This window comes from Octopus sinensis, unplaced genomic scaffold (assembly GCF_006345805.1).
Source record: "Octopus sinensis unplaced genomic scaffold, ASM634580v1 Contig14555, whole genome shotgun sequence".
Classification (NCBI taxonomy): Eukaryota; Metazoa; Mollusca; class Cephalopoda; order Octopoda; family Octopodidae; genus Octopus; species Octopus sinensis.
Window position 1 is genome coordinate 94,508 of NW_021833274.1, and position 68,544 is coordinate 163,051.

General features: G+C 34.6%; 4 protein-coding genes across 4 annotated transcripts; 3 read left to right on the forward strand and 1 right to left on the reverse strand.

Moving 5' to 3' along the window:
• Nucleotides 1-23,099: 23,099 nt before the first annotated feature.
• LOC115230140 lies at nt 23,100-25,121 on the forward strand. Its single transcript, XM_029800354.1, has one exon. It carries the CDS (start codon nt 23,100-23,102, stop codon nt 25,119-25,121), a length of 2,022 nt encoding a protein of 673 aa, XP_029656214.1.
• A 247-nt stretch (nt 25,122-25,368) lies between these two features.
• On the forward strand, nt 25,369-26,403 carry LOC115230141. The gene has a single exon (XM_029800355.1). It carries the CDS (start codon nt 25,369-25,371, stop codon nt 26,401-26,403), a length of 1,035 nt encoding a protein of 344 aa, XP_029656215.1.
• A 14,716-nt stretch (nt 26,404-41,119) lies between these two features.
• On the forward strand, nt 41,120-42,586 carry LOC115230143. The gene has a single exon (XM_029800356.1). The coding sequence runs from the start codon at nt 41,120-41,122 to the stop codon at nt 42,584-42,586; it is 1,467 nt and encodes a 488-aa protein (XP_029656216.1).
• Nucleotides 42,587-51,165: 8,579 nt separating this feature from the next.
• On the reverse strand, nt 51,166-52,129 carry LOC115230144 (innexin unc-9-like). Its single transcript, XM_036499517.1, has one exon. It carries the CDS (start codon nt 52,090-52,092, stop codon nt 51,166-51,168), a length of 927 nt encoding a protein of 308 aa, XP_036355410.1. The 5' UTR covers nt 52,093-52,129.
• Nucleotides 52,130-68,544: the final 16,415 nt, after the last annotated feature.

Here is a 68,544-nt window from a genome sequence, read left to right on the forward strand (position 1 = left end):
ACAGGCCTTCTTTTATCGGAACCAGAACAATTTGCGCATAATAGTAAAGAAAATCGATCCTTCAATAACTTTATTCCAGGCCTTGATTTAGTGCACACATGTTTAGAAGAAATCGCCTTGTAAAAAACACCACTTTCATCTGAATTATAGACATTGTCCAATCCATATTGTTTAGTTTTTAAACTGATTGTTTCATTAAAATCAGCAATATATTTTTCATCATGATTTACTGATCCAGTGTCTCCATGAAATTTTCTGACTTGATGCCATTTCGTAATTTAAACTTTTCTAGCCACCCACGACTTGCTTTAAATTCTGGAAAATTTTTTTCAAAATTTAAGAGCTTTTGCAATTAACATCGAATCTGATAGAATTGCTCCACTAGATTCCATTAAGTCAATCCATGTTATCATCGCTACATCAATTTCATTAAATTTGAGTTTTGGAATTCTCATTATGTTTAATTTTTTGATATCAGTCCTATTCAAAAAGTCCGATTTTGATTTAAGGTCGTTTATAGTTTTCGGAAAAATTTTCTTTTTTAATCGTGAAAAAAAATCCTGGAAATTTGAGGTGCAGAAACAAATGGGTTGTCAGAAATATAACGTAGTATAGAAATTTTTTCGTTGATAGAAAGTCTAACACAACGACGCATTACAAAAATACAATTTAACGTGTAATGAAAATTTTAAAATGTTAATAAAAAATTATTTTTCATAATACTTGAGGAGCGGATTCGAGAAACAAGCGGATTCAAGAATCATTCATAAGAAATATCAAATTTTTGATTAAAACAAGCGGATTCGAGAAGCGACGGATTCGAGAAGCAGCGGATTCGAGAGGTTTCACTGTATTTTATTTTTTGCGAGTTTGTTCGTCCAAAAGTCATGGAAGCAAAAAAGACGATTTTTTATCTTATCCTTACTTAAAAATTAACGTGTTAGGTAGTGCAGTTAAAAATACTTTGAAATTTAGGCTCTATTTATATTTATCAAATTAATAAAATGTCTCTAAAAAGTGTCTTGGTCAAGTTTAAGCTTGATCTTAAATAGACCATTAGTAACAAATTATAAATAATTTTTTATTTACAACAGTTATGATATCCGATAGTTTTTAATTACGATAAGATGAAATTAATATAATTTACGTAAAAGGAGAAATCGTCAAAAAAAATCTAGCTATTATGTACTGGCTCGCAGGATTGAAAGACAATTCCCGCGTAAAACAGCCAGCGAGATCCTCTGAATAAGGAATATAAATTCCCTCGGATCTCTGGAGCCGTAGGTGCACAGGCGGCCAAGTTTTTTGAGATGAGCAAGCCCCAAAAACACAGGAAGTTTCGACGGCAATTGCCCAAAAGCAAAATCGATCGAGTAAATCCTCATATTTCGTTAGTTTTACGAATTCGGCCTTCTTACGTAAAGAAATTTAATTAAAATCTAAAATTACATTTATAATTTATTAAATTTGCTTTTTACAATTTATTGAATATTTTGTATAAATAGTACAATTTTTAGTAAAAAATAAAATTTTACATTATTATTTTATCTACAAATCACCAGGTTAGAATGACAAAAAACTCCCCAACTGACTAACTTTAGCACTGTTCAATTATTTATTACTTTGGAGAAAACATAGGCTTTAGGTCTAAGCTAAACTCACTGAAATTAAGATAAAACAAAGCGATCGAAAGGTTCATAGACCAAACGATCAGTTTTAAGAGACAGAAATTTAAATGTAAAAATAAGAACTTTACAATTCCCGCATCTTTATTAGAAAATATACAGGAAACAATTCGAATTTTATTTAGCTCTTTTCTCCAATCTTTTTCTCTTTCAACTTTATCTAAAAGCAACTGACCATAGATGATGATCATTAAGTATTCTAGTAACCGTTTGAGCTCGTGCGACAAAATAGGAGGAGACATTTCAAACCATTTAGAAATTGTTTTTACTTGAGAAGACATCATGAATTTTTAGAAATGAGTTTTCATATCTTTCTAACAATTATTGCTCAACTTGTAGTTTCAGGATATAATTTATTTGATCTTGACACTCGGGTAAGGTGAGGAGTTTTGCCATCTTTCAAAAATTCTCTTTTCTAAGAAATAAATACTTTTGAAAAATTTATTAAAAATATGAAATTATACCAATTAACAGCTGCATGCTCCTATACAATTACTTAAACAAACCACAGCAATCGAGATCAACAAAATATTTATTTATGTTATTTATTAAAAAATATTTTACGCTATATTTTTTGCTAATTCGATTGAATAAGAATTTTTTGTTCTACAATTACGTGTTAATTACGAAATATTTTATATATATGTAAAGAAAAAATCAAAATATGTAAATATCGTTATCGCATTATTATTTATTATTTTTATTAATTTATGATATTTTACTACGATTTTGGTATAAATATAATTATTTCACATAATAAACAAAACAAAAACATTTAACAAATTCATAAATTATTAAAAAACACATTTTTCACATAAATCATATTGCAAAACCTTAATTTCAAATAACGAATTTTTATCCTTTTCAAAATTCCACAAAAAACTATATTTATTATCCTTCTCCTTGCAAGAACCATAAACACACGGTGGATCTTCAAAAAAACAGCATGCACACAGAAACTAATGACTAAACCAAGGCTTTCAAAGTCCACCAAATAAGCCGAGATCTCCAGGCTTCTTTCAGTACTGAAACAGTAATTTGCTGTCCTCAACTACCACAGCACCCTCATTCTTCAAATTGAATAAACGCACTCCCAAAAACAATTTAAAATCCGACTCCGCCTACGTGACTATTGGTTGTAGCCTGAAAATTAATAAATATCCCACCATTTCCACTTCTATCCATATTGACTCTCTTCTAAAACTCTTTTGATGAAGTTGCAAACTCAATAGGGGTACTTAAATCTGAAAATATAACTACACATTTCTAAAAAGCATTGTGGGACAGGCTCGGAAGACCCTCTACAGCATATATGTGAGGACTGTGACCTATCAGTATGGATATTGATTTGGAAAATGTTATATCAAGTAAATAATTTTGTGCATCTTCAAAAGTAGCTGTGGCGTATAAAATATGAGCTTCAGTTATTCCGCTAAATCTGTTGTAATTAATTTAAAACACCAAAACGTTGTATTGTTATCAATGACTGTATTTTTTGGTTTTACAAAAGAGTCATAAACAATTTTATTAGTATGATAAACAACACTAAGTCTTGCTAACTCAATTCCAATAGTTGTGTAAACCTTTAGATAAATTAAACTAAAAAAAGCCATTCTGCAATCCAAGGAATAAATTCCATGCAGATTAAAACCATCAGAACAATCACGAGTCTTAAGCTAATTCTTGTTACATCTTAAATTTATTTTGTGAAGATGTTTCTAAACGTAAGTACAAAAAAACATTTGCAGAGCAACTGCATACCACCACAACAAGGAAGATATTGCATAGAATGATATTTACATTGGTCACTATCAAAGTTTGTATTATAATGTGTTGAAATTTCAAATGACTCACCGCATCTATAGCATTTTGTGACATTATCATCTGGAAATATTTTTAATAAAAAACATTCTAAAATCTCCATAGAACTCTTGAAAATCGCAACCCTTGTAGGTGAAACATATGTTGGAAAATCGTTTTCATAGCAATCTTGCGAGGTAAGTTTTTTAATATTCGCGGTGCAGCCAGTGGCGAATCATAATAGTTTTCCCCTTTTATACTTTGAAATAATAAACTTAATAACTAATAATGAAATTATTCCAGATTCCAAAATAAAACTGTAAGTTAGAAAATTAAAGACAGCTTATCAAAAATATGAGCATAAGTTAGAATAATAGAGTAAGCATAAAAGTATGTGTATCATTCAACGGCAGCACTAGTCGCATTCTAATGACATTTCCATCTAATACATCTTTCGTTTTCATGAACGTGCATGCAGACTATCACATATAATAAGGTTAGGTTAAAAACTCGGGAATTAATTGACCATGCCCAAATTATTTACTCCAAACATCCTGGTACTTAAAAAAGTGGCGGTGTGTATTTCAGAAAATCTTTGTGTCTAGATTTGGATGAACATATCAAGCAATATTTTTGCCTATTTTGGGGTATCCATAGTCATTGGTTTGGAAAATTGTTTCTGAAAGGCTCCATACTGAAAACATTATTTTTTGAAAATAATATTCAGATAAAGCAGATCGGCCACGGCAGTAGTACCTTCCATAGTCATAAATGAGTTACTCCACTTTTGGAATAAATTCATTAGTAAAAGCGATGATACGTGTCACACCTCCAACAATGACCCACCGAGATCACTACGATTGATAAAGTGAGTGAAATTTCCGTTGTTTTTTGCGTCGATAATGAATGGACTGGCTTTCGGTCCAACCCTATCTCCGAAACACAATCATTAAACTGTATTTTTCCACCGAAACACAATCATTATAACATTTCTCCACAAAAAAATCTTATGCAATTATTTGTTTTCACGGATGTGGCATCGTATTTTGTGACTCAAACTGGCCAATAACATAATTTCTTTTCTATTCTTCAAAATCCGTGAAACTTGGGACTAATAACAGTTGAATCATGCAGATAGAGCTGCCTGAGTTTGACCTCCTTGAATAAACAAATCGATTTGAGAGAAAAAAAGATCTTGACGTAGAAAGATGACATGTGGGTCCCTTGGCTGAAGCTTAACCTATGGATAATGGATCTGGACAGTCGTGGGTTCGATTCCGAAGAAGGCTAGGTAAGGCCTATTGCTGTAAGTAACGTCTTTGGGAGATTCAGCCAAAATAATGTCATATAGGATGGTTTTGACTTTGAGTTTAGAGTTCTTCCTTTTTCATTATGGCGTCTGTTTTAAAAATGCAGACAAAAATCTTATGGACAGGACTCGCCAGCTTGCCCACTCAAAGCCCGAAAATTCAAGTTTATTGTTATGTTAGACGTTACTAATGCTTTCAACTGTGTTCGACAAGACCATTTGCTCCAAGTAGTCTCTATACGGTGCCCAGACCTCTTACCAATTGTAAAATTGGCGTATTCCTCCAAAAGTCGTTTTTGATTTATGACCAAATTATCATGTCTAAATGCAAAGTGACCCACTGGACCCATTGCTGTTTGCCATTTCTGTTGACCATATTGCACACAACCTTTCGTTTAATGTTAATTTCTGGTATTTTGATGACGTAACGATTGAAAGACCCAGAGAGGCCGTTATGTAAAACGTTAACAGAATCACTTCTGGTTTCTCTAAGATGGGATTATCTTTTAACGACGGCATATTCGAACTCGTAAATATTTCACTTGCCCCTGCCGTTCTCTTACACATTCTCTTCTCTCTGACCTGATCGATGAGTTAAGGCTTACACTTTGCAGCGATCTGGTTATTTTGAACTTGCCAATTTCCGACCATAGCATAGTAAAAAATTTTTTTTTCACTCTTGAGCCAGGCAGTCTTCCCGGAATGACAATTTCATTTTTTTCAATACTTTTAAACTTAAATCTCTTTTTTGAAAACTATATTTTGAAATTAAATGATAGGTAAATTAAGGAAGTTGAAAGTAGATTCACACCAATGAAGTCCTTAGTTGACGATTATTCAGTGGGAACTGAATGTTTCTGAAGATAACTATAACACGAGAAAAAAACAAGAAAGATATGTAGTGTGTTCAAGAATTTTAGTTAGTTTTCTTAATAAAAAGAAAGTATTCAGTAAAAAGTCTCGATTAGTAAAAAATTGTTAGTATATTGTTAATTAAACAGTTTTACGAGAGTTAAATATTTTGAATGACATTTTCATCTAAATTTGTAACAGATTCATCTCGTGTTTTAGGAAAATCTTCATTTGGGTTATTGTAAGATTTTTCGGAAATATTTATATCACGTTCATTTTTATATTTTTGAGAAAACGGCAAATTTTGACCAAATCGGTCCATTTCGGGAAAATTTCCAATGACATTTCCATCTAAATTTGTAACAGGTTCATCTCGTATTTTAGGAAAATCTTCATTAGGGTTTTTGTAAGATTTTCCAAGAATATCTAAATCACGTTCATTTTTATATTTTGGAGAAAACGGCAAATTTTGATCAAATCGGTCCATTTCGGGAAAATTCATATTTCTATATTTCTGTGGTCTATTATGAAATCTTTGTCTTGATCTAGTATTTTCCAAATGACCTCCAAATTTTCTGTCGAAATATTCTTTACGACTTTTGATATAATTTAAATAAGAATAAAAATCTGGGTAATGTTCGGCAAGCTCAGACTCAGATTCAAACAATTCATGTTGAAGTGGATTTTCAAATCCTTCATCAAAATCAATCTCCGGTTTATAGAATCCGTGTATTTTTAAACTTAGTAGTATTACAGAAAATAAAAATTTGTTCATTATTTACAGTTTTATCAAGCTCTTTATATAGTATTTTTGACGTCGTTAATACGCAATGGTATATTTATTTACAAAACTAAATCAAAATTTTGATGATATTATGCTTATTTCCGTCATGCTAAATCACGCAAAATAAAAATAGTCATTAAATTACTCTTTTGAAAAATAGCTAACTTTTTAGATATTTTATTGTTTTTGAGTTTGTTCATTCGAAATTAATGGAACCAAAAAACACGACTGTCTTTTTTCTCTTATTTTTACTTAAATATTAAAGAGTTTGGTGTGTAATTAAAAATACTTTAAAAAGAGTTTGGTGTGTAAATCAATTTAGATTTATTAAATCAATATAATGTCTCTTAAAAGTGATCAGAAATAGTATTCCATTAGTAACAAATGATATTTTTTTCCAATAATTGACAATGATTGAAATAAACACGTATTATCATTTTGAACATTGGATGATAATCTGAAACAACTATCATCCAATGATAAATAATTTTTTATTTACAACAGTAATAAAATCCGGTAGTTTTTAATTACGATAAAATTAAAATAATATACTTTCCTGAGGAGCTCACCTTGTTTTTATGCCACCCAAATGCTGGAGGTCTGCGGAGAAAATTCTCAATGTGCATTTCGACGATATTGCCTGGTGTCAGGCTAAACTTCCTGTGAGTCACGGGGGTCTGGGCCTCCGTTTCTGTTTCCCCTCTATTCTGGAACCACGAGGGCCTTGTTCTTGAAGATGCAAACGTCCAGACGGCTGTACGCTTTTCGATTTTGAATCCGGAAGCAGCTCGTGTGGGACGTCACCTTTTCCGACTCTTTTGCCAAGGGTGCCTTAAATGCTAGGCTTGTCGACCCGGTTCGTCAGCTGAGAAGGCCGAATTCGCAAACTAACGAAATACGACGATTTACGCATCGATTTTGCTTTTGGGCAATTGCCGTCGAAACTTCCTGTGTTTTTTGGGCCAAGACGCTTGCTCATCTTAAGAAACTTGGCCGCCTGTGCACCTACCGCTCCAGAGATCCGAGGGAATTATAAATTCCTTATTCAGAGGATCTCGCTGGCTGTTTTACGCGGGAATTGTCTTTCAATCCTGCGAGCCAGTTCATAATAGCTAGTTTTTTTGACGATTTCTCTTACTTAGAACATTTACTTAATTGATTAAAAAAATATACTTTACGTAAAAGCTTAGCCACATTAAAAAGCCACGACATACATGAGACCCGGTGGCTTCTCCAGTTGATCTCCGTTACTATCGTGAGAGGCAACGCAACGTCAATAATGTTGTCGGGGTCCACTTTGGACGGATAGCTTTGTTAACTTCTAGTAAATTACAATTATGATTCAAAAATTAGCTGTGAAATTTACGTAAAGAAATTTAATTCAAATCTAAAATTACATATCTAATTCATCGAATTTGCCTTGTACAATATTTTGTATAAATAGTACAATTTTAGTAAAAAATAAAATTTGACCTTATTATTTTATCCAAAAATCACCAGGTTAGAATGACAAAAAACTCCCCAACTGACTAACTTATCCCAGGCTTTTAAAAGGTGAACTTTGTCATAAAAATTGGGTAAAATTTACTTTGTATAACATTGAGAATACGGAAATAGAACAGGCTACAATTTGCCATTGTTTCTCACGTGATGTACTTTTTGTGTTGAATATTGGTAGTTTCCATCTTTGGCCTAAGAAATGCACTGAATCACCAATTTTTGTCTTTGCCGCAGCATCACCTAAAAATAATTTGAACAGAGACAGTAAAAACTACATTAGGTAAAAGCCAGGTTGTTTGGTTTTCTATTATTGAGATAGCTAAAACCGAGAAAAAGTAAAAAAATCAAACAAATACAAAAAAAACTTTAAAAGAGTCACAGTTTTTTTATAATGTTAGCTCTGTTTACGTCAAAAACAATTCCACTTCAAAAGCTTGTTATGTCAAAAAATATGCAAGATAAGGTTTGTTGTTTATTTTAGTTTGTTTAACCTAAACTTATTTCCAATTGAATCTCGACAAAAGTAGACAATTAACGAAAGATATATCCAGAAAATTTCCTAATTATTTGTAGTGAATTCTGTATAATGATTTTAAAAATATTCAATTGACAACAAAAAATTTCAATTATTAAACCCACGCAGCCCAACCCTCAAACATCAAGGAAAGATTGTTAATGTCCTGTGATTTGGCCATCTCCATGTCAATCTAATCATAAATTCAGACAAAAACCAGTTCTTCTACAGTCCTTTCATACCCATCATCACTCAGTCCTCTCAATCTCTTCTCAACAAAACCAAATTCACCCCCAAACGAATTACTTGATGCCTCCTTTCCACATCCATTATCCAGTAGCCCATTTTTAAACATTTCCAAGACATTTTGCACACCATTAATAACCCTAAACTCAACATGTGGACATTACTCATTAAATACTCGTTGCATTTCATTTATTGTATCACATGTGGGTTTTCTTTCAGTCAATAAGCCCTCAAGATATTTCAATCCTGATTTGAGTTGGCTGCTAATACGACATGGTCTCTATAATTGCCATTAATGGGGACTTACGTTATGTAAAGGACACTCATCCATGACTAGAACTATGACCTCAACTGCTTTCGTCACTTTAATGACTAATCCCTTAAGTATAGACAGTTCAGAAGTCTTATATAACATGTTATCATATATATAACCAAATACAAATCCTTTCTTTCAAAAGTCACTTTTTTCTTAGATATTTCTTGCATTTCGGCACTCAGGTGAGTTGATAAAAAAGAAAGCCATTTTGGAACTTTTGAATGAAGTGGCTGATATATTGAAAATAAAACAAAATACTTTTATTCGCAAAAGAGAATGCTCTACTGGTAATATTTTAGACTGAATATCTTTATATCTTTTAAGCAGAGCAGTATGACTAGAATGGTATATAATACTTAACCTGTGTATATATTTGGTCAGTCGGTAAAAATCAACACGCTCCAATGAAAATCTACTCTCTTCAATCACCAGTATTGCTGTCAGGTGTTTCTTAAGTGCAGGGTCGATGGTTATTTCCTTTACTAATACCAAAAAAATCTACCTCCTTTACTCTTTTTAGAAACTCAAATCTAATCGACATTGCTTCTTCTGACAAGTTAAACAACCACATATATGTTCTATGTGTAGTATCAACAAACCCAGAATATATATTTATTATATCTTGACTGATATACAGCTGATTATGACCGAGTTTGGGCACATATAGATCAGCGAGTGTGTTTATTATAGAATCTAAAGGCTGAGAGATTACATCCAAAGAAGGAAATGAAAACTCCTTGCAAGATGAATGAACATAAATCAATATATCAACGATACTGAGTCCAATCCGAATAAGACATGTGATTATGTAATATCGAAATATTTTAAATGTGGCACGACTTGCCCCCATTTGAACGTACAAATATTCAAACTCACTCCAAGGCACTTGCAACTCTTCAAACACAGAATATGCTTTTATTACGTCATCAAAAGCTTCAATTTCTCGGGTTTCAACCTTACTACCATCCATATACTCTGACAGACTATTGGGACTACTGCCTTCCACTAATTCTCTCAATTTGAGTATTTCAGGGTCGTTTCTGAGAAATGCAGCAAGTACAGGTATCACAACCTTCGTGATATAAGCAGCATACAAGTTCTGAAATATAACAACGTGATGGAACCTTATGTACTACTACAATTTGTCTAAATGTCCCCACATCAGATATATCCACACATTCCGAACTACTGTCAGTCCTTGAAAAATTTTCAATTACATTCTTGGGTCTGTACTGGCCCATTTCAGTTATGTCATTCGCAACCGACCTAATCATATACACTAATCATTACTCCGAATAATTGTCAATATATTCAGTCAAAAGACTAGTCAGTCTAAAAACTACGTGATAAGTCCTTCCAATAGGTGGAGCCTACATTTAAGATGTATTTCATACTAGTTTTATCATATCAACATATTCCTGTATGATAGAACTTGTAGTACTCACAGATCGTAACAAGTCTACCGCCTCCTCTACTCTGCTCTTCAATTCAATAATTATCCCAAGCATATTCCTCAATGAAGATGTACATTGTTCCAACTCTTGTTCTGCATGTCTTTGTTGTTTAACTCTATTATAATTTAAAAGTTGTCTTCACCTTTTCTCGAAAGAAGAATGCCAACTTTTACCTGAGGACACATATTCCAATTGGTCTCTTATTTTATCATTTTGATTTTTTAAAACAATATTACGCTGATTGAGCTCTTCAGATGCACTCAATTCCATAATGGCGTTGTGGAAATAATCATCAATTCTATGTGTCAAAAAATTCTAAAACTAACGAGGGGGGCAAAGAGTTGACAATATAAGAAATTAGACACGACTCACAGTAATTTGGACATGTTGGTTTATCTGTCTGAATTGACTCATTGGGTGGACTGTATAAAAATACTTTGAGAATAGACATGAGAGTCATTCTATCCGATCGCAACATTTGCATAATATTAATCAAAGTAGAACGAAATAAGCCCTAATCTGTCAGTCCGACAACCACCTTCATTCCAAATGGTCCAAGAGCTCTCTCAATGTTACGTGTAAGACGGAAAGGCACTTTCTCGGGTGTCTGGAGAGTCTTTCCCTTATCAAAACAAATTTTGAAATCTACGTGGATTATCTGCAATAAATCGTCTTTCCAACCTTTCCAGTCGACAAATCAAGAAGAATGTTATCCAAATGTCTGTCACCTAATCCAATGATGTAACCCAGCCCTGACATGACAGCACATGTCCGACAAAACATGTTTGTTGCTCTCAACCAAGTTATTTTTGAATCACAACAAAGCCACAATTTCCTATATTTAATTAAAAAATCAGCATACCGCGATATTAGCGAATTAGGTGTTTCAGAACATAGTTTCTGGAATATTTCTCTCTGAAGATCATGAGGCCACAGTCTCCGAGGCTTTCCAACATACTTTGAGTCATTCTAAGAACTGCATACATTTCCAATTGATTTGGCTGCGGAGTAGTAAATATCTCTAATAGACAATTGGCCATTTCCAGACTCTCCAAGGAACTGTGAGTAGATCTGTTGAAGGGGTGTGGAATCATCAACCCACTCTATCAGTCCACAGGCATTCCCGAGAGGAATGACTGAATAACACCCAATACTAGTAAAACTTAGTTTCCACAGACACCAACCAGACATCACTGATAAGAGTGTTCACATAACTGAATAATTGCATCATCAACTCATCCATCCTCAAATCCTCGACTCCTTTGAGTAAAAAATGATGTCTTGAAATGAGAATTAAGTCAAAACTTATTTCCACTTTTATCAATGAGGCAAAGCTTCTTTGGTTTTGATTTTGAAGGGAATATTTTAATTTTGGATTCAATGTGATCAAGTTTCAGTACCCCGCCGTTCTCAGAATTGAATTTACAAGGCAGTTGGATATGATTGAACACTTTCTGACAAACTTGGTCGCACAACACAATCCCATTCCTCATCACATGTTTCATCTCATTATCCACTACATAACACATCTGTATGATTATTAGACTGGCATACATCCTGGTAATTCTCGTAAAGAACATTGACTGATTTGACTGTTAGTTTAGACATGTTCTCAATCAGTTTATGAATTTGTGGTCTAATTCTGGCAATATAATAATTGTTAAAGGCAGAATGTCCATATTTCTCGATTGAATTGTCAATTGATGTACTCAATGAGGACAACCAGTCGACAGTCTGGTCAATGACTAGAACAAAACTCACCCAGTCGACGACTCCCCTGTATAAATTCTCAAAAAGGTTCATTCGGTCAGCCCCATCTCCACAAATATTATCCTTTAGAAACCTCAGGACTTGCCCCGTGGTGTTATTTCGGTGGTTAAGTGCAGAATGAACCCTCTCGAGTGGGAGAACACTCACAAATTTCAATTTTTCCAATAAAAAGTGCGTCTCATAAACCAATCTATAACTTTTACAGAAAATATACAACTCTTTATTAATTTTACTAATAGCAGCATGCAAATATGATTTGTATGGTCCATCATTCATAGCTATAACAGGTATAACAAGAGAATGTGGATAAGCAACAGACAACTCATAAAGAATTTTGACAACACATGCTCGGACTATCGAAGATGGATGAGACAGTCTGGATATTAGCTGTTGTCTTACACCTAAATATGAATAAAAAAGCAAGTCTACTCAGCCAGGGAAATAGCACTTCAGTATTAATTATATCACACACCAGAAAAGGATAATCGTCCAACAAGTCAAGCAAAGCAAGCATTATTTGAATACTCTCCCCCTATCTATCAGTAGTAGAACAAATACAGTATGGGAAAGACACTTCAAAAGTCCTTTGACTGTACAAGATAACAATTTTGGACATGCACTAATCACATCGTACAGCAAATTGGTTTCCTCATGTTTCAAATATTCCCGGGAAGACATGTAATTTTTGAATGCCGTCATCTTATTTTGTTCCAAAGAAGAACAGTCAATATCAAGCTATCAATGTGGGATAGTCACAACTTGGATGTTTTGGGAAGAGGCAATGCACATTTCAACATCTTGTGGTCTAACTATCCGCTTTATTTCAGACATCTGTTCATTTGATAAAGAAGGAATGCCACTTTACATTATAATCATGACTAATACATGTTTTGTAACTGTGACAGGCAAGCAGAAGAATATGCTCTCCACAAATAACCACAGTCTGGAAACCGTGTAAAAACAATGCTTGCTGTACTCTCAAATAACTCTTGAAATGCATTTCCCTCTGCTCCAATAACATCCAAAAGTCCTTTCGAACAATCTCCCCCAAACATAGCCATACAGGCAATCTTAAATGCACTAAGTTAAACATTAATCAAAATCTGACACCTAATGCTTATATCACTGTAACCACAATCCGCCAGTAATAACAATTTGGAGTAATCTTCGGCTTGCAATGAAGGTAACAGGCCAAAGGTATGAATTCGTTCAAAGTACTCAAACCAGTCATTTCCTCTCACTTCAAACAGCATTCTCTTATATTTAAGTCTCTCAGGCATATAGAGATTCTTCAGTGTCTCAAAAGTTGAGTAACACTCAGTATCCAACAGTCTGTCAAACAAATTCTCAGTTAGATTAGTCGAATAACCTCCAATGGTTAATAATCTAATATCATTATGCATTTTTTGTCCATAATTGAGATCAAACAGCTGAGCTGCCCTTTCTATTTTATCAGTAAGGTCAGTTCCCATCTCCATTCCAGTAAATGTGCGAATATCCAAGCATAAAGTCAGAGTATCCACACAAGCCATAAACGAATCTTGACATTTATCAACTGGTTTGCACATTGTATGCCCGAAATCAGTCAATTGTGCTATCAAATCAGTAGAAGGGAGAGGAATATGGTCAATCACATCAGCCACAACAGAAGGTGGAGTGTCAGTTCCAATACACTCCAACGCTTCCACCCACTGACATAAACTAATATGACATTGAACCAACTGAAATGGTAAATTTAATATAAAACTTCATATCTGAGATATTCTTTAATTTGGGGAGAATAGTCACTATTGAGGGAATCCCTTAATTGTTTAATGGCTGTTTCAAATCTGTGATGTAAGCTGTATGACTGTACTTGTAGGCACTTTTGCTTATAATTCCATCAATCCAACAATTTCCATCAAACTGGTCGCGAATTCCTCTCAAATGATAAACCGAGTCAGGACACTGAGACATCACACGGACACAATGTAACACAGAAATGTCCTCCTTTTCACTAATAGAATAAAATACCTGGTTGTCTTGATATGCTTGATACATGTGAAAAGCAGAAATTTCATACTGACCACAGACTAATGACAATCGAGACATGATAAAACTGGTTTGGGATGGCCAAAGTCCAGCCTTAGTAATTAGAGTATTATATTCATACATATAATTGTCCAATATGTTCAAAAAGGAGTACAAATATGTTTATTCTGCAAATATCTTCAACCCCACATATTCTAAAAGAGTCTATCATGGCAGAAGGCATATCTTATATTTGTTAGGTAATAAAAAACCATTAAAACACGTCAATAAACGTGAATCACTACATATTTGATGTGCTGCCTGACGTATAACAAACTTCATTGCACTCTTATAGTGACTCATATCATAAACATTCGGCGGAAAAACCATATTATCAACATCAAAGTGATCTATGATGTAATTTCCATGACTTTCCATCACGTTTCTCACAATGGTATTAAACCTACCAATATATGTTTAAGTAACCTCTCAAAACTACTACTGGTAAATAAATCTAATATTATTGGCAGGACATTGCTGGTGAAATGTTTCAAATCTCCAATCCTATATACATCAGACATAATTAGACTACCGAATTGATTCTGGATTCTCAATACCAACTCTTCGTTGTGTCATTTCCCCTTGTTTTAAAGCCCAATCAACCACAACTGCCCGTTCTAGTTTGGTTTTGTCCATAATGTAAAGACATAGCTCGATATATTGCCCACATCCATACAAATGAGTCATCGACAGTAACAAAACACAACATGTATATAAAGTATCAGAACAAGTAACAAATCGACACAACAATTCCACCAAACACATTAGTTTACTACAAATACAACAATCATACTAACCCTGAGACTTTGGAATTAAAGAATAAATCAGATTTGACAACCGATGGCAACAATAAATGAGCAACTTGACTATCAACTGTCTCAATATTAGGGAGAATAACATCAATCAGAGTACAAGACAATAAAGTATAACTCAACACCTTGTCCAAAACATTTAATAAATGTTGACATGTGATCTAGAGCTCTACTAATACACAACACCTTATCCAAACGTGGACACATCAACAGCAAATCACATTTTATCAAAGCTTCCTCAGGATTGTCTGCATTTATGGAAAGAGCAAGAGAACTAAACTAACACAAAATAGTAACACCGAGTATGCCTGGATATGTAATCGGAGGGGATTCTACTAAACACATCAAGCAACAGTGATCTGCCGGAAATATTAACAATATCAATGTGCTCAATCAAATTCTCAGTGACTTTATTCGACATTACTTTACACAAAATCTTCCAAAATGAACATCCGAGAGGATAGTTGTGAGTCAATTGTGACACCACAAAACTCGTTGTTTTTACATAACATAGAGTTCCATCCTCCGTGAAATGATCAATTAATTTATTGACACTTCTAATAAGTGCTCGTGACTTTAACTGTGTGATCACTGCTGTGTCAATTACCATGTCAATAGTCTGTCATTTGGTAATTACATTATAACCTGCTCTTTGTGGTACGAGGACAATTCTTGTGGGTTAGAAAAGGCGGTTAGAATATCGATGAGGACTGTAATTTCATCTACTGACCGAGTGGAATCTTGTTTTATTAAAGACTATATATTATATGTATATATACATATTGAAATATCAAATCTTCCAATAAACAAGTAAATATTGAATGAGCAGTGTCCTTTTTAGTCCAAATGGGGACACTCACTTTCCTTATTACTGAGAGAAGTGTAACCTTGTGGTCCCATTTGTTCCCCAAAGTGATATATAGGCCAATATAACAATCAAGTAATTTCTATTATGTAACTATCAAGGAATATTACTTCAAAATATTCACTGCCAATTACGTAATACTCATGAGACAAATATGTAGTGATAATATCAGTCTGTAGATCAAGTAATGGAGTATATTCAGTTATATTGTCCATTGCCAATTTTACGTTTCCGATTAATTCCTGAAATAAAAGTAAATTGAAGACTTTTTTGAATGAGAGATTCTTGTCTGTGAGAATGTGACTGATTATTCTAAGCACACATGATTTCTCACATATTCCTAAAGAGGATTTAAAGCCCAATTTTATGATCCATTTGGTGATTTGCTGAGGATCCATTAGACGTCGACATAGTGTGGTAATACAACTGAAAATTAGAGAGATCATCTCATTGCTTGCACAAATAGAGAGAGCATTGATAAAACTGGATAGTATGAGTTCGGCCTTGACAGAGGGCTGTCTATTATAACAAGTAGAGAACCAATGGGCTTGTTTCTTGGAGGTAGGAATAAATTAGGCGAATATGACCTGTATTCTGTCCTCTTTCACATTCAACTAACAATGATTTAAGCAATGTATTTATATTATGTAAATGCATCACAAAGCTTAGTTATCATAACAAAAATTTATTAATCATTAAAATTAGTAATGTTATAAAAAATTGAATTCATAACATTTTTAAGGTATAAAACAAAAATTAAGGGCAAAAATAGCAATTAAATTTAACTAATATCTAAAGAATTGATTTGACGTATTAATTCATTCTTTTTCTTTTTGAGCCATTCCTTAGCTCTCTAACTGCAATCTCTTGTCGACCATCGCCAATCTGATCCTCATTCCAGGATTGTTGTTCCATGGGCACGATTCCGTCGTCCTCAAATTGTTGTAGAGATTTTCGTTGTAGAAAATGAATGACTTCACTAACATCACTCTCTTGAAAGTTCATCCCATGTCGGTGCTCCACTAACATGCTTTCAAGAGTTTTCTTTAGTACGATAGATTGAATATATGCCCTCGGAATAATATCACACCTAAAAAATCCATATATGATGTGTAGAATTTACTCACAATTCCCTCCCAAGTCATAACAATCGGGACAATTTTAACTTTCGCTTTGTATATTTGGGACAACTCTCCAGCGAGGAGGTCGTATTTATGAAGTTTTTCAATCTCAACCACCTTCAGCATCTCCTGAGAAGTGATTCCGACCTCTACTAAAGTAATTTCCCTTGTACTTTTATCGAAAACAAATATGTTCGGCTTGTTATGTTGTATTTTGATGTCTGTCATCAGCGTCGTATCGACTCTGATCTCAACATTCTCAGTTGTTACTATTGATTGGACTGAGTGAGTCTTCAGTTTCTTTGAATATGTGATTCTATATTTATGACACAGGTTTAAATGACGACATCTCACCACCTCATTGTGACGGCGTATATAATCACTATTTAACATTCTATTGCATCTCGTTGCCAAATGATCGACTGTTTTTTTGGCAGGAACTAAGTCTTTGGGCCAGGAACTACGCCCGTTTCAGTTGGGCGTCGGTGTCCGCGGCGGCTGTGAAGCTGCTGTCCATGCCGCAAGAAAGTTTATTCCGCCTCGTCCGAAAGGCCGGATAACGCCTCTGTACTCGTGAAGCTAGACTTGACAAATGCCTTCAACAGTCTTCGTCGGGACTGTATTCTCGAAACTTGCTACCGCCGTGCTTCCTCAATTGCCCGCTTGGTATCTATGGCTTACTCCAAGCCAAGCCTTCTTATTGCGATGACCAAATCCTACATTCCAGCAACGGTGTTCAACAGGGCGACCCACTTGGCCCGTTGCTTTTTGCCCTGACGATCGATCCTGTTGTTCGGAACATCTCATCTCGTTTCAATGTATGGTACCTGGACGACGCTACTATCGGAGGTCCGGTAGCTTCTGTCCTTAAAGATTTGGAAAATCTGATCCCCTCCCTTAATTCTCTTGGCCTATCCATCAATCCGCTCAAATCCGAAATTGCCAATATTGGCTTTACCCCAGAAGATTTTACCTCTGTATTTAATACGTTCTCGAATGTCCTTCCAAATATCCGCAGGACCTTGATTGAAAATTTGAAAATCTTAGGGTCCCCTATATCTAATCTGGGTGTTGAATCATCCCTATATGCTAAAACATCCTCGCTGGTGGCAAACATCCTCGCTGGTGGCAATTTCTAACAAACTAGCAAAAATCGATTCCCATTCCGGCCTGTTTTTCCTACGCAATTGTTTTGCAATTCCAAGCTTCTATTTATCCTCAGAAGTGCCCCATGTTTCTTTAACCTGAGGGCTCTCGAATCATTTGATTTTTCGCTTAAATCCAGCTTGGAGTCCATTTGCAATATTACCCTCGATGAGATCGGTTGGCAACAGGCCATCCTTCCTATAAGCCATGGCGGTATTGGTATCCGATCATCTGTCGACCTTTCTATCCCGGCGTACTTATCTTCAGTTAATGCGACAAATGATCTGGTCCAGGAGATTCTCCAATCCGTAACCGAATCATCTATGGACACAGAGTCGGTCGCCGCAGAAAGTTGCTGGAAAGGGATGTCTCTGGAAATCCCGGAGAATACGCACGCCCAAGGCAATGGGACCGGATCCTTTGCGACCACAAGATAAACAGCCTCAAGCCGAAACTCAATCACATCGCTTGGCGTGCTTATTGGCCGCCTCGCAACCATACTCCGGTGCATGCTTACAGCAATCCCTATGGCGTCAATCGGCACCTAATGGACAACGACTGTGTAGGATTTCCGTCTCTCTCCGCCTCGGACTTCCCATTTGCAAAACACAACCAGTGCCGCTGCGGTTTAAGAGTGGACCCTTATGGCCATCATCCCCTCTCCTGCTCACGTAGTGCCGGACGTTTCCCACGACACGCCGCCATCAACGACACCGTGAGCCGTGCCCTAACGACGGCGGGGTTTCCTAATGAGCTCGAACCAGTCGGGCTCGACAGAGGCGACGGTAAGCGCCCGGATGGCATGACAATCTTCCCGTTTGAAAAGGGGAAATGCCTTATCTGGGACGCACCTGCTCCGACACTTTCTCGCCAAGAATCTAATTGCCTCCGCTGCGGAACCGGGCTCAGTTGCAAAGCAGGCGGAACTAACAAAACAGAAGAAGTACCGGGTCCTGGCCATGAATCACCTATTCGCTGCAGTCGCGGTGGAAACCTCTGGAGTCATCGGTCCGCAGACGCTATCGTTTCTCCGTCGCCTTGGATCTAAGCTCGTGGTTGCCACGAAAGATCCCAACGAGTCGATCAGACTCTTTCAAAGGATCTCATTGGCCATCATGCGCGGGAATTGCCAGTCGATTCGCTGCGCATTTTAACTCTTTTCGTTCATCTTAATAATAAAATGGTATGGTGTGTGTCTGTCTGTCTGTCTGTCTGTGTGTGCACACCAACTTCAAATTGGCAATACGATGTCCTCGACTTACATGATGAGGTCCTTAAAACCTTCCCCCCAAAAAAATTAAAAAAAAATTTTCTGCATTTTGGTTAAAATGAACAACTACAATGTCCTCGACTTACATGATGAAGTCCTTAAAACCTTCCCCCCAAAAAAAATTAAAAAAAAATTTTCTGCATTGGTTAAAATGAACAACTACAATGTCCTCGACTTACATGATGAAGTCCTTAAAACCTTCCCCCCAAAAAAAATTAAAAAAAATTTTCTGCATTTTGGTTAAAATGAACAACTACGATGTCCTCGACTTACATGACGAGGTCCTTAAAACCTTCCCCCAAAAAAAATTAAAAAAAAATTTTCTGCATTTTGGTTAAAATGAACAACTACAATGTCCTCGACTTACATGATGAAGTCCTTAAAACCTTCCCCCCAAAAAAAATTAAAAAAAATTTTCTGCATTTTGGTTAAAATGAACAACTACAATGTCCGACTTACATGATGAAGTCCTTAAAACCTTCCCCCCAAAAAAATTAAACAAAAATTTTCTGCATTTTGGTTAAAATGAACAACTACAATGTCCTCGACTTACATGATGAAGTCCTTAAAACCTTCCCCCCAAAAAAATTAAAAAAAAATTTTCTGCATTTTGGTTAAAATGAACAACTACAATGTCCTCAACTTACATGATGAAGTCCTTAAAACCTTCCCCCCAAAAAAATTAAAAAAAAATTTTCTGCATTTTGGTTAAAATGAACAACTACAATGTCCTCGACTTACATGATGAAGTCCTTAAAACCTTCCCCCAAAAAATCAAAAAATTATTTTCTGCATTTTGATCAAAATTAACAACGCGAATGTCCTCGACATTCATGATGAGGTCCATTAAAACCTTCAAGGCAAAATCTCACGTATTAAGAATATCCTTGATGAAAACGACAGCGAGAATATTAACAATGATGAACTCCCAATTATTCGCGATAAAGAAATTCAATTCATCCTATGTTTTTCTCTTTAAAATTAAATGCATATATCATTATCGACCATGAATCAAAATTAAAGCTATATCATATTTGACTTTGACAGAATGTGCAATCACAGATTGCACGACTTTGAATAGAGTGTGCAATTAACAGATTTTGAAAAACCACTTTGATAGTTGAAACCACATTAGCACAATCATTAACACAATTTACCACCAATTGACGCACGACCTTGAATAGAGTGTGCAATTAACAGATTTTGAAAAACACTTTGATAGTTGAAACCACATTAGCACAACCATTAACACAATTTACCACCAATTGACAGCGCAATCAGAAGAATTGCGTAAAAATATTAACTATTTACTTGAGTTTTTCGTAAAGATAGAATTTATTTTCGGTATGCCTCTTTTCCTAAACTTTTTTATTATTCAAAAATAATTTTTTAAATAGATAACCGAAGGAGGAAAAACGAAGCTGAAGAAAAAACGGTCAGCTTAATAAGGTAATTAATTAAATCTTTTTTGTGTGTCGCTTTCTTGCCTGCCGCATCTCCCCTGCCGCATTTCCGCCAGTAAAAAAAAAAAAAATAAAAAAGAAAAAAAAGGAAATTACAAAGGAAAAATGAAAAAATTAAATATAAAAAAAAATAAACCACAAAAAATGAAAAAAAAGTTTGCAATGACAATAAACAAGGCCCAGGGACAGTCATTAAAGGTAGTTGGGTTATTTTTAGAGAGTGAGTGCTTTTCACATGGACAGCTGTATGTGGGATGCTCGAGGGTAGGCAGAAGAGAAAATTTATTCATATATGCCAAGGAAGGACGGACGACAAACATCGTTTATCAACAGGCGATAGAATAGGGTTACATTAAACCAGGTAGTTTTATACATCTACATAAACTTATAGTTGTTTGATGAAACAGGCCCTCCGCAGGAGCTAGGTCGCGGTGAGCGAAGCGAGCTGCCGAGCTAGTTAACAATAAGTTTGTCATTTAAAAAAAAAAAAAAAAATTTAATCCTTTTTCCTCAAAGAACAATTTCGGTCCTGTAAAAGGCAATACAATGCTTCGGCTCCTGGACTATTATTCCCTTTTGCATTTTTATAGTATAAATTAATGAAGATATCTTTGATGTAAAATATCAGTAACCCTCTCTAAAAGTGACACGAAGTGTCCTAAATAAAATATTTTTTTCTTTTGAAAGAAAATTCGTCATTCTGTAGTGTTTTTTCTGTTCTTCGCTAAGATTCATCCACGTTCTAGTTGAGAGTGGAATTTATCAGTACGGAAATATTGGTTGAGTTCAGAATGTCGCAAAGTGCGTCAAAATTCGTGTTGGGATGACAGGAAGTGATAGCCTAGCTCGTCCGTCTGTACGCCGCATGGACCTAATGAAACATGCCGTTTATGAAACCTACGGCCGAATAAAAGCAAGGAAACTCGACACACTAGATTATATTCCCATCTTCACTTTGGATTTTATACAGTGGGCGCAAAAAAACCGGTTTTCCAATTTCTCAAATTTTTTATATTGTACATGTCAATTTTTTTAATTTGTAATTCTCATAAAGTAAACTCTTATGCGTTTTTTTAATTATTGTTTTTATTTTTTCTAAGGGATACTTAGAATTTAAATTTACTACGCGCAAAAAAAACCGGCTGTATTAATTATTTTTTAATAAATTATTTAAAGAGGTTTTGAATGTTACTTTTTATCTTGTAGTTTCCATTTCGTGGCTGTGACTACGATGCTGTTATAAAAGCAATACTTAATGAAGAACTAGATTATTTTTTACTCCAACTCCACTTCCCCGAGAAAGTAAATTTTGAAACTATAAATATTTTGAAAACAGTAATGTCGATTTTATATTTTAGTTGTTCGTTTAGAATCCGAAAAAGCGTCTTGGTAGTTCGCGAAATGGAATTCCTGAGATCATCGCCTATCCCTTTTTTATGGTACTCACATTTGCCAAGATAATTTTCATTATAGAACCTGGACATACAAGCTATTCGTACAAAAACCATATTAATGATTCCGGGAAATACACCAACCACACGTGAGTGAACATACAGCTATCCACGCCTCTTTAAAATTAGTTTAACATTTATTTTTGGCATTTTTAATCTTATTTATTTTTCTTTCAAAGCCTAGTCGATCAATAGTTTATTTTTTGAAATATATGTGACAGATACATTGATACTTTTAATTATTTGTTATGAATCTCCATTTGGGGCAGACCTCTGGCTTGGGGAACCTCTATTTTTGGGGAAACCCTATTTTTTGGGTAGTTTGAAAAGGATATAATTTTTTTTGCGGTAATTTCCAAATTAGAAATTACCGGAACCTCTAGTGGCACAGGATTTTAATTTATATACATATTTGCTATTAAAATTAAATTTCAATAAGTTTAATTTCTTGTGGTGTCGTGTATGTCTGTTTTCACCAGTCTGCAAGCAAATCCTGAGGGCTCTCTTACAAAAGATATTAGAGATAACCAACAACTATTGGTAAGAAGCAAGTCTTCGGGGCTACATGATCCCCATGAAATTTGTGGAAACTCTCCTACCGAACATGTCTCACCCCATCTAATCCCTCTTAAATCGGTGATCGGTGAGGAACACTCTAACGACAAAGTCAAATGGATTTCTGGTGTTGTGGAGTCAGCGAAGAGACGATTTGGCAGAATTCCTCGTGGGGATGGAGACTTATTGCCGAATGTTTCAACGTCCGCTTTCTCACTCAAAAGAGTGTCTCTGATGTGAAAAACTTACTGAATGTAAAGCCCTGCTCTAATGGCTGTGGCAGTCGAAATAATGTGGATACCTCAGATTACTTATTGCCAAAGACAGAAATCTCCATTTATGGTAAATGCAAGGAAGAGTTTAATCTCCAAATTCAGGAACTTAAGTCAATCCCACGAAATGCGAGAATGCCCACAAAGAAGATTCCGTATAAATTGCTAAAGACTGATGTTCTTGTCGCAATTAATGCAGTGATTTCGAACTATATATTATCTTCTCCGCCTGCAAGCATAAATGAAATCACGGATATAATTTATGCCGGGCAATGCTCATATGAAAACATTACGAGGCAACCCCTAACAAAAAGCACATGGCTTGAGGATACGGAAAGAAAGATTTCCAAACTTAGAGAAAATCTAACTTTCGTTAATAAGTTTAATGGCCAGCAATCTAAAGACGAAAAAGAGAAGACACTGAACATTTTATGCTCGTTTGGATACAAAAAATCCAGAAAGGGAGAGCTGGCACGCGTATCTAGTCTTATTGAAGATAGAGTCAAAATTATGGAGAAAAAAATCTCAACCTATCGCTCCAGAAAGTCGTTTAGACAAGATAATTTCTGTTTTGAACTAAACAGGAGAAGATTCTATCGAAGACTGAACTGTGAAAACAAAGATTCTGATTGTCAAGTCCCAGAAGATAAGTGTCTATCTTTCTGGAAGGGCGTATGGAAGAAAGAGGAGAACCGTGCTCCTAAAGCTATTGTTGGTAAGCATATTACTGGAGCTGAACAGCTTCCAAGTGACGTGAAAACTGATTTTATCAAGAATGTTATCCAGTGTGTACCCAATTGGAAAGCCGCGGGTTGTGACGGAGTTTATGGATTTTTTATCAAAAAGTTCGAAGCTCTTCATGGCCATTTGTGCGATGAGATCCTTAAAATTGTGAACGGAGGCTATTCCCCTGCTGAGTGGTTTTACACAGGAGTAACATACCTCATTCCAAAAAATGAAAAGTGCCATTCCCCAAATGACTTAAGGCCGATTACCTGCATGCCTATATTGTACAAACTTGTCACTAAATGTGTGAATACAAAGCTTACAGACTATATCGAAGCGTTTAACCTTATCTCGGATAATCAGCTGGGAGCTAGAAGGCAATGCCAAGGCGCAAAGGAACAAGCACTAATAAACCAGTGTGTCAATAGTGAGTATGGAAATAACTTATTTGCAACGTGGATCGATGTCAGAAAGGCATTTGATTCTGTCAATCATGAATTCTTATGTCAAGTGCTTGATCAGTCTGGAATTCCGAATTGGATCACAAATTTTGTGAAAACTTTAATCAAAAATTGGAATGTCATTTTGACACTTAACAATAAGAGAATTGGAACTGTAAAATTGGAAAGAGGAATCTTACAAGGAGACTCACTCTCTCCACAACTCTTCACTCTGGTAATGGATCCGTTAAGTAGGAGCTTGAATATGAAGTTCCCGAAGGTGCGTATAGGTCAAAATGACCCGTTCACGGTTTCATATTCAACAAACCATTTGTTGTTTATTGACGACCTGAAAATAATTGCTGAGAAAGAAGACACCGTTCTAAAAATGATGGAAGATGTCGATGAATATTTTGATGCCGTTGGCCTCAAGAGGAACTCGGAAAAGTCTGCGACTAACCTGGACTATGTGAAAGATACAAAATGTCTGGATGGGTGTGCTGGGTATCGATACCTGGGAGTCTTGGAGGATAGAGGAAGTGATGTCAAGAAAATCGAGGTAATGAAAACAATTGCTCGAAACGTGAAAGAGAGAATCGAGAGTCTTGCAAAAACAAAGTTAAGTGCAGTAAACCTCTTTAAAGCGATAAACGAATATGCACTCTCTCTACAACTACTATATCGGATTGATCGACATTGAACCGAGTGAGTTTGATGCCATTGATCTGGTAATTCGTCGCATTCTAACTACTTTACGAATCCATCTGAAGCCCGCTAATAAAGAAAGATTATATCTCGGCAGAAATGGTTTTGGAAGAGGCTTAATCTCAATTTCCAATAAGAGCGAATGCATCCTGCTCCAATTTCTCTCCGACCTTGAAAGAAAAGCCTCGTTGTGCCTCAGAAGAGCAGGAATCTTGCGGGTCTTGAGAGAAAAGAAAACACATATGACCACGATTGCAAGATTTCTCGCTCTCAAGTACAATCTGGAAGACCAATCAAAATTGGATGTAAACCTTATTAAGGAGTGCCAGAAGAAAAGACTAATGGACACCATTAAATCTAAGATGATACATTCAACGCTGTTTAAATGCATTCAGGAACCGAGTGCTGATATCGTGGAGTCCAATGTATGGCTAGCCAATGGGAACAATGGCCCAAAGGCCGAGGCACTATATTGCTTGGCCCAGGATCGCAATTTGTTTTTCGGAGAGGCAAAGCCTAATTGTAACCATTGCGGCTCGGCAAGAAAAACCGTGGATCACCTAGCTACTCGATGTAGCAGAATGCTTCACGGGTCATACATGCGAAGACACAATGAAATTGTCAGATGCATACATCTACACGTCTGTCGTCAGTACGGAATAAAGAAATGCAAGAAATTGAAAGCACACTCAGTCCAGTCGGTCGTGGAAAATAGTCGTGTTGAAATACGAGTAGACATGACGTTGCAGACCGACATTGAAGTTAAAAACAACAAGCCAGACATTTTCGTGCTTGATAAAATGAAAAATGAGATAACGATAATCGAAGTCGGGGTCACATCCCAGGACAGGTTAAAGCAAGTCGAAGTAGAGAAACTCCACAAGTATGATCTACTTGCTGGAGAATTGGCACAGATTCACAAGGCAAAAGTCACGATAGTCCCTGTCGTATTGACATGGGATGGGGTAGTGACCAAGTTCTATAAGTCCTACATGAAAAAGTTGAATATAGAGGTCCCGACTAAGGCGTACATTCAATCAGTGACAATCAAGAAAACCCTGGAGAGCATGGTCGTTGAATACAAACATGGCATGAAGGTCGACAACTACCAAATTGAGAAGGAAACGGATAGTCTTATCGCTAGAGGAGAAGAACTGGGAGTGTCAGTTGACTTGCCAGAGGAGTCTGCTTTCTTACTGCAATACGAAGAGGAGAGGTGTCAAGACATGACCGGTCAACGGAGTAGTTCCCCTAAGAGAAGAGAGAATATCAATTAATTTTTAATTTTCGTTTAATTTTTGTAATTGTCTAACGAAAAAAAAAAAAAAATTAAAATTAAAATTAATTATATAAAATTTCATTGAAGCCTCGTGTAATTTTTGTATTCTTGTTGTTATGGCTCGTAAGCTTAGTCCTTGAGTTAAAGATCAAAATTGCCAAGGAATTAAGTGAAAATAAACATCTTACTGAACGAGATATGAGATAGTACAAAATTAGTAAAGGTTTTTTATTAATGTAATTTTCAGGCGCTGTGTCACGTATTAAAAAAATTATCAAGGTGCGATCGGCAACAGATTCCTAGTTCAAATTTTTTAGTTAACAGTGAGAAAGAAAATTTGGACACGATAATTGCAGACGTAATTGCTGAAAATGAAGAAGAAAATAATGATGAGTCAATATATGACCAAACTGAATGCAACTGTTCACACTTGGACACGATAACAGCAATGAATAACCTTGAAGAGAATATTCACCGTTTGTTTCCCGATGCGTTAAAAGACTATTACAATTTCAGAAAAATATTGGGCATACATATGAAGAAATCTGCAACAGGAAACAAAATAACAGATTATTTTCGTGTAATAGAATAACTCTAATTATCAATAAAATTAGTGGAAAACATGTTAAATGTTCTTAAAAATACTTATTTATTTTATTTTAATAAATAATGAAAAATATGCTAAAACTATTAAAATTTTTATAAAAATAAAGAAAATTTCAGACCTCCATTTTTGGGGAAACCTCTATTTTTGGGGCAATTTTTCAAAATTGATGCCCCAAATGGAGGTTATACTGTATTTCCATAATTACGAATATAGTATCTCATTTTAAATACAAAATTAAAAAATATTTTTTGAGAATCTACATATAATTTCTTTAAATGGTATGGTGGTACGATGGTATCTAAATTCCACTTTCGTCTGGCAGCTAAATTCCACTTTCGTAAGTTAGTAATTAAAAGCTACTTTTTGAAAATTAATATTAAATTCTAGAAACGATAATTCATTTTTCCAATTTTTATATTATTTCCGATGTGATTTTTCACCAAAGCTTGCTTGATACCTATGATTTTCTAACCATCACTTATCTTCATATTGTTTTTTTAGCAGATTCTTTGTAGTATTCATTGTTTGGTAATATGCAATAAAATTAAAGTGTTTAACTTCAGTTTGGTAGTATTTCAAATGAAAAAATTGTAATAAAATTAAAAAAATCATTGTGATAATCGTGGAAAACACATGTTTAACACATTTTCATGAATTTATCAGAACGGAATGATTTTTAATTGACAATATTTTTTAGCACTGTTAACATAAGAAGTTCAAAATTTATTTTTGCGGTTTTAAAAGCAAATTCTGAAAAAACCAATAAGTTCCAATCGAAGTGTTTAGAATCCGAATAAAAATTTCACTTTATAAAAATTTATATTCGAATGAATTTGGAAAAAAATAACTTCAAAATCAAAAAAATATCAAAACATACTTTATTATGATTGTTTTATTTTTCTGAAATCATATTTAATGATTTGGGTAATTTAAGTGTTAAAATGCTATTTTACTTTTTATACATTTTTAATAAGAAAATTAATAGTTAATCAGAAACTAAGCAGATCTCACTCCAGCTCGCTGATATCCACTCTCCTTCTCTTGGAAGAAGAGCCTACTTCCAGCTGCCTCTTACTCCCCATTACCACAACTGATTCAACCATTGCATCTTCTTTAGCATTCATTGGGTCGTCTTCACCATTGCATGCCATCTCCACATACCGGTTGGAAGCAGAAGCGTATTCTTCACCGGATACCTTCATTCATTTTTAATATAAAATTGAGTTTACAATAATTATTTTTGTACTTTTACTAAAAAATATAATAGTGCTATTTTTAATGCTACTTTTTTAATACTAATTTAAATTGCATTTAATTCTGCATTGCTGAAGATGGCTTTTTATTTTGTTCTCTTTGTCTATCCGAAGTCAACTGTTCAAAAAAAATTTAGTCGTTTTTATCATCCGTTATACAAATTGAATAATGATTCAATCAAAAAATGTTTGAAACATTTAAAATTAACACTCTATCTGAATTTTCATGCAGTTGTGTAATCGATGAACGATACATGTGACATGAAATAACTGAGGGTAAAGATTTTTAAGTATTTTGTCAGCTAAAACTTAAACATAATTTGATGCATCTGAAATCACAAAAGGAAATTTTCCATTTGAACAAAATTATTTAGAAGTGCATTGTCGACTATCTGAGTAATGATGTTCTTTTTAGGAGCAGATTCTGTCAGTTTAAACTTTAAACGATATCAGATATGTTGAATTAACAATCCAATCCTTCAAAATGGCTTTAGCTTCGATTTGATACGATTTTGCTATCTTAATGTATTATTAATAGCTAATTTAAAAAATTAAGAAATTATATCAAAAATTATAAAGTTAAAATAATTTTTTAACTTAGTTGTCACTAAATTTTAAAGTCTAATTAACGAATGAAATTTTGAAAAAACTTTATCTGCTTTATAAAACCAAGATAAAAAATTCGGATATATTGGAGATCCTTATTTGGCTTCAATTTCAGGATTTTATCCACATTATCTATTCACCTCGTCTTAATCAACTTGATTTTAAAATATCAATAAAATTTTATTCTTATAATAAATAATGGATTTTGACTTTTAGAACCAAAGCCAGGTTCAAGTGGAAATGCCATTTAAAATAATAAGAACTAAAAAGGTCTAATATTTTTTCGAGCCATATGGATAATTTGATGTCAGAATCAAAGTGTATATAAATCAGTTAATCACAAAACAGTATTCATCATGGTCACCATATATAATTACTTATTGTACTAAATATTTAAAACTCGTCAGACAAATGCCTCATTATAATCAAGTTTCATATTTTGATATATCATCATTCGAGATAACTAATTTTTTACTGGAACACAACAACAAAGAAACAAAGTTGTTAACCACGTTAATATTAGTTTATTTAGAAAAATAAAAAATTAAAGTTAAGAATTATTAGTTTTAAATTTAAAGTATTAAAAAATTTTGTAAAACACCACGAGTCTTATTTTTAAAAATTCTATGTAAAGCCGGTGGTTTTAAAATATTTCTTTAAAACAGTTTTCATCAATTTTTAAAGATTTTTTAGTGAGAATTATTAAAATTGATTTTAGCTCAACTGTCTGAAAAGGTCTAATAACAATAATTAAATACTTTATTTTTTAAAGAGTTTTAGTTTAATATAATTTTGAATGGTGTTACCGACTTGTCGCGTCAATGCTTTCAATAACAAAAAGAAAGGCATATTTTTAAATAATATTGAACTAACTTGTTTTTGTAAGTTGCATACATTGTTCAAATTTTTATAACTGTCAATTTCTAGTACTTCAACAATTTTCTTCAGTTCCAGATTACTGCTTCATCTGAAAAAATCTAATAATCCTTCATATAAAAATATCAATAAATGGGAAAAGAATCGCAATCAAATGTAATGTTTCTAAAAAACTGGTAAACGAGAATGATGGGGTTTTTACAAAAAAATTATACTTTAAGTTCTAAACCGATAATTATTAGCATTTATATTTTATTTGTGGCAAATATAATATATAACAATCCAGTTTTTGGAATTTAGCTTCTACCTAAAATTCAGCTACAGAAAACTAGTTTAGTAAACTCAAATCACAAAGCAGTTTTAATAAATTTAAAAAATATGCAAATAATCAGAAATTATTTATTTTTATGAACAAACAAGAAAAAAACACAACCAATCTAGGAAAATATATACATAAATACTTGAAAGGAAGACCCATGGACCAATTTCACAGCCGCTTCATTTTCAACAACCTGCCTGTCCTTTGAAAATAAAATTCTGCACTTGCATTCAATCTTAAAATAGAAAAGTCCAATAAATACTGAACAATCTGCTTTTTGGGGAGAATATCTCTTAGAATATTCGCCGATATCGTCCATAGCAGAACAAGCCTCCTCAATTTCCTTATTTTCATCCCAAACAGGGCAAACTAGCCCGTCTACGACAGTCGAGAATGCACTGTAATTCAACAGTTGATAATTCTTTCCGCCCTATTTTTATTCAAAATAGTTCAACCGTGTCAATAACGCACGCGTGATATTCAGAAATGCACTTGCATGCTGATTTAGCAAGAGAAACATCACAAAAAGTGCCTAAAAAACAGATAATGGACTACCTCGACCAATAGATGTGATATGTCCTAGTCTGTGCTTTACTCTCCGCCCTCCAGGATGTAATTCCACCAAATATGGTGATTTCAATTCGTCTAGAATAAAAAAAACGTTTCTACTCGGTTCTGATGAATGATTTATGCTCTGATACATGCTGGAAAAAATATGAATATGACTTTCGTCCAGTTGGTTTGCTAAAATAAATCAAAATATATACAATAATCCTCATTTCTTTTTATAACTCGTTCATTATCTTGTGGGGGGGTTTTGGATATGGTTGTCTTGTTAATATACATGACTTTAACTAACGAAAATTCAACACCTATTTTGTTCATTTTATTAATATTATTTTGATTAAAAAAATATTAATATATATTTAAATTTTATAGGTAAATTTTTATTTTCCGGAAGCTCTGCGGACGGTAATTGTAATATAAATCCAAGACTGATCGTAATTAAGATTATTGTTCATTAGAATCAGAATCAATTATATTTAAATTTAATTAATAATTTAAATTAATAAAAATTTTTTTGGTGAATTAATATTATACATTACCGGTCTTTTTTTGTTGGTGTTGTTTTTATGGTTGGGTACGTGGAGATACGCAGCGTGGAAAATCCCAAAGTACGTAATTTACTAATAAATTTATAATTAAGAATAAAGACAGTCGTTCTTCTGTAAAATCTTTCCATAAATACAACCAAAGAATAAAAACTCATTTTATTAGATTGAAAAATTATTTTGTATCTTTTTTTTACTATTCAGAAACGCTTTACACTTCACAAAGTCCCACAGAACAATCCTCACGTAGAAGGCCTAAACCGCACAGACGCCTCAGCCATATCCCTCCTTTCTTATGTGCTTTAACTTTTTATTAAATTTCGTTTTTCCCTTATTAATTAATTATTTTTATTCTTTTTGGTCAATTCATTGTTTAGAATTGATTTCTGTAGGATTTTTATTTTAAACAGCTTTTGTTTTTCTGACAATTCTAATAAAACATTCTTTTTATTGTAGAGTAATTTCTTTAAGTGTAATTAAAAAAATCTTTTTGAAGGGCTTAGATTTTTACCTCTGATTTTATATTTTTTGTACGTAGATGACAAATTATCCACTAAAATTCCTGACAGTTTTTCTTATTAATGCTTGGCAAATTTTTTACGAACGAAAGCTCAGTTTGTAACTTAGTCTGAATTGTGGCGATTCTTCAAATTTTTTATTACAAGCAGAAGGAGAAATGGCTTTTCCAACGCATATCAATAGCCATCTTGCGTGGGAATTGCCATTCCATCTTATCCTCTGCTGCTAATTAAATACTAAATTTAAAACCTAATTTCAAATATTATTTGCAAAAAAATTTTTTTTTAGATATTTATTTAAATGTACCATAGTCACTTAAATAAATTGTTAAAAATTGTAGAAATTTTTTTATAGAAAATAGGATATTTATTATTTCTCTTACTCGGTAAATGTTCTTGGTCGCCAATTTTGATTTGGTCTAAAAATGGTGAGCAATAGAAGAAAAACTGGTTTTCCCAGATTTAACGTCGAAAGTGCAAGCATTTTAGTTAACCCTTCAGACTACAATGTTTAGGAATATTTTCCTAAATATGGAGAAATTCCTGCTTTTATTCGTAAACATTTTTCAAATCAATTTTATAGAGTTATGTTTTCAATGAGCCCATAAATGCTCAGTTGGATTTAGATCAGGTGACTGGGATGGCCAGTCTAATATTTTTATATTTTTTAATCAAAATAATTCAAGACACGGTGCTTTATAAAACGGCAATCAAATTTCATTTTTGCAACTGATCTCGGAAGCCTGTTGACTAAAAGGTTTAAATATTTTGTAGAATTTAATGTTCCGTCAACAAAAACTAATTCTCCAACATTGTTAAAAAAAACATTTCCTTATCATGTAAATGTCTCAATCCTCGATAAGTCAAATACTTTGTGAATGGAGAAAATCCAAAGATATTGAAAGGAAACCTCGTGGTGGAGATTATTCTTCCAAACTTAATGATTACACAAGCAATACCTTTTTGCTTTGTTCGATGATAATCCATTATTGACAGTATCAATGTTAAAAGACACGCTGTTTTCTGAATATCAGATAAATATCAGTACGAATACTATTAACAGATGTCTTAAAGACTTTCATTAAAGAATGAAACAAATTGTAAAAATACTAGCGAGAAGAAATATTGATACTACTAATGACTGAGAAAAAATATGCAGGTAAATTTCGACTTTCACAAATTGAAGATGAAAGTATCGTTTTCTCTATTAAGTAGGATTTTCAGTTTGTAGGCATGCGAAAAAGGAGATCAACGCCGAGAAACTCGCCCTATTTGACGGTGCCTCTAGTAAAAAGCAGAAAATTGTCTTTTTCCGCAACAATGAACTAATATGGAATCATTTTCCATGAAATGTTCATTTTTTGAATGGAGAAACTTAAAGAATGTCTGAAAAACTCAAAGAAACTTTCATTAAAAATTATGATATTTCAAATCAAAATTATTTACTTAATTTAGAAAAAATTTCTCGACTTAAAAAGTATAAATTAAAAATTTGAAAAAAAACTTAAAAAGCGTCTCACCTGTTCTAACGATCAAAGTCAGAATAACTACCCTTCAATCAATCAATACAAAATGATTTAAACCTGTTTAATTGAAAGTAGACTGACAAGCACTTAGAGCAGAGGTTTCCAAGCTTTTTTTTACGCGCCTCCCTTAGAGAAAAAGTACAATCTTGCGCCTCCCTTTATATTCCATAATATAATACAATTATTATTTTATCAAAAACAATTTTTTAAAACAAAAAGTTAATGAGATAATTTTTTTTCCATCTTGGCGCAAAGTTTTTCAAATCTTGGTGTCATCGCAGAGAGTGCTACTCTTAGCTCATTAGTCACTACTAAACGAGTTCGATATTTAGATTTAATTGCAGCTAGTGCAGAAAATCCAGTTTCGCATAAATATGAAGTAGCAAATGGCAACAAAACTTTCATTGCTTTATTCGACAAAATTTCATATTCCGTTCTTACATTCAACCAAAAAGAAATTAGCGGTTCTCTCTCAAATTTTTGTTTCAATAATGTATCGCATGACAATTCTATCAATTTTTCTTTTTCAAAAGTTGTCAATGCAAATTGATTATCTTCTTCATCAATAAATGGATTCTGTATCCATTCGAACATTTTACAGTCGAGATCTTTAAAATAGTGAGCAAAATGCTTCAACAAACAATCCAAATGTTCAGCAAATATGTCTTTGTTTGCTTCAATGTTCACTATGGCGCAAAAGGTGTTTAAAAGTGGAAACATGTCATAGATATTTTTTTGTATATTTGATTTCCATAATACCAATTTTTTCATCAGATATGTCATCAATTCTTCTAGCGACTGTGTTATCAGCAAGCGGTATTTGCTGTAATTGTTTTGCATAGGATTCGCCAAACATTGCTTCAACCATATCGATAGCTGCTGGCAAAACTAGAGTTTCTCCGATATTGTGCGGTTTCTTGCATTTTGCAATCCTGTAAGAAACTTTGTACGATGCTAGTAAAGCATTTGAAGAGACAGAAACAAGTTTTTTTAACGATTTCGTTTGGTTATCAAACTCTTCTAATTTTCTTTTAAAAAATTCTTCAGACTTATGGACATGTTCAGAATGCATCGTTTCAAAATGTCTTCTTAATTTGCATGGCCTCATACTATCTGCTGCAAGTGTTTTGAGGCAAAGCAAACAGAGGGGTTTTTCATAGAATCAACAAAGATACGTGTGAATCCTAACAAAGTAAGATGGAAAGTTTTTCTTGTCTTTGGAGTGGTATTGATTATATTCCAATCATTTTGATTTTTTGAACCATCGTCAAAATCTTTATTATTCGTGAATTTTCTTTTGCAACCACTCAAGAATTTATTCATGTGTTAAAATTATTTAATTGTCTAAAAATTAAATAAATTTTTGAAAAATATAATTTTTAAATTATAACTCTTATTATCGGAATATAGTCACGTTTTTTACATAGATATAATTTTCTAAAAAATGTTTCTGATACTTCTTTCGCGCCTCCCTTGACACGAGTCAACGCCTCCAGGGAGGCGCGCCTCCCCATTTGGAAACCTCTGACTTAGAGGATGTTATTTCACGAATTTTGGAAAACAATCAATTATTCAATCGAGAAGGATAAATTATTATTGGATTGAATTGAAACTGAGGAAATTGGAATGATTGACATACTAAATAAACTCGAATATAATATGTACACAAAATGTCTCGAAAATCTACAAATCTACTATGAATTTAGAATGAAATTAATCCAACAGTTTAGGATAAAGAAAATTATAAGAATAATTACTGCCTATTTTAATCATTTATAATTCAATTTTCTCTCCTGACTTTTCCAGCGGTTCTCGATTGCCGTTTTCAGGGGGAACAGTCTGGTAATTCGTCAGGACGCTGGCCCTCTCTCGGCTAAAAAATACAAATAACTGTTTTCCAATTTTTAATAAATAATTCAATTTTAATACAAACTTAAAGTTTTTATACACAATTATAACAAATTAACTAAAGTCATTCCGAATACAGTAATATCTATCGAATCCGCCGATTTTTGGACCAAACAAATAATCTCGTAAAAAATTTTTAAATAATAAAAATTCACGAATTTTTAATATTTGTTTTTAAATGGTAAACCTAAAAAATGTATAATGTAATAAAATACGTTATTGATTCGGAAAAATTGGTTTGGTTAAAATATAAGCAACGTTTGTTATCACGTGATGGTACTGGCTTATTTCATATTTAGACTCGAATTAAAAAAACTAAGAGATTTGAAAACAAAAAACGTCTAATTAATTCAAACGACAGCAGAATGTATAATTAAACTTATATTTTCATAGAAAAAAAGAAAATCGTCCTCCCGTCAAACCCAAGCCTAAGCCAGACGAAGGCCACCGAATCACCGTGAAACACATGTTGTGCTTATTCTTCAATATTTCAGAAACAAAATATCAACCTCCATGTTCCTGAGCTACAACACTCAGCTTGGTCCTCCCTATCATGTTATTCTCGACACAAACTTTATAAACATATCTATTCGTAACAAATTGGACATTGTTGAGAATCTGATGACATGTCTTACTGCCAAATGTAAGTTCCCGCCATTTATTGATTATAGGCACGGCATATATCACTGATTGTGTGATCGGAGAGTTGGAAAAACTCGGAAAGAAGTTCAGAGTAGCATTAAAGTGTTTTTTGTGTATATTTTGGTAGGATTGTGAAGGAAAGCAATTTTCGTCGATTAAATTGTATTTATAAGGGGACGTATAGCGACGACTGCATTGTCAAACGCATCACCGAGGTTCCCAGTGGGTCGATTTATTTTTAAGCACAAATGCTACATTGTGGCCACTTGTGACCGAGATTTGAAAAGGAGGATCAGGAAAGTACCGGGAGTCCCCATTTTGTATATATCCAATCACAAGTTGACTTTTTTGTAGATTGTAGGTATTATGTCGAACGGATGCCTGATGAGTGTACGTTAAGAAAGTCTTGATTTTGTTTTAAGATGAAGCCGTCCGTATCGGCTTGTGTTTGCTATTGGAATTGGACATATGCCAACCGAACATTGTCGGTGTGGTTCGTTGATCTCAAAAACTGGTTTTGAATAATAAAATAAATAAAATAAAAATTCAATCAAAAAATTGAATAAATTGACTTAATTCTATTGTCACGTTATTTTTAATTAATTAGGTTATTTTAAGGGGGTATTATCCAACACGTGACAACAATTAATTAATTTTTTATTGATTAGGACCTCGAATTAAAAAAATTGTTTTGATTTGCAAAAAAACGTTAATACTTGCATATATTGGCTTTGAAACTTAATGTTTAAAGTTTTTTTATTTAAAAATAGGTTTTAAATGCCCAAATCAAACTTAAATAGAATTATCTATTCGTGCTTGTCTAGTTTGCCGGGGGAGAGCCTAACGCGATCGAGAAAGGGTCAGAGCGTACTGTTGCAAGGAATATTTGCTCAAAATGATTAGAGTTGCAAAACTAATTCTTGCCTTTTTGACGATACAATGACAATTGATTTATTTTACTAGTTAGGAAGACAGGAAAAACTAGTCATTATCGACGACGGGAAATTTTTACAAAGAATGAGGCACCGGAGTGTCTCTACTGAGCAGCATATTTCCCTGATAGACATTTTAGATTTCTGACGTCCACTACAAAAACAACCGCGTCTTCTCCAGGACGGACTGTATTTTGGGGACCCAGGATTCATAAGAGTTATTTAATTTGTCACATGCACAACGCGCCCTACGCCCTGAACGCACATTATTGATTCGCTAATAAATATACCGATTCAAAAGGCCAATTAAAATAAAGGGAAACGTTCCGAATTAATGATTGAACTTTAAATTTTTGAAAAAATGATGTTTTGTATTTGAACCATGTTTGCTTTAAAATAGTAAAATTATTTACAACATTAGCAAATTATAATGTGAATTATTTTTATTTTTGATATTATAAATTGCAACATTAGCAAATTATAATTTACATCAGATTTTTTGGCAAGTTTGTAACAACCTTAACTCTAACCTTAACTTTAACTATAAATGATTTCAAAGTTATTTATAAACATATTCATCATAAAAAAGACACTAAAGAAAACAGACCCTTACCCTAATCCCTGACCCTAAAACTGACGCTAACCCTGACCCTAACCCCTAACCCTGACCCTAATCAACCTGGGCTCGTATTCAACCGGTCACATTTCTTATATAACTTCTTTTGTTTTGGAAAACCAAACGTGGACAATCCATAGTATATAGCGTGCGTAATATTTAATTAAAATTTGATGAAAAAAAAATATTAACAAATTAATAAATATATTATAATATTTTTAAAGTGCCATTTGTGTCATTATATTCAATTATTTCGAAAAAATTTATAAAAATTACAATATGACTAATCTATAATGTGCGCTCAGGGCGTAGTGCGCGTTGTGCATGCGACATAATTTTTCTTTGAGATCGAGACTGTAGGACAACTTAATGGCGTAACGCCTCGTTTTCTGGAGTTTGTTGATTCTACAAACCATCTCATCTGTGTCATACCAGCCCTCAAACCCGTAGGTGAGAATCGGTTGTACACATGTCTTGTATTGGCATCTATTGTAACCCCAAGGTATTGAAAGTTCTGCGAAAGTTTTAAGTCTCCAACTCCAAAGACACGAGCAGTTTTGCTCCTCTGCTTCGACAGCCTACACACTGTGCTTTTGTCACGGGCCAGCGTTAGACCCTTTGCACGAGTCCATTCCATTATCCTTGCAAGGTATGGTTCGAGCCTTCGCCATGACAGATCACTCCGCCTCGAGACATCGGTCACGAGAATGTCGTCCGTGTATACAATGAGATTACTCGATCGACCCGTAGGTAACGGGATGTCAGCAAGAAAAAGATTGAATAACAACGGGCTCAGTATAGAACACTGAGGGACACCTCTTTTGAGATTCACACAGTCCGATAGTCAATTTCCGCACCGTACATAAGATTTCCTCTCGTTGAGATAACTCTTTAGCCATTTGAATGTTTTTTTACCTGCACCAGTTTCCAAAACTTTTTCCAGAAGTCCAAGGTGCCAGACGCAGTCAAAATCCTTAGATAAATCCAAGCAGACAGCTTTCATGCAAGATTTATTGCCTATTGCCCAAGAAAGTTCCCTTTCTAGTTCTTTCAGGCAGTTTCCCGTGGATTTGCCAGGACGAAAACCCTATTGGAAAGCAGATTATTCTTTTTAACATTTAATGAGAGTCTTTCAAAAATTATTTTCTCCATAATCTTCAAAAAAGCGCAGATCAGGCTTATAGGCCTGTAGTTTTCTGCTAGGAGACTTATTTTCCCGGGTTTCGAGATCATACAAACGACTGTGCACTTCCAGGTGGGCGGAAGATAACCAAGGGTAAAACTAGTGTCTAAAAACATAGTCAGAGCCTTGTTTTTCAGCCCTGCTATCGCTTCTTGTGTCTATTTTTCGGTAATAGCCTCGCATAGAGGTCCATTCACAAGATTTAGAGATTCTAGCTTTGAAGTGACTTTCTCAAAGGTCTTTTGTGGAATAATTGATTTAGGTTCGACTTCCTGGGTTTTTCCCAGCAGCCTTCTTAGTTCATCCGGGACAAGATCGGAGGGGATATACTTTCCATCTTGCCCCTTTAATACAATATCGTCGCCTTTTCCTTCCGTGTTGTTCAGGCGCTGATACGCCTTCCAAAACTTCGGATTTCTCTTATCCAGCATTCGCCATTCCTTCCTCCATGATTTTTCTATTTTCTTCTTGCCAATTTCTACTATCATCGTCTTGAGATTGTCGATTTCAATTTTTAACTGATTTCTGACCTTCTTCGTTATAAGCATCGACAGTTTGTTGTCTGTTTGGCGGCAACAAGGTCCCGATGCTCTCAATACTCTCTTTTCCGTAAATTTTTCGAGAAATTCGACAATTGATAACCTTAGATAGGCATCGAGGTCGTCGATATCCTCCATGGTCCGAAGAGGACGGAGCACGGTAGTATTAAGTGCCAAGCGCATAGAGTACTCAAATAGATGCCAATCCACATTCGACAGATTATATCCAATAAACACGTCCTCTTTCAGATTTATTTTCGTCCTTAGTCTCAATGATTGCGGGATGTGATCGCTTCCTACATCCAGCTCGATTGTCGGACGATCACAGAGTGGAGTAATAGACGCCGAGGAGAGAAAAATTCCAAGGCGATCCGGTCTGGAGAGAAAAAGTGGTTTAGCTCTTCGGACGTCCATATCGAAAAATTGAGATTTTGAGACAAACTCTCAAGTACCTCTCCGTCCGTATTGGTTGCTTCACACCCATAGACAATATTTTTTGCGTTCAGATCACCGGCTAGGATAGCTAGATCGCTCTCTTTAAAGAATGTTCTTCTAAAAGCCTTTGAATACATCCCTCCGACAGTAACCCAGCCAACGGCTGTAAGCAGTTCGAACGATATAAGTTCACAGGACTTCAATAATCTTTCCGTTTTTGACTCTCATACTTCCATTATAGAAGACAGAGATTCCTGCTATTGCGTCAGTTTTTCATGGGATATTAAGGGATTTGTAGCCTTCAAATTCAATTTTATTTGATCCCTTCAGCTTCGTCTCGTTGACAATCAATACGTCAGTTTTCGCTGAAGCTAACATAAACCTCAGCTCCGTTACCCGTCTCGTGAGTGAGCGGGCATTTAAAATTGTTAGAATGAGGCATCCTTCCGACATGGGTGGCTGACCTCCCGTGGGAGCGCCACCTTTTTCGGTAAAGAGGGCCTGCTTGCTTTCCGTTTGCTACCCAGCATGCGTAGCAGATGCCGGATCAAGAAACTTCTCAGACCAAGGGGCCTTCATGGTAGACATTTGCCTTGCATCTACACCATTTCCCTTAGTGTGAGTCATTTTCAGTTTCTTCTTTATCGATTGCTTCGCCACCGGACAGCCCAGCTAGTTTGCTTGGTGTTCATGTGATCCGCAGTTGATGCACGGGAGTTTGACGTGTGTTTCAATCGTACATTGGGTGCGATCGTGAGCCTTACCGCACAACAAACATCCCACTGCCTCCTTACAGTATAACGAGATGTGTCCAAATTTTTAACATCGATAGCATTGCCTCTCAGGCTTTTTGTACCAATTTTGAGACCTAGGGTGATCAACGACTGTGCTTCGTTTCTGTCCTGGATAGTAAGCTTGGCGAGAGGCAGATATTTCCTATTATGTCACCGTCCATACCGGTTGGGGCGCCAGATTGGCCACGTTCAAAATTTGTAATAAAAATTACCTTTCTGAGGTTATTTTCTTTTTTCTGTTCATTACTTTTTTGATTTTAATATTTTTTCCGCCGAAATTTTGAAGTTACTGATTTGATTTATTTTAACTCTTTTTAATAAAAAAAAGTATAAAAAATTGTTAAAAATGTTTTAATCTTCTATTTTTATCATTAAAACTCTAAAATACAAACCGTCTTGCGGCTGGATGATTCAATGCGAATATTTTCCCCTATGCGCTTTTCGGCCGCGGACCATTTATAACAATGGCACAATTATTTCATAATTAAGTAAATATGGCACAAGATTCCGCGGATCTCCTTACCTGATTTGGTAAGAGCACATTCTACCATAGCAAATTTTGAAAAGAAATCCAATAAAACAAGAATCTATTATTTAGATTACTAAATCATCCAGGAATAACTATCATTTCGGGTCGAATAGCAAAACCGTGTTGGAAGCACAGCGAGATATACTCGGCACTCCGTAGGGTTACTCATCAAAGATGTTTTGAAGAATCCAACCTATTTCGAGGGTTTTTGACAGGGTTGTTAGATTTAAATCATTTGATTTTAATCAACAATAAAAATCAATGATTTAATCATTTAAAAAAATCAAAAAAATCAAAAAAATCATTTAAATTTTTTTAAATGTCTGGAAGAAAGCGTGATTCTTTGTGGGCTTATTTTGATAAACGTATTATTCCTGGAAAGACCGGAAGCCGTGCCAGATGTCGTAATTGTGGGAAGGACATACAAGGTCTTGTATCTCGGATGAGGCAGCATCATTTATTATGTCGAAGTAATATTGATATCCCTGAAAATATGCCGAGACCTGAAAGCGAATTTCCTCCAAGGATGAAGGACCATTCATTAATCAATTTCGTAACTACGACGACTTCATCTAAGAAAGATTTGATGGATCTGCAACTCGCTAGATACATATTTTCTACAAACACTCCGTTTGCTGCTGTAGAACATCCCGAATTTGTCAAATTCGTCCAAATGCTTCTTCCTGGGTATCGTTTACCCTCTCGTCATCAAATTGGTGGTACATTACTTGATCATGTGTACGACCAAATACATGAAGACTGTCGACAAAGACTCCAGGACAAAACAGTGTCTATGATGTTGGACGGGTGGAGCAACATTCATAATGAACCCGTTATTTGTGTCTCGGTTGTGACATCAGATGGGGAAAATTATCTCATTGACACTGTGGACACTTCTGGATATAGCCACACTGCGGAATATCTTCAATCTGTTGCTTTAGCCTCCGCACAATTGGCTGAACAACGGTTTGGATGTAAAATCGGCAGTCTTGTAACGGATAATGCTGCCAACATGACTAAAATGAGACGGATAATGATGGAAGATGGCAATGAAATAATTACTTATGGTTGCTCGGCACATTATCTCAACCTTCTTGTGAAGGATGTCGAGGTAGCGGACGTTAAAGGAACTATTGTAACAATCAATAAATATTTCCGAAACGTCCATCTTCCAGCTGCATGGTACAAATCTAATGGAGGAAAAAAACTCGTTCTTCCGATTGATGTACGGTGGAACACTTTATCAGACTGTTTTCAATCTTATCTGGATAATTGGTCTATTATTTTGAGAACTTGTGAGGAACACAGAACGGATATTGATACAGAGATTTTTCCAAGGTCCAAAATATTTCCCAAACGACGCGTTGAAGAATATCTGATGCTTATTAAACCAATTGCTGTCGCTTTAGATAAAATTCAGAATGATTCTACCACGATTAGTCATGCTGTAGAAATTTGGAAAGAACTTGAACAGACATATATTGACAATGGATGTACGAATATTTTAGGAAAAGTGAGAATTCGAGCAAAACAAGCATTAACACCTTTCCACTTACTTGCGAATTTGATCGACCCGACATGTAGTGGGAAATCTATTTCAAATGTTGAGATTGACATTGCATTGAGTTATTGTGCTCAAAATTATGAATATGCACTTCCGACTCTGATTAATTTCAGAGCAAAAGCTGATCCATTTAAACAATACATGTTTGCTCCGAATTTATTGAGTAAAGTATCACCTATAGCTTGGTGGGAGTCGAATTCATACCGTTACCTTCACAAGTAATTCACTATGCAAAAAAATTCTTGGAGCAGTTGCTTCGACAGGTGGAATAGAAAGAATCTTTTCAACATTCGGATTTCTACATTCAAATGTACGCAATAGGCTGGGGATCGAAAAAGCAGCCAAACTTGTTTCCATTTACAAGCTTTTAAATAAATAAAAACGATTTCCATTGTTTTTGTTTTTATTTAGTTCGCTTTGAAATATTTTTTATTTATTAACCCGAAGACCACAAAGAAAGAAAGCGTAATGCAAACTAGTTAAGTGATCCCGGTGGACATAAGGAACTACGATAGATCGTTCTGCGTGGCCGTTTTTCAGTGTTTATGTACAAAGAGAGAGGTTCTCTGATAAGCCAGGTGGAAAGGGTCGTTTTGAAATAAAGATCATTTAATTCAAAAAAATCGATTTAAATCAAAAAAATCGTGATTAAATCAAAAAAATCAGATTTTTTTGATTTTTTTGAAAAAAATCATGATTTTTAACAACCCTGGTTTTTGACCCTTTCCCGTCAGATTCTTGTCTCAATCTTATGAGGAGTCAACCCAACTTTGGGCAAAAAAATAAATACATATAGTACATTAAATGCCATATGCAATCAAAACTATAAGATTTAATTGATTAGTTGGTTTCTCATACAGTAAATAAATCACATAATCAGACAGGGATAATAATGTAATCATTGAGAACTATAATTATTATTATTTTAAGCCAAAAACAGAATCACCGTCTTAACCATTAACTAACGTGTTCAGGTGATTCCGACACTTCTCAACAGTCTAGCCATCTTTTCACGATGTTCAGACCGTGACCCACACACTTTCTGTATGTACGGTGAAATGCTTGTGGTCCATCTCCACGATCCCTCCCACTTGCCTCTACAAGAGACTCCAGTGTTCGATGGACAATTTTCATGTCGGTATGGTCCTTCAGTATGTTTATGGATTTTTCTTGGATTTTCTCGATTTTTAATTGGTTCGTTGCCGCCAGGTTACAGCCCCAAGCAGCACATGCTAGCCTATTGTTGGCTCGATATACTGCTTGTAAAGGGTCTCTACCCCTGGCGGACAAGTTCTCCCACAGTTCGAAAGAAAGGCTTTCACAAAATTGATTTTCTTTATACAAGTTGACACGATCGATTCAACATGAGGTGAGAAACAGAGGAAAGTGTCAAACGTTACACCCAATATCTTCTGTGTTTTCTTTTGTGGTATTGGGACTCCATTCAGCGTGACTTCAATAGTTTTCGTCCCCATCTTCCTGTTTTTCGTGAATAGGGTGACTGGTGACTTTTCGGAACATGCATGTAGTCTGTTTTCATATAGCCATCCATATAATTCGTCCAGTATTCTTTGTAGTCTTCCTTCGCGTATTCGACATTTACATCCCTAGATGCGACAACTATGTCATCGGCATAGGAGAGTAGTATGTCATTATTATCCATAGGAACCGGGAGATCATTCAGAAACAAGTTGAAGAGGGTCGGGGATAAAGGGAGAACCCTGGGGTACACCATTGGGCAATAAGCGTGATCTTGAACTCTCGTTCCCGACGCACACTTTCCCCCGACGTCCGCTCAAAAAATTCGCTATCCATAGCTTCATAGGTGTAGAAATATTTGTACCAAATATTTTTTGAATTAGGATCTTCCTTGGGACGGAGTCAAACGCTTTTTGAATGTCGATAGTGCATACAATTGATTTCTCCTGCAATTTCTTCTTTATGTGTCCTTCATTTATGAAATCTGTTAGTGTGGTAAGGAAGGAAGTCGTTGACAATCCTTCCTTGAATCCATGTTGGAATGTAGATTGTGGGAGGAAAGGGCGAATATGTTTTAGGACCAGTTTTTCCAAGATTCTTGACAACACACATATAAGGGATACTGGTCTATAGGATCCGGGGTTGTTCTTCGGTCTTCCAGGTTTTAATATTGGCCGGATTTTTGATAGTTTCCATAAGTTCGGTATTGAGTTCGTGATTAATGACGTGTTATAGATCGTGATTAAAGCATTTATTGAAACAGGGCCCAAGTGTTTTAGTAGAATGAGTGGAATAACAACAAAAACACGTTATTATTAGTTATTATAAAATAAAATTCAAAAATTATAACTAAAAAATATATATAATATTAAATGCCTCATAACGGGGTTTATCTTATAAAGAATAAAGAGAAAAACTCCTTATAGAAATTCAAATTGCCCCAAAACCCGAGGGTGCCCCACGTCCGGGGTCGCCCCAATAAGGGGTATTATTATTATTTAAGCCAAACAAAATCCTTTAAGCCAGACAAGTTTTTTGATTCAGGGACAAGAAAAGGATTTCGTATCTTAAATATATTAAAAAACTAATAACCCAATCGAATTTTCAATTTTTAAGTCTGGAAAATAAGAATCCATTTTGTTTTTCAAAATTATTAAATGTTCATTAATTAGTCCCTGTATCAAATCATCATTATTGGGGAAATATTGATGTCAGAAGGCCGGTTCATGACCACAGAAAATTCTAGCTGGACCACAAAATATGGCAGGTATTCGGAATAGCAGAAATCCGGGATATCAAAAATGAAATAGCAGTGATGGCCTATGAGGTGAATAAGGACCAGATCATTTGGGCAGAAGTATAATCCGATTTTTAGGGAACTCTGGTATACCGAGTAGTCGGTTTAGAGGAGTTTGACTGTATTTCAATACAATTCAAAAAAATTCAAAGAAATATACAGAATAAACACGTACTTCTGGCAAGTAGCGAGAATATTTTCGTGTATGAGGATTCGAAATATCCCGTTTTTCTGCGACTTTTGAAAAACAAACCTGATCGAAAAATGGCGCAATAAAACCTCACAAATTTAAACCATAGGCTTTACTAAAAAGACTATAAACATGATTAATATTGTATATCTGAAATATGCGCATCATATGAAAGACTCATCATGGAAACATTCGGGAAAAAAGTAATCATTTGCGCATAATTCATAAAAAAACTCATTAGAAAATGTACAAAGCATATGACAACATAAAAATCAAGTTATGCCTCTTAATGCTTCTTATTATGTTACATAAATACAACTAACGAAACTGCGAATAACACATGTGCAAAATTTATTTGATTAGTTTTATAAAAAAACTATGTAAAAATAATTTAGCATCTTAAAATGGTGAGAAGGGGTTATACCACTTCCTTGGGTTCATCTTGCTGCTCGTGGGGAGTTTTACTCCACAGGTTTGTCATCCACGACATCTGAATATTTTCCACCACGTCAAAAAGATTACGTGTATAAATATTTTAAAATTTTATATTAGAAAAAAAAGTCCGTAACGAATTAAATAAAGAATTAAGTCAATTTAAAGGTATATCATCTTCAAAAGGAACCTCATCAGGAACCTCATCAGGAACCTGTTCAGGACCAACCCTGCGAATCTTATAGTTCTTGTAAAGACCACTGACTAAGTCAGTCACACATAGATCCGTGGAATTATTAGAAATCATTTTCAAAGCAAAAACCCCATCTTTCATTAAAACATTTTCCACAAATTCTCTGAGAATAGAATATAAATCTCCTCATCAAAAAGATCATCTCGAATGTGTTTTCTTATGTATTGAACACTGCTATTTGTAGACACCAAGTACCAACACCACTTGACAAGACTGTAAGCGTTGAAGCAGACTATCATGACCAGCCAGAACCAGTAGAAGCAAAAAATAGCCTCAGAGAATAAATTTATAGGAAGCACACATTGCACTGTGTAACGATGTCCTTTGATTTCATATCCAATTTCCCGTACACGCATATCACAATAAGTGACCCTTGGAAAATAGTAAGAATCAGCATTTGGTTTCCCAGAATTAAATTTGTGGAGTAATTGAATTCCATAGAAACCAATTTCCCCACTCGATAGCAGCATGTCTGTAAGAACGCACTGGGCAACTGTGTTGACAAAGTACATAATTTTTGTAAAAATATACAACCGACAGAGGTAACGGTCATATTTTTTACCGCCACAAAATAATTGCCATAATTTCTTTTATAATATCTAGCTTGTTTGATTTATCCCACCGCCTTCTCATGTCAAAATATCGGTTAAAATACTCCGTCATTAATTTAATGATCTCCTCTTTGTCCTCAGTGTTACCTGCGTCGATATACTTGTTTGCCGCTCTGATCATGCTGTTAAGGTTAAGTCCGCTTTTCTCATTATTTGCTCTCCAAAATAGGCATGGGATTTGATAGAAAAGAGCCAATCCAAGCAGAATGAAAGGCATCCATTGATAATAGCGAAGTTGAGGTTTAAAATTTAAATTGTCGGTTTCAGGAATTTTTTGGTCCATGGGAATATGATATGTGTTTTTTACCCAGCAAAACTTTTCAGTATAAGTAACATAATCATCTTAATTAAAGAAATTATTTGGTACTAACATATAAATTGTGCTGGACACCAGCATTTGATTGGAGTTCTGACATATTCATAAGACGTAACTACGACTGCAAATACAATCAGAAGCCAGGATGAATAAGTATGATTAAAACGATCAGTTCTGTCGTCGTCTGTTCGAGCATTTGCAATGTTTCTGACTATGCCATACAACTCCATCTGATAACCAATCTACATTTGCCGCAAAATCTCATATATATTTGATAATAAATTTTTAATCTTAAAATAGATACGACAAATACTAGTATATGTGTTGCAAAAATAAATTTAGAACAAAATTGATTTTTTTGAAATTGAATATTAACATTAAAAAACATTTTTATGAATATGAATTAAAAGTTATCTCGAAATTTTTATTTATCTGGATTTAGATTATTTTACCTTAAACAATTAGATAATCAAATTTTTCAAAAATCATATTTTTCAAAATTGTAATAATTAGAATACACTTATCGGGGAATCACTCTCGTAGTTGTTCCTACATGCAATTTAAAAGTAATATTAAGTCAAAAATGCTTTTCTTAGAGATTATTTACAATAGTTTATTTTAAAAATTTATTTGTGGTTTCATATCTAATCTAAAAATAAAAAATTATATATTTTCATGTCAACAAAAATATGATATTGATAGTTTCTAGATGACAAAATTAATTAACGACAAAAACTGTTTCATACTAAGAGCATCACTTGAGAACAGCAAGTACTTGCTCTATGTTTATGAAGTTTTGCAAGACTGATCATCGGGAACTCAAGATGAGCAGCCCTCATAAAAACAATCTGCATCCAACTTAACTATTATTTGCAGTATTTTGTAATCACTCCAGCTTTTTTTGTCACGCAAATAATTTGATTATTATTAAAAGCACATTCACAGGACCAAAAAATGTAAATTAACTAAAATCCCGTTTCGAAATTCTATTCATCTGATTTCTTTATCGGTATTTGTTCCTTGCTTCTGCTCTTAGTTCTTCTAGGTTTTTCGCACATTTAAGTTTTCTTCCAAATCATTAAGATCATTGTTTAGAGCAACGGGAATGGCGACTCTAGGTCTTTCTCTGAACAATGTTTTGTTTTCTATTTAAATATTTTGATGTTCACCATTAAAGAAGAGTGATCAGTAGTTTGTTAATCAAAAAATGAAAATTTAACAATAAACAAAATAAAGTTTAAATTAACAAAAGTATACAGCGGGGGTGTCAAAGATACGGCCCGCGGACGATCTCAAATGGCCCGCGGTAAAAGTTTAAAAGTGTATTTAAAATCTAAAATTATTATTTAACTCCAAATAAAAATACAAGAATTTAGATTCTAGAATATAAATAAAAATACAAAAATTATTACTTAAAAAATAATTAATTGTTTTTTGGATTTATATTATTCTAATTGTTTCTCTTGTCTTGTACTGATGCCTTTTTCAACAAAGCGCAAAGTTGATACAGAATGCAGATCTTTTCAAAAAAAGTGGAACCTGGAATATTTCTTTGCCGATTTAAATCGTAAACCTACTTGTTTGGTCTGTAGACAAGAAATTTCAGTTGTCAATGAATATAACATTCGACGACATTACCAAACCTACCATGCTCATGAATACAATAATTTGATGGGAAAAATTAGAAAAGAGAAGAAATTGATTTGAAATGTGACTCAGATCTGAAGAATAAATTTACCATGGTGGGCTTAGACACCTTTTATAAATATCTCCTGCCGAAGTATCCCAACTTAACAGCCTTAGCTGAGAAAATCTTGTCAATGTTTGGAAGTACATATCTATGTGAACAACTTTTTTTTTAATGAACATAAACAAAACAAAATTTCGATCAAGGCTCACCCACACTCATCTGAGTGAGATTCTAAGATTGACGGTAACTCAGGATTTCACTCCAGATATTGACGCTATTATGAAGAAAAAAAGATGTCAAGTTTCTGGAACATATTTTAATTATAAAAATTAATAAATTTGTTGTTAAATGATTTTAAATTAAAATTATAAATTATAAATCGTAGTACGAATTTTGTTAAATCAAAAATAAATAGTCTGGCCCGCGGAGCCTAAAATTTTTTTAATCCGGCCCGCGGAAGAAATGAGTTTGACACCCCTGGTATACAGTAACACAAAAACGAGAACAAAAGTAAAGAACTAATGTTTTCTTTGATCTTATTTATTTTTAATGATTTTGTCAAATTTTAGCATTTTGTTGATAATGACAATACGAATGTCATGTTCATGATTATGGCGATTTTTTTATTTAGTTTTAATTACCAAAAGAGAGCTGAATCCTGACTCACATAGGTATGTCGTTGCAAATGGAATAATATACTTTGAACAGGATGGACAACCTGCATCGGAGAGGCAGACGTCCGATGGACAGAACATCATTCTTGTCATTGCAAAAGATACTGAGTGCATGATCCGGAAAGACTAGGTTAAATCTGTTTTTTCCCAAGAGCAGAAATGGGGGGCCTACCTTGCTTCAGTGCTTCAGTCAACGATTTAGTTCGAACTTATCGTTGAATGCACTGAAGAAGCTGGTCAAGATCTCCCTTCCTGGCTCGTGGGGGAGAACTGGCGCTGCGGTTACGCCGACAGGATTCCACTCGTGTTCTGAACAAGAACATCAGAGTAACGATAACTCACTACTCTTGCAGGTTAATGAGATATTTGGTAGGCATATCTCTACGAATCGTGTTGTCCTCCTTGTGGACCGCAAAGTGACCCAAAAGATATCTCGGTGGCAACTCAGGATTTTTGGACCGCAGAAACATTTTTCGTAATTTATGTTAGTCTAATTATATATAATTTTTAAAATTAGTGTCCTGAGGTCTTGGGTCTACTTTACTTAAGCCGAGCAATTTATCCAAAAATATTTCATCGTGCTTGAAAACCTTTTATCAAATCAGTACGAAAAATTCTTTTGCAAAGAAATCCATAGGATGGAGAGTAATACCTTGTCGTACAGATATCATTTCTAACATGCTCGGAAGTTCTCAACTTCACATTCTGAAACATATCTCACATAAAATGATACTGTTAGAGGACAAATAAATCAATTCCCTGAGAATATTTTGTCAATTTTAATTAACAAGATTAAGTCGAGGAAAAATCCCCAAATGTTATTGGCATACATTTCTTGTTTTGCCGTCGTGCATTGATGAAGAAAACAATGCCTAATGATCCAAAAAATGTTATGAATTTCATGATAAAAACGATAAGTTATATTAAACGAAACACCCAATTCGCCTATTTGCTGAATTATGCAAAGAAAATGACTCTGGATTTAAGACTCTTTTATTGCTTTCAAAAGTTATTAAAGAGAGCATTTATATTACGAAAAGAAATACAAGAATTTCTTAAAGACGTCAAACTAACTGTTTAACAAGAAAGGAATTCGAGAGAAACAGTTAGTAATAAAGCGGAGAAAATGTGTTTCCAATTTTATGGTGATTTGAAACATGAAACAAACTACTGACTGAAAAAAGCGGGAATTCTGCAGGTTATTAATTTAAAGAAAACACATATGGCTACTGTCGCAGAATTCTTATCTCTAAAAATTCAATACTGGAAATGTAAATGAATTGACAATAAAGAATCTGATAAACATCCAACGTGAACATTTACGGAAAAAAGAAACCCTTTCACTCTATTTTGTGCAATGTCTGAAGAATACTGAAGTTGATGTAATGAATCTTGTGAATGGCTAATCCATGCAAACATTTACCTTCAGACTGAAGAAAGCCTGTGCCTGCTGCAAGACGGAAACTTGTTTTTTAATATCAAAGAAAATAAATGTAGCCACTACAACTCATCCAAAGAGATCGTTAATCACCTTGCTACCAGGTGTGTGGGAATGCTTTACGACCTCCTAAATCGGGAGACCTTTCAGTATAATTTCCGATGGCTGCAGTTTATTTTGAGTGATTTTGTGTCCATTTATCCCAAATAACAACTTTGAGTTTAGGTCCTTTTAAAAAGAAAGGGCATATCCCTTTTTTAGAGAATTTAAACTGCATGTATTCTTTAACAGATTTTTCCATTTAATAAAACACAAATTTTCATCAAAGAATCTACACTAAAAATAGCCCGGGATAAATATTTGATTTAAAAGTCCACAAAGAATAAAGTCAATTTAAAGAAATAAAAGTTTTATCATGAACTTATTCAGAGGGAAGCCTGCGAATCTTATAGTTCTCGAAGATAGAACTGACTAGGTCAGTCACCAAAGGATCCGTGGAGTTATTAGAAATTATTCTAATGGCAAAAACCCCATCTTGCATTAAAAAATCCTTCACAAAGTCCCTCAAATTTCCTTGATCAACAAGATCATCTCGAATGTGTTTTCTTATGTATTGAACACTGCTATTCGTAGACACAAAGTACCAACACCACTTGACTAGACTGTACACGTTGGAACAGACCATTATGACTAGCCAGAACCAGTAGAAGCCAAAAATGGCCTCAGAGAACAAATTTATAGGAAGCACACACTGCACTGTGTAACGATGTCCTTTGATTTGGTATCCCAGTTCCCGTATATGAACGTCACAATAAGTGCTTTTGGGAAAATAGTTAGAAACTTCATAAGATTTCCCGTATTTAAAGTTGTGGAGTAAACGAATTCCGTAAAAACTAATTGCCCCATTCGATAGCAAAATGTCTGTGAGTATGCACTGAGCGACCGTGTTGACAAAGTACATACATTTTGTTAAGATGTACAACCAACTGAGGTAGCGGCCATATTTTTTACCTCCACAACAAAATGTAATGGCCATAAGTTCTTTTATAATATCTACTGTTTTTTCTTCATTCCTCCGCTTTCTCATTTCAAAATATTGTTGAAAATGCATCGTAGATAATTTAACAAACCTATCTCTGTCCCCAGTGTTACCTGCTTCAATATACTTGTTTGCCACTCTGATCATGCTGTCAAGGCTCATTCCACTTTTCTCATTATTAGCCCTCCAAAATAGGCATGGAATTTGATAGAGAAAGGCCAATCCAAGCAGGATAAAAGGCATCCATTGATAGTAGTTAAGTTGAGGCTTGGAATCAAGGTCTTCGGTTTCAGGAATATATTGGTCCATAGGGATATAATATGTGTTTTTCACCCAGCATATATCATTAGTATATGCAACATAATTAACTTAATTAAAGAATTAATTGGTACAAACATGTAAATTGTGCTGGACACCAACACTTGATTGGGGTTCCGATATATTGATAAGTCGATACTACGACTGTGAATAAAATCAGAAGCATTGACGAATAAGTATGATTGAGACGATCAGTCCTGTCGTCGTCTGCTCGAACATTTACACTGTAGTAGACTATGTCATACAAATCCATCTGATAGGCAATCTACATTGCGGCAAAATCTTATATATATTTGATAATAAACTTTTAATCTTAAAATAGATACGACAAATACTAGTATATGTGTTGCAAAAATAAATTTTAAGCAGATTTGAATTATTTGAAATCCAATAAAAACATTAAAAAACATTTTTATAAAAATGAATAAAAAAGATATCTCAAAAATTATCTGAATTTAGATCATTTTTACCCTCAAAGGATTAAATGATAGACTTTTCCCAGATTCATATTTAATTTAAAGATTCTAATAATTAGAATACACTTATTGGGGAATCATTTCTGTAAGTTGTTCCTACCTACAATTAAAAAGTAATATAAGGTCAACAAATGCTTTTTAAAAAATTATTTACACTAGTTATTTGCCTTTAAAAATTTATTTGTGGTTTTATATCTAATCTAAAATTAAAAAAATGTATTTTCATATAAACAAAAATGTAAAACTGCTAGTTTTTACATTACCAATTTAATCAACGACAAAATGACTGTTTCATATTAAGAGCATCACCTGGGTACAGCGAGTACTTGCTCTATATTTATGGAGTTCTTCAAAACTGATCATCGCGAACTCAAGGTGAGCAGCCTTCTTAAAAATTTGACTGCATCAAATTTATCTATCAGTTGCAGTATTTGGTGAGCACTTCGATTCGTTTTATTGCAAAAAGAATTGCATAGACTTTATGAAATTTCCTCCACCTGTTTGTCTGAAAACCTTAATTATAAATGGATTTCGATAATAGACCGGATAAAGCCAGTTTATGAACCAATTTAAAGACTCGTTTTTTTTAAATAAATTTTTCCTATTATATGGCTTTGTGATTTCTCAGTTTTCACTCATTTATATTTCCCATTGTGACCTGGAGTTTCAAATATCAAAAAAGATGGTCACAGTAGATATGGATGGTAACTCTGACCCACGGAGATCTATCTCTAGCAAATATTTCAACTCACGTGAGACTGTCCGTTGACGAATGTTTAGGGATACTTACACTAGAAGACTTGCTTAAACAATGACAAATAATAAATTTTAAGTGAGAGACAAGCATACTTTTCCTGTAAATGAATAGCCATCCATGAAGCCTGCTTTCATCCTACTGTAAAAAGCTACGGGACATGAGAGCGATTAGGATCTAAAGAATGAATGCGACCCTCAGTGGTAGCGAGGCATTAAAAGAAAAGGCTAACAGGTTGAATACAAGCCGTTAAACGATTCGTCAATAATTTGTAATGAAAAAATCAAAAAGTGATTCTGATTCATCAATTTCCGGGGAAGGTTCTTTAGTATTTTGTTAAGTGATAATCTCCAGATGGCCCTTGTGAAGATTAGGTCGTATATTAATGCTGATCTTTTTTTCTGTTGCCCAAGAAAATTTTCAACAGAGTTTTTTCCAGATCTGCACAGGTAGCACGTATTTTCTTTTTGTCGACGGTTTTACAAAGATTATGAGCCGGGTGGTAAACAGTCCAGGATTCATCTAAAAGTAGAGCCCACGCATTTAAGATGGTCAGCAATAGGCAGGATTTTTGTTTCATAATGGAGGTGCTCAATAAGGGAAGATTTTAAACATCCGGTTATCTTTTTAAGCCAAGCATTGTAAATTCTCAAGAGACGGAGACAAGAAAGGGTAGGCATAGTTCATTGTAATTTAAATAAAGTTTTTGTATATCAGTTTTAAACTTTCCTTTGCTTATCAAACAAAATAATCAGAGACTGCAAGTAGTGGATGCAGCTTGCGCCTGGCTTTAGTAAATATTGTATTCATGTGGGTAGAGAAACTTCGAGATTGATTATAAGTGAAACCCAAAAATTTGGGGATTTTTTTGTGAGTAAACGATTTCCAAATATAAAGAGTGATGGTTTATGGTTGAGTTCACGTTTGTTGGTCGTGAAGAGTGTTGCGGTTGATTTAGATAGTGAGATGGATAATTGTTGTTTGGATGAATTGTTTGTATATCAGTTTAGATAGTTGTTGTTTATATAAATTGCAAGTAGTTGGTGGCCTTTTATAGATTGCTATTTCTTGATTCAATGATTATGTTGTCTGCGTATAAGAATAGTAATGTATTCTTGGTGACTGGTGCTTCACTTAAATGGAAGTTGAAAAGAGCTGGCAATAGAACTGAGCTTTGCATGACTCCATTCGGTAAGTATCAGCAGAAGGACGTGTATCTTCTGACCCAATAAAAAAAGTTGTTAGCTAACATTTAGGGTTGTTGAAATCAGTCATAGCAAATTTATACTCAGAACATGTCTTGAAGTGCGATCGCCCTAGTGATAACATCAAAATTCGGTAAACAAAAAATCAATAATCATTTTCCAAAAATTGATTTGAATTTTGATGCCCACGTCGGGTTCTTTCTTATGCGTAACTATTTCTCAACTCCGAGGCTTTTGTACACCCTAAGGAGTTCTCCTTGTTTTCGCATGCCTAATCTGTTATCCGATATCGATTCTATCTTGAAGTCTGGAGCCGAGTATCTGTGCAACATCCATTTCGACGCTCTGGGGTGGCTTCAATCTTCCCTGCCTGTTAATCTCGAGGGGATTGGCCTTCGTTCGCCCGTTTATCTGGCTCTTCCTGCCTTCCTCTCGTCCCTGGAATCATCCCGTGCCCTCACTGACATCGTTCTCAGAAACCTTCCCGAACGAAAAATGTCAGTTGATCACGTGGCCGCTCTGGACCTTTGAGATTCATTGTACAACAAAAGACCCAGTGACCCGTGTATCCAAGCTCAATGGGATGCCATTTCTTGTGAAGCTCTTGACGTACATCTACGCAAAAATTTCGATCAGCACAGACTTGCATGTCTCCGCGCAGGCTGCTGCACAGGGAGTGGGGCCTGGCTGGATGCTCTCCCTGTCCCTTCCACCGGTAACCTACTAGACAAAGATTGCCTACGAATTGGTTTATCATTGCGTCTTGGATTGGAAATCTGCGAAATACACAAATGTCGTTGTGGTGCTGTCATTGACCGTTTTGGTCTACATCCCCTTTCCTGTCGTCGCAGTGCAGGGCGCGCACCACGCCATGCAGCACTTAACGACGTTATTCAGAGGGGGCTCACGGCCGCTGGGATTCCATCAATCCTTGAACCCGTTGGGCTTGCGAGGGGAGACGGAAAAAGACCCGACGGCCTATCGACTTTCCCGTTTGAGTTCGGCAAGTCTCTGTTATGGGATGCGACGTGTTCAGACACTTTCTCGGAGCTCAACCTTCCTTCTTCAGCTGTCGAGCCTGGCTCAGTCTCTCGCAAAACTGAGAAGATGAAGATTGGAAAGTACAAGGAGCTCTCTGAACGGTATCTGTTCACTCCCATCGCCGTCGAGACTTCCGGCGTCATCGGCGAAAAGTCTCTTTCCTTTCTAAAAAGCTTGGCCGCATGATCTCCCATAAACGGGGAGACCCACGCGAGTCCAAGTGGCTTTTCGAAAGGATTTCCTTGGCCATAGTACGTGGAAACTGTGTTTCCATTTACGATGCCGGGAATTTAGTTAGTTAATAACTATTTGTTAATTACACGTTATTGATAAAAAAAAAATCTTGAAACTTGATTTTTTAAAAGTTATTTGGCTCATATTTCTAAACATAATTGTTCATATTATGTCAAATCTGATTTTTGAGATTACACCAATATAAATAAACACAATTTATTATTTACCACGACCAAATAACACGCAGTTGTTACAAAAAAAACTAATCTGTTTTTGTCTTATTCATATTCTCAAAAGCAATTGTATGATTTAAAAACATTAAAGTAAACTTAAAAGTCGATTTATGTTCTCAATGAAAATAGTTGACCTCAGCTTTTTTATCTTGTAAGAGGCCAGGTGTTATGAATACAGGAACACAAATAAATTACTAGAAAGTATAAAGTAATGCAATTACTTCATCGTTTACTTATAGTAATAATAGATTAGTTTTAATTTTACATGTTTAAAGAAAAAAACCATTTAAAAATTACAGTAACATCATATGAAACCCGAACCAGGCTCGAGATAAAACATGGCTGGCTTATACATTCCCATGTGACGTTGAGAAAAATTACTAAAGTATTATCATTTAGTTTATTACGTAGTAATTTGACTAGGAATTGAGTCGACTTTATTCACTTGTTGATCTATTAAGGGACGTTTTGGTAGGGGATAATCCTATTTTAAATGATATTAAAACTAACTGAGTCGGGAATTTGATTTGGTGTAAATCTTTTAACAGATTTTGCCATTTTATAACACACAAATGTTAATTAAAGAAACCCACACTAAATAAATTGCGCGCGGTAAATATTTTATTCAATTAATAAAACTATAATATAAATAAAACATTCTTTCAATATAGTGATCCGCTCTAATGGAGACACCAGATATACTACAATCCCTCACTTATAAAAGTTCTCCGTTAAAAGACCAACTTCTTTTGTTTTCGAGCATGTTTTTATATCCTTTTTTCATAACTAAATTAGTCTCGATGTCTGAAGAGACCAACTTAATATTGTACAGGAGGGAGTAATGCTAGATAACAGACATTTTGTTAAAGAAGGCAGAAAACATTTAATGTAAGGTCATATTTTATGATCCATAGTAGGAAAAAAATTTGCACTACAGCATATCAAACCATATGGAACTGGTTTGTATATCCTTTTAATGTCGGGAAAAAGTAATTGGATAGGTAATTAGATATAGTAGGCGTACTTTTCGTCGGGTATCTAACCGAAAGAATATCCATGGCTATAGTCAGAGGCAATATTCTGGCTATCTGCCAATGACCAGTTTTCTCTAGTCCTTCTTATAAATTAGTTATTCAATTTGAATCGTTAAATTATAATCAACTAAATTATTTTCATTAGGAGTGTAGTTTGTCAGTAATTTCCTTTTTTTGTTTGGAAAAAGAGTTTGGCACAAGCTTTCTTTCATTTTCCATTCACACATAAAAGTTTTTGTGAACAGAGAGTTTGAAAAGAGTGAATCACTCAAGCAACCTTCCTGCATCAAGACCTAACTTTGATTGAAAAAGGATTTAAATCAGCAGACGATCTCGAGCACCTGAACAGAGGGACTTGGAAGCGATTAACAAAACGCATCCAGGAGAGGGTGGCACAAGCAAGGAAATGATTTTTACTTTTGTTTCATAGAACACCAGTTCGTTTGCAAAGTCAAAAATTTTATGGAAGTAAATGAAAATTCAATTCTTGTTGGGGACGTAAATGCGAGGCATACTGCATATTGGTACGTGAAGTCAAATCATGGTGGAAATTGTTTATTTAAGATTAAAAATTCTTCAAATTTTTAAATTTTAACGTCCAAAGAGCTTAGCCGCTTTCAGCTTCTAAGTGGTAATCGATTAGGATTGTTTATTGTTGAGAATGGCTTAAGTAGTTTGTGTGACCGGCCTTATGTTGAAAATGATGTGGGGAGAGACCATCTTCTACAAATGATGAAATTACGAACGGGAACAGTTCTCACTGAGGATGTATTTCTTGGTTATAATATCAGCAACATTGGCAAATACTCAAGAATTTAAATACTAAATCTTGATTAGATCAATTATTTGGATGAAAGAATGAGAAATAATATTCTAGGTTATCTTGAGGACTATGGAAAAAAGGTTTTTCTTTTCATACAAAAATCGATTTTATAGTGGTGAATTTGTACATTTTAATTCCATAGACTTTAGGCGTAAGATATATTCTTGGTATATTGGAATATGTAACTAATATTATACTATCAACCCATTATTGAGTGTATACTGTCCCTAACTCTTTTATTATATATTCCAATTGATGCGCTATTGCACAATTGCATTGAACCTGTGTAAAGTGCGATAAATAGCACGCTTGGGTTAAATTGTATTGCTAACAAATAATATGAAGCGGTGAATATCAAAAATTTTGATGTTATGACTATCCATAATAAAAAGTTTCGGAACTAAAACCACAAGTAGACTAAGCTTATTAAAAGTTAAGAAGTCAAAAATGAACTTGGAAAGTGAATTACTACGGATTGAAAACCAATTGTCGATAGGAATTTTTCTTAAGAGAGGAGTTCCACAGGGATCTGTCCACTTTTATTTAACTGTTTGATGTACGACATTTTTCAAATAGATCATCCTAACATGGAGATGATCATTTACGCAGATGATATTTTAATTATAAATTTTTTTATGAGCAATGGAAATTACCAGATTGTTGGTTTGCATAAATTTTGTTAAAAATAATAACTAATGAATCAGGAATACGTATAGAATTTAATTTTCATGTTTAATTAGAAAATTGCTGATAGACTTATATAATCTGATGTCTAAACTTAATTTTAATTTGTTAATTTACTGTGGTTACATAACCTGCTGGTAGAAAATAGCGATTAAAATCACATACTGTGTTCAAATAATAATTATTGTTGCATCAATTAAATAAGGAAATATATAATTTTTGTTGTCTATTTTCTTTTTTTAGCAGATTAGAAAAAATATTGACTTTTAATCCGATAAATAATTTTAATTAATCAAATTTGATACAAGTAAATATGGAAAAGCGAAACTTTCAATTTCACTATAATGTATTTACCGCGTGATAATTTTGTTATAAATAGTTTTCGCTAAAAAAACAAAAAATATAAAAATGGATGAGTGGGAAAAGGCTGAACAAAAAACTATTGGAGAATTCATGAGTGAAGTTAGGTCGGCTTTAGAAAAAGCAATAGAACGATCAGGGGACTTCTTACGTTGCCCGGTAATATCATAGAGCCAATTTTTAGAGTCCTGACGATGACGATTTTTGGGAAAAAAAGTTCTCACTTTTTTTTAATTTAGACCAGGGGTCACCAAACTTTTTGCACTCGCGGGCCGGATTGACCCCAACACAATGAACGCGGGCCGGAGCACGTGCATAGGATTATAATTTTACTAGAAATTCATAAGTGTGTTTTTTACAATAAAAACTAATTTAAACAAAAATAAAGTAAACAAAAATTTTAATGAGAGCTATGGAACTGTGATCTTTTTTTGATAAGTTCATCAATATTTGGTTTTAAATTGCTGCATCCTATCATGAGAATTGATTTTAAGTGTCCGTCAGTCAATCTTGCACGATGGGCAGACTTAACATATTTCATCCTCGAAAACGTTTGCTCACATTGGTAAGTTGTGCCAAATATAGAAATCATCTTTATCGCAAAATTCTTTAGTCTCGGAAACTCATCATCCTTGAGATATTCGTAGAACTCAGCGAGTTTGGTCCGTCTGTGACAATCTTTGAGCTGTTCATTTGATTGTAAGTCAATCACTTCTAATTGTAATTCATGTTGAACATTTTCAACATTACAAGAAAATGGATTTTCGAACAAAATTATATCGCTTTCAATTTTGTCAAGTTCAGAAAACTTATGTAAAAAATGATGTTTTAATTCTTTGATAATTCCAAAAAAGAAGTTGCGATGTTCCCGAAATGTCAACTGACTCATCCAATGCAAGAGAATACCACAACATATTACTTGTCTTTTCACAAATTTGTAAATATATATTTTTTCCAAGCTCTTCAGTTCTCCGTGATACAGAACTCGCCGACAAACTTATTCCATCAAATAAGGAAGAATTTAGTGGGCACAAACAATTAACTGCTTCAATAATGCAATTTTTGATATACATCCCATCACTAAAGGGTTTCCCGTGTTGTGAAATAATTTTCGTTATCTCGTATCCAGCTCTTGTTACATTTTCATTATTTTCAAAATTTTTTTTTATAAGGCCTTGTTGAATTTGTAAAGTGCGTTTCAGTGATTCAACTTTATCCTCACGTAGCTTTCCAGTGTACTTGGAATATATCGGAGCATGATTCGTTTCATAATGACGTCGAATGTTATACTCCTTCATAACAGAGAGATGTTCGTGGCATATTAAACAATAAGCTTTCTGCTTTAATTCATCTTTCGCAAAAAAATACTTCAATTCCCATAATTTATTGAATACACGGCATTCGCGGTCAACCTTTCTTTTCATATTAGACATAGCAACAAAGAAAAATTTAACGTTAATGCTGATAAGTTTTTTTTCGAATTAAATCTTGCAAAATAGTTTTATTTAAGTTAATTATTAAGGTATTAATTGAATATCTCGAAATAGTGCGCGGGCCGGATAAAATGTTGTCGCGGGCCGGATCCGGCCCGCGGGCCGTAGTTTGGTGACGTCTGATTTAGACGATAAACAATCGGTTATTCATATTAATCATTACTAATAACTTAACATTTAATCTAACACAATGAAAATCATTTTTAAAATTGATACTGATGGCTTTGTTTTAAGAATTACGTTTTAGAAATAAGCTAGATATTTTTTGTATAAATTGTGGCTAGAGCTTTTTATAAATTGTGGTTTTTTATAAATTGTGGCTAGACTAGATTCGAACTGGACTAAATTAAAAATAGAATATGACTAAATTCGGTCCATTCTCTCTATTTTGAATTTAAAAATTTTTAATTTATTTATGGTGTCAATAAATTTTTTCAAAATGAATTTAATTTTGTGTCGTTACTCTAAAAAATTAAGAGCCAATTAACTTCCCAATTAGGTAAGCATTCAAAAAGATTTTATAAAACATTTCCTATCAGTCAATCTTTAAAAATATAGAAATTCAAAATCATAAAAATTCATGAAATACTAAAATTTATCTTACAGGCCTCGCCTCTATACCGGACAATTCTGTGGATCAACATTAATTTTGACATAAAAATTAGACATTTAAAAAAAGAAAGAAAATTCAAAAGTGTGTCGCATTAGTTTCTGTGTCAATTTTGTAAAGAACGATGATAATTTGTCGATGATAATTTGTCCAGACAAACAAAAGTTGTTAGAATGTGCTATCTAGAACAGTGGTTCTCAACGGTGGGCGATTCGCCCCCTAGGGGCGATTTTTTCTGCCAGGGGGGCGATGGCTGATTGCTAATATTTGAAAAATTAAAATCTTATGTTAGAAGTCGATAATCTTTGAAAAAATAAAGATATATAATCCAGTCTAATAATATTTATTAATAATATGATATTTTTATTATATTTTATTAAAATTTCTAAGCGTGATTTCTAGTTATCTTTATGGGTCGTGTTCAAAAAAAAGTCAGAATGTATAAAGATGAATATATTTCTCTTGGATTTATTAAAGATCCTCAAGATCCTAATAAACCACTTTGTCTTCAATGTGGTACAATTTTTTCGAATGAGGCAATGAAACCGTCTCGTTTGATTGAACATTTAAAGCGAAAACATCATAATTCAATTGGAAAAAAGCCAGACTTTTTTCTAGAATTAAAAAAGAATTTTGAAAATAAAAACACCTTACCGTCAATCTTTAATAAAAATATATCTCAAAATGTCTCTGGATTATCTTATTATTCATATAAAGTTGCAGAGATAATCGCAAAAACTGGTTGCATTATTATTTTAATTTATAGGTAAGAAAAAAGTAAGCAATTGGGTGGCTAAGGGAATTGTCGAGGGCCTGAGGGTCAGCTCAGCGATGCCGCGCTGCGTATTGAGTGGCAGTTTCCGCGGAGCACAGCAACCGAGATTCGCTGGAACAGCCAGCTCGTCTCCCTTCGGTCGTTTGTTTTTGTGGAGATTTTTCTACCAATGGCGGTGAGGAGTTGAGTCGCAGCCTTTCCGACGATTCCAGAGGTTTCGAAGGCGAGGGGGGCAAACTCAAAAGCGTCCGAAATACACCGGTATTTCGTCATCTTTGTCTCTTCAACCAGCGCACTGGCGGAACCCGGGTTTGCGACAGTCCTGGGAAGCATTGTCGCCGAAAAAGAGTCGACACACGTGGCATCCCAAACCAGGGACTTGCCTTCCCTAAAAGGAAAGGTCGTCATCCCGTCGGGACGCAAATTTATAGGTAATGCCCATTCGATTGCAGAAAATGTCATCCGTCCTTGTTTAAATCTTAATAATAAAATGGTATGGTGTGTGTCTGTCTGTCTGTGTGTCTGTCTGTGTGTCTGTCTGTCTGTCTGTGTGTGCACACCAACTTCAAATTGGCAATACGATGTCCTCGACTTACATGATGAGGTCCTTAAAACCTTCCCCCCAAAAAAATAAAAAAAAAATTTTCTGCATTTTGGTTAAAATGAACAACTACAATGTCCTCGACTTACATGATGAAGTCCTTAAAACCTTCCCCCCCAAAAAAATTAAAAAAAATTTTCTGCATTTTGGTTAAAATGAACAACTACAATGTCCTCGACTTACATGATGAAGTCCTTAAAACCTTCCCCCCCAAAAAAATAAAAAAAAATTTTCTGCATTTTGGTTAAAATGAACAACTACAATGTCCTCGACTTACATGATGAAGTCCTTAAAACCTTCCCCCCAAAAAAAATTAAAAAAAATTTTCTGCATTTTGGTTAAAATGAACAACTACAATGTCCTCGACTTACATGATGAAGTCCTTAAAACCTTCCCCCCCAAAAAAAATTAAAAAAAAATTTTCTGCATTTTGGTTAAAATGAACAACTACAATGTCCTCGACTTACATGATGAAGTCCTTAAAACTTCCCCCCCAAAAAAATTAAAAAAAATTTTCTGCATTTTGGTTAAAATGAACAACTACAATGTCCTCGACTTACATGATGAAGTCCTTAAAACCTTCCCCCCCAAAAAAAATTAAAAAAAAATTTTCTGCATTTTGGTTAAAATGAACAACTACAATGTCCTCGACTTACATGATGAAGTCCTTAAAACCTTCCCCCCAAAAAAAATTAAAAAAAAATTTTCTGCATTTTGGTTAAAATGAACAACTACAATGTCCTCGACTTACATGATGAAGTCCTTAAAACCTTCCCCCCAAAAAAATTAAAAAAAAATTTTCTGCATTTTGGTTAAAATGAACAACTACAATGTCCTCGACTTACATGATGAAGTCCTTAAAACCTTCCCTCCCAAAAAAAATTAAAAAAAAATTTTCTGCATTTTGGTTAAAATGAACAACTACAATGTCCTCGACTTACATGATGAAGTCCTTAAAACCTTCCCCCCAAAAAATCAAAAAATTATTTTCTGCATTTTGATTAAAATGAACAACGCGAATGTCCTCGACATTCATGATGAGGTCCATTAAAACCTTCAAGGCAAAAATCTCACGTATTAAGAATATCCTTGATGAAAACGACAGCGAGAATATTAACAATGATGAACTCCCAATTATTCGCGATAAAGAAATTCAATTCATCCTATGTTTTTCTCTTTAAAATTAAATGCATATATCATTATCGACCATGAATCAAAATTAAAGCTATTATCATATTTGACTTTGACAGAATGTGCAATCACAGATTGCACGACTTTGAATAGAGTGTGCAATTAACAGATTTTGAAAAACACTTTGATAGTTGAAACCACATTAGCACAATCATTAACACAATTTACCACCAATTGACGCACGACCTTGAATAGAGTGTGCAATTAACAGATTTTGAAAAACACTTTGATAGTTGAAACCACATTAGCACAACCATTAACACAATTTACCACCAATTGACAGCGCAATCAGAAGAATTTGCGTAAAAATATTAACTATTTACTTGAGTTTTTCGTAAAGATAGAATTTATTTTCGGTATGCCTCTTTTCCTAAACTTTTTTATTATTCAAAAATAATTTTTTAAATAGATAACCGAAGGAGGAAAAACGAAGCTGAAGAAAAAACGGTCAGCTTAATAAGGTAATTAATTAAATCTTTTTTGTGTGTCGCTTTCTTGCCTGCCGCATCTCCCCCTGCCCCATTTCCGCCAGTAAAAAACAAAAAAATAAAAAAAGAAAAAAAAGGAAATTACAAAGGAAAAATGAAAAAATTAAATATAAAAAAAATAGACCACAAAAAATGAAAAAAAAAGTTTGCAATGACAATAAACAAGGCCCAGGGACAGTCATTAAAGGTAGTTGGGTTATTTTTAGAGAGTGAGTGCTTTTCACATGGACAGCTGTATGTGGGATGCTCGAGGGTAGGCAGAAGAGAAAATTTATTCATATATGCCAAGGAAGGACGGACGACAAACATCGTTTATCAACAGGCGATAGAATAGGGTTACATTAAACCAGGTAGTTTTATACATCTACATAAACTTATAGTTGTTTGATGAAACAGGCCCTCCGCAGGAGCTAGGTCGCGGTGAGCGAAGCGAGCTGCCGAGCTAGTAAAATTTAAAAATGAAAACCTGACACAATTCAGGGGAGAAAAATCTATAAAAATGAAATTCCCGAAATTATGTGAAAAAATGATGCCAATAATATTATGTTTTCCTACGTCATACTGCGTAGAGAGAGGATTCAGCACTCTGAATAGTATGATCGGAAAAAAAAGAAACAAACTAAATATAGAAGAAAGAGGCGACATTAGAATTACACTTACGAAAAGAAGTACAAATTTTGAAAAACTTGTCAATCTTCATCAACCACAAGGATCTCATTAAAACTCTTATTTTTTAAATAAAAATTTTTACTACTGAAATAAGGGGGCGATATAAAAATTGGAGGGGCGAAAAAAATTCCAAGGGGGCGATACAAAAATAAAGGTTGAGAACCACTTATCTAGAACCACTCCAAAGTGATTTTTAGCAGAATTTGCGTAGTTATTGAATAGTCCTTAATAAATATCTACTTTTTAAATATGTCTGATACAATGCTGCATCCAACTCAATACTTAATGAAAAATTTTTGTGTAAGCTTAAATGTTTGGTTCAATTCATTCATTTATTCGCAGCGTAATCGTTTCCTTCTGTAGTTTTTGTTTTTCAGTCTAGTTGTTCGCAATATATATTCTTTCGTTGTTTGCAAAAAACAATCAATATGATTAGATCAAATATTGATGTTAGAAGGCAGGTTCATGACCACTGAAAATTCAAGTTGGGACCAAAGGTGTTCTGAATAGCGGAAATCCGGTATTTGAAGGATAAAATAGCAGTGATGGCCTATGAGGTGAATAGGTACCATATCATTGTGGCAGAAGTATAAACCGATTTTTAGGGAATTCTGGTATACTGAGTACTCGGTTTAGAGGAGTTTGACTGTATTTCGATACAAGTCAAAAAAAATCAAAAAAATATACAGAATAAACATGTACCTCTGGCAAGTAGCGAGAACATTTTCGTGTATGAGGATTCGAAAGATCCAGTCTTTCTGCAACTTTTGAAAAACAAACCTGATCGAGAAATGGCGCAATTAAACCTCACAAATTTAAACCAGTTTTAGATAGGCTTTACTAAAAAGACTAAAAACATGATTAATATTGTTTATCTGATGTATGCGCATCATATGAAAGACTCATCATAAAAACAGTCGGGGAAAAAAGTAATCATTTGCGCATAATTCATAAAAAACTGATTAGAAAATGTACAAAGCATATGACAACATAAAAATCAAGTTATGCCTCTTAGTGCTTCTTATTATGTTGCAGCCAATACAACTAACGAAACTGCGAATAACACATGTGCAAAATTTATTTGATTAGTTGTATAAAAAACTATGTAAAAATAATTTAGTGTTAAATTATGCTTTGCTTATTACTCATACATTTAAATTTCCTTTATTATTTCATTATCTTCTAAATAAATATTTACATTTTTTATCTGTGCTAAACAACGATAAATAACTAAGATTTAAATTTTGAAGGTTTTTCGGTATTTTTAAATAAAATATCCATTTAAAATTCCGATGTACCGAAAATGCAGCTGCTTTCAAGGCAGAGTTCTCGAAAGCCAAAATGTTTTTCGAAGGCCGCCATAAATTTGCCTCAGTAACTATGAAAGCCTCTGTCTTGATCCTAAAGAAAATCTTTCACTGGATCTCGAACAACGACCTCAACCTTAAATTCTCGAATCAGATATCAAGTTCGAAAGGTACTCTCGTAATCGAGCCGACATTCCGTTCGGAAAATTTTCGCTGGACTCCAGAACCGAGGCCAATATTCTCATCCGCTTTGGAATCACTGCGGGTTTAAGCCATATCCGTTGTGAATGGCACAACACTGCCCAAAATCGAAGCCAACCCCCAACGTCGCAGCTGCAAAAACATTAATTGCAACAACATTGGGCACCTGGCGTGCTACGGTTGATGCCCATCTGCCAAAGCAGCAACAGCAGCCTAATTTAGGTATAGAAACGGAAACCCCCGGGATGCCGGTCACTGGACATAAAATGGGGCAGTTCCTTCACACCAGGAACCGGTTCATGCATGTTCTATCTTGAAAAACTCAAGTCCGCAACCTTACTATCATCGAGGACAAGTTATGTTAATTCCATTCCCTCGGAGTGAAAACCGATTCCTTTTGGCTAAAAGTCGAATGCTTATATTCCAAAAACTCCTCCTCCTGCACCAGTTTGATCAATCACTTCTTCTTAAGTACAGCTCACTGTCTTCTCGTTGGAGACCTAAACTCGAAGCACAGGGCATTTGACTGTCGGACGACCAACCAGGATGGTCGTACACTGAATAAAGTCACTGACAAGCTCAGTGTATTTGTCAGGACCTCAGAAGTCCCGAACCACCACTTGCCCAACGGCTCAGACAACTTTTGCTTAAGTATCTGCACGTACACTGTCGCCAACCTTATGAAAGAGCTCACAGTCCCTGATGATATTGGGACCCACCACCTACCAATGGAGGTAAAATTCACGCCTGAATTGAAAGGCAAGAACGCGAATTTACTTGGTTCTCTCTTTTGAAGATCAGCTGGCCGCAGAAGCTTCTTTCTACGCGACAACAGTATCAGGGTCCGCTACAACTCAGCCCTCGATATTGACTCTGCGAGTAATGCAATAATCAAATTTATTCACCACTATCACACCAACTACGCAACCAAACTACGTGCTGGGCAGGCGGTGAAAACCAATCTGTGCGCGAAAGTGACTTGGAGAGAAAGCGCCTGAGAAACAAACTTAGACGCTGTGTGGACCCCTTTGATCGGACCACGCTCAAGGACATGGTCTCTAAAATCAGTGGAAAAATAAATTTCAGGACAAAGGTGGACGCCGCCAGGAAATGGCAGAAGGCTTGTAAAAATTTTAACCACAAAAACCCAAACTTCTGGGACTGTTTTCACAAAGTGTCAAACCTCGCAGGAAAGTCCTCCCCGCCGAGGCTGCACAACCAATCCGGAATGCCTACCTCGCTGGAGGAGATTCCGAACATTTTCGCAGAATATTTGGCTGTAACCCAAAAGGCTTCTTAAGGGACGATGCAATTCTCAATGTCGAAGCCACTGTCGTGCCCATTGCCATCGGAACACTACCCAATCACCACAAGAGAGGTGACCTGGGATATCCGTTCGTCTAAAGACAACGCACCGGGCCACGACAAGCTCCCTATGCCAGGAGTGTCAAACTCATTTCTTCCGCGGGCCGGATTAAAAAAATTTTAGGCTCCGCGGGCCAGACTATTTATTTTTGATTTAACAAAATTCATACTATGATTTTTAATTTATAATTTAAAATCATTTAACAACACATTTATTAATTTTTATAATTAAAATATGTTCCAAAAACTTGACATCTTTTTTTCTTCATAATAGCGTCAATATCTGGAGTGAAATCCTGAGTTACCGTCAATCTTGGAATCTCACTTAGATGAGTGTGGGTGAGTCTTGATCGAAATTTTGTTTTGTTTATGTTCATTAAAGAGAAAAGTTGTTCACATAGATATGTACTTCCAAACATTGACAAAATTTTTGCAGCTAAGGCTGTTAAGTTGGGATACTTCGGCAAGAGATATTTATAAAAGGTGTCTAAGCCCACCATAGTAAATTTATTCTTCAGATCTGAGTCACATTTCAAATCAATAATTTCCAATTGTAAGTTAGCTGCAAGATGTGTAATATTTGCTGTGAATGGTGATCGAAAAACAGTAAATTCTTTTTCAAGTTCACGAAAAATTTCAAAACGTGTCTCAAACTGTTGAAGTAATCCTGTTATTTTCACTTTTTCACTTTCTTGTATTTTTATTTGGTGTTAAATAATAATTTTAGATTTTAAATACACTTTTAAACTTTTACCGCGGGCCATTTGAGATCGTCCGCGGGCCAGCTCTGGCCCGGGGGCCGTATCTTTGACACCCCCGCCCTATGCGCTTGTTTAATGAGGGATCCGAGGAATTACACAAGTTCCTGGCGCGACTGTTGTCGGCGAGTTTGAAATGGG

Excerpts from the sequence above, each read along its gene's own strand:
- LOC115230141 (XM_029800355.1), top strand. The coding sequence starts at position 25,369 with ATGACCACGATTGCAAGATTTCTCGCTCTCAAGTACAATCTGGAAGAC.
- LOC115230144 (XM_036499517.1), bottom strand. The coding sequence starts at position 52,092 with ATGGACCAATATATTCCTGAAACCGAAGACCTTGATTCCAAGCCTCAA.
- LOC115230143 (XM_029800356.1), top strand. The coding sequence starts at position 41,120 with ATGTCTGGAAGAAAGCGTGATTCTTTGTGGGCTTATTTTGATAAACGT.
- LOC115230140 (XM_029800354.1), top strand. The coding sequence starts at position 23,100 with ATGGATTTCTGGTGTTGTGGAGTCAGCGAAGAGACGATTTGGCAGAAT.